At 39.9% G+C, this 60,948-nt stretch overlaps 7 protein-coding genes across 16 annotated transcripts in view; 6 read left to right on the top strand and 1 right to left on the bottom strand.

Annotated features, from left to right (window-relative positions):
• Positions 1-220: 220 nt before the first annotated feature.
• Positions 221-5,995, top strand: cnr2 (cannabinoid receptor 2). The gene is made up of 4 exons (XM_079691283.1): positions 221-291; positions 2,286-2,323; positions 2,773-2,829; positions 2,963-5,995. The coding sequence occupies exons 3-4, from the start codon at positions 2,799-2,801 to the stop codon at positions 4,033-4,035; spliced, it is 1,104 nt and encodes a 367-aa protein (XP_079547409.1). The 5' UTR covers positions 221-291; positions 2,286-2,323; positions 2,773-2,798; the 3' UTR covers positions 4,036-5,995.
• Positions 5,996-6,328: 333 nt separating this feature from the next.
• On the top strand, positions 6,329-19,507 carry akirin1 (akirin 1). The gene is made up of 5 exons (XM_079691292.1): positions 6,329-6,710; positions 13,560-13,706; positions 16,667-16,795; positions 18,819-18,890; positions 19,015-19,507. Exons 1-5 carry the CDS (start codon positions 6,506-6,508, stop codon positions 19,023-19,025), a joined length of 564 nt encoding a protein of 187 aa, XP_079547418.1. The 5' UTR covers positions 6,329-6,505; the 3' UTR covers positions 19,026-19,507.
• An 827-nt stretch (positions 19,508-20,334) lies between these two features.
• rhbdl2 (rhomboid, veinlet-like 2) lies at positions 20,335-29,304 on the top strand. Of its 3 annotated transcripts, none has more exons than XM_079691286.1 (8): positions 20,335-20,473; positions 22,122-22,367; positions 23,837-23,985; positions 25,031-25,143; positions 26,706-26,806; positions 27,352-27,412; positions 27,503-27,564; positions 28,047-29,304. In XM_079691286.1, the coding sequence occupies exons 2-8, from the start codon at positions 22,137-22,139 to the stop codon at positions 28,224-28,226; spliced, it is 897 nt and encodes a 298-aa protein (XP_079547412.1). In that variant the 5' UTR covers positions 20,335-20,473; positions 22,122-22,136; the 3' UTR covers positions 28,227-29,304. The 3 variants fall into 3 exon arrangements, with proteins under 3 accessions (XP_079547412.1, XP_079547411.1, XP_079547410.1); XM_079691285.1 differs by lacking the exon at positions 20,335-20,473 and adding an exon at positions 20,541-20,685; XM_079691284.1 differs by lacking the exon at positions 20,335-20,473 and adding an exon at positions 20,692-21,089.
• A 132-nt stretch (positions 29,305-29,436) lies between these two features.
• gja9a (gap junction protein alpha 9a) lies at positions 29,437-33,812 on the top strand. The gene is made up of 2 exons (XM_079691296.1): positions 29,437-31,502; positions 31,972-33,812. The coding sequence occupies exons 1-2, from the start codon at positions 31,450-31,452 to the stop codon at positions 33,452-33,454; spliced, it is 1,536 nt and encodes a 511-aa protein (XP_079547422.1). The 5' UTR covers positions 29,437-31,449; the 3' UTR covers positions 33,455-33,812.
• A 568-nt stretch (positions 33,813-34,380) lies between these two features.
• LOC307045561 (c-Myc-binding protein-like) lies at positions 34,381-36,479 on the bottom strand. Its single transcript, XM_079691295.1, has 5 exons — positions 36,325-36,479; positions 35,687-35,759; positions 35,231-35,279; positions 34,927-35,056; positions 34,381-34,840 (listed from the first exon to the last, which is right to left on the bottom strand). Exons 1-5 carry the CDS (start codon positions 36,337-36,339, stop codon positions 34,802-34,804), a joined length of 306 nt encoding a protein of 101 aa, XP_079547421.1. The 5' UTR covers positions 36,340-36,479; the 3' UTR covers positions 34,381-34,801.
• A 770-nt stretch (positions 36,480-37,249) lies between these two features.
• rragca (Ras-related GTP binding Ca) lies at positions 37,250-50,755 on the top strand. The gene is made up of 8 exons (XM_079691282.1): positions 37,250-37,643; positions 39,977-40,180; positions 42,430-42,629; positions 45,408-45,522; positions 46,888-47,030; positions 47,581-47,729; positions 48,749-49,696; positions 49,863-50,755. Exons 1-7 carry the CDS (start codon positions 37,458-37,460, stop codon positions 48,901-48,903), a joined length of 1,152 nt encoding a protein of 383 aa, XP_079547408.1. The 5' UTR covers positions 37,250-37,457; the 3' UTR covers positions 48,904-49,696; positions 49,863-50,755.
• A 9,574-nt stretch (positions 50,756-60,329) lies between these two features.
• Positions 60,330-60,948, top strand: part of LOC307045471 (uncharacterized protein) — a 201,430-nt gene continuing 200,811 nt past the window's right edge. For all 8 annotated transcript variants that reach the window (XR_013809929.1, XR_013809930.1, XR_013809931.1 and 5 more), the window contains exons 1-2: positions 60,330-60,483; positions 60,628-60,689. The gene's annotated coding sequence lies outside the window, so the exon portion shown is untranslated. The remainder of the gene's footprint in view (positions 60,484-60,627; positions 60,690-60,948) is intronic.

Raw genomic sequence — 60,948 nt, 5'->3', positions numbered from 1 at the left:
CTTTCACCTTTATTACATTTAATCAAACATGTGAAATTAAGGCTGGATGTTATCAGTTTCATCACAGACTCCAGCTAAACATCTAATTCATAATTTGGGCTCTTTCGTCTTTCTCCATCAGTTTCTCTCTCTGTGAGTCTCTCTCTTTCCCTCCCCCCCTCCCTCTTGCCCTCATGTCATCACATCCCCCTCACGCACTTAGCTGCAGTCAGGTCTGCATGTCTGTGGGGTGATGTTGTGATTCTTCTGCTGCTAGGAGGAAATAACATCAAACACAAGAGAAAGCTGAAGGTAAACTCTTAAAATTAACTTTCTTTCCAGTTAAGTGTGTAATGATGTTGTATTTACCCTGGCGTTGTGACCATATCTCTGTGAAATAATTCATTTTTTAGTCCTCATTTACTTACGGCCTTATACATAATATGTGTGTTTTTGCAGTACATGTGCTACTTTTGACCTATTGTCTGCTTGCACTACTATTTCAAGTAATAATATCTAACTTGTTCTACTCGTGCTAGAAGGGCTTGTGATATTTTGAAACAACGCGGCCGGTGAAACAATGACTCAAGGGGTTATTGCACAAATCATATTTCTGTCACTAACATGGATGCTTTTATATGCCTTTAGTTTCCTGTATATGGACTGCTGCTGCTTTCGTAGAGTTATTCATTTTTATACGAGTTAGAGACTCAAAACACACAAACTCTGTCACCTCAAGGGAGAAAAGAGCCCGAGGTGGTGTAATATCCACAAGTGCTTGCACATGGCCCACAGTTGAATTGTGAAATATTGTGCCTCAAGTCAATATGGCCTTTGTGAAAAGTAATTTTGTTATAGCACTTCTGCTCATATATATGTCCTATTCTTTCATAAGGCAATGACATATATCTGATGACAAATAATGGAAAATAGATGAAAACTAGCCTTTTGGCTCATTTGAGTACTTTATTACCTATGTTCTATTTTGAATTGAATTATATTGAATGACATGACATGACATGACATGTTTTTAATATGTTGATTAATGTACACTGTCCCTTTTTTTAAATAAATCAATTCAATTCAATTCAAAATAGAACATAGGTAATAAAGTGACCTGACTGTTTGAGTGATTTCCTTTAGTCAGTGGTACACCGCATCCTGTTAGCCTCCTTCTGTTCTTGATACATTTAAATGCTTCTTTTTATGTTATTATACTTAATGATTAATAGCTTTTTCTTCAAGAAGAGAGTGATTTACATTTATTCTACATGTTTAGGTCAAAAAATATACTCTGTTTAAGGCACTCTATGCAAGTAATTACAGGTGGCCCCTCTGTTTATCTCAGCATTAGTTACTTTAATCAAATCCACTCACATCAGCTTCCCACACTTCATTTCATCTATTGATTGCATACAGGTGGTGCACTACAGGAAATTGTTCATCTGTGGTGACCTTCACCCAACGAAGTACTGCTTAGTTACAATAAAATCCCCTCTATTTCCAAAAGGGGGCAGTCTTCATCCTGTCAAATGTGTTAAGAGGCCAAGAACATGCTGATACCTGAATATAACTGAGTTACAGTGATTGTTGAAATACTAATGACATTTGTGGTCTCTGAACAAGCTGCCGTTCATTAAACAAATAACTAAAATGACAGAAGATGTCTAGCAGACACTAATAATGCAAAGTTTAGCAATAAGACAGAGATACGAGTTGCAGGCTATCACCCTAAATGCTTCAACATACAGTAGATGAGAAATGTCTGTTTAAATAAAAAGCATTTTTGAGATGTTTTATTACAGCTAAATCTGCAGCTGCTGGTTTATGTGCAGCTAAAAGTGATATGATCATACCACACAATGATCACACTGGATGTATTCGATGTTTCCACGTAATAAGGCGATTCATCTTTTCCTGAATTGTTAATATAGATAGAATCGGAGGGATGAAACCCCTCTTTAATGGTCACACATGCAGAGCACACAGCACACACAGTGACATTTGGCCTCTGCATCTAACCCATCCTAGTACGGAGTCTGGTACTAGGAGCAGTAGGCAACAACATTAAGTCATTATTGCTTGAGTAAGAAGTGTTTAATGGCTTGCTTTATACACTGGCTCCTTGTGACTATCTCTTAAATATCGGCACCCTCAGATACTGTAATGATCATTGTCTGTTTGCCCTGAACTCTTAATGACTTTCTGTCTTGACTCACAAATGTTAATGTTACCTTTAAGTACTAAGTTCAATATTGACGAAGAGCAAAAGGCATCACATTTCCTACTTATCTGTTTCTCCACAGGAAGTGGCCAGTCTCATTCCCCTGATGTGAATAACAAGGTTTGTTATAAGATAATTATGTTATAAACATGTGGTTAAAATCAGGATATTACATATTTCAGGGTATTATTGTGGCTATTATGTCTCATGCAGTAACTTCTTTTATTTTAGTTAATTGATGGCCTTTTGTTGTTCGTTTTCTTTAAACATAGGTTTTATAATGAAAAACGTGTTTTATTTTGATATCCTTTTTAATTGTACATCATTGTTTGTTTTTAGAAACATCCCCACGTACTAACAGGTGCTGAAAGATTAAGATAATACTGGAAAAGTGAAATCACAGTTAATATCTTTACTTTTCAATTATTTTTCTGTATGTACTGTAAGAATTTGTAAAATCAAACCGTTTTTTGATACATTCTGTCAATTACAGTGTTGCTGTTCTTCTGCTTCAGGTGTTTTCCTTATTTGTAAAGTTTTTATTTTAAATAACACTTTTTTCAATCTAGCGCTGGCCCGTACAGTAACAGTTGAAATGGAGAGGGCAGTTCCTACATCGCCAACAGGTATGTAGCTTCAATAAACACATTTCCTTTCTTTAGAATCTGAAATGGTTCAATACAATGTGGGGTTTCAGCAAATGTAATACACATTTATAATAGAACATTTAGTTAAAAGTGTGTATCTATATTTTCCTAGCAGCCAACTGGTCCTGTGAGAATCTGAAGTGCTACATGGTCCTCATGCAGGCTGAGAAGAAAGCCATCGGCTCCATCTGTTTTCTGGCCGGTCCTTTCACACTGCTGGAAAATGCTCTAGTGCTGGGAGTGATCGCTGCCACCGCCACCCTGCGGCGGCGACCCACATATCTGTTCATTGCCAGCATTGCTTTGGCTGATGTCTTCGCCAGCTGCTTCTTTACCATCAGCTTCCTGGATTTTCACCTGTTTCAGCACAGTGACGGCCCCACCGCCTATCTCTTCAAGTTAGGTGGTGTCACCATGGCCTTCACCAGCTCAGTGGGGAGTTTACTGCTGACCGCTCTGGACCGATACCTCTGCATCCACCAGGCCTCCAGTTATAAGGTGCTGCTGACCCGCCGGAGAGCCTCGCTCTGCCTGCTGATCATGTGGAGCGCCACCATCTTCATCTCCTTCCTGCCTCTGATGGGCTGGAGGTGTCCCACGGGGCTTACTCCACCCTGCTCGCGCCTGTTTCCATACATCAACCACGGCTACCTGGCCTGCTGGACCAGCTTTACACTGGTGCTTCTGACCCTGATTTTGTGTGCATATGCTCTGGTCCTGTGGAAGGCCCACCGCCATGAGTCCTCCATGACCAGCCTCCAGGGAGCAGCAGGGACAGGCCACGCCCGCATGAGGATGGATATCAGGCTAGCTCGTACCTTTGGCCTGATCCTGCTCATATTAGTGGGCTGCTGGCTTCCTGCACTCTCCTTCATGTTGGCTGATGTCTCTGTGATTCTGACCCACACCCAACAGAGGGCCTTCGCCTTTTGCAGCACCCTCTGCCTGGTCAACTCCGCAGTCAACCCATTGCTGTATGCACTGCGCTGTCGAGAGCTGAGAGTTGCTCTGCTACAGTTGCTTCAAAGGCTGTGTGTGATTGGGAGGTGTAAAAAGACTACACAGGATTTACCCCCAGGAATACATTTCACAGAAGAAATCAGCTGTACTGCCATCACCGAGCATGAGATACCCGCAAACGGAACATTGCAACTTCACTCAGTCTCAGAAATGGTGAACAATTAGCCGGACAATATCAGAAAATCAGTTAAAATTAAGGAGTAATTTGCTTTTTTGAAGCGAGCTACGGTATTTCGAACAGACATTACAGAACATTTTACTGTACGTAAGATTAAAATATTCTGTAGATATGAGCAGGATTTACTCCGATCACTTATTAGTGCTGGCACATTTTTTTTACCAAGACTATTGTTGTAAAGCCTTTTGAACAAAAATCAGTATTTAAAACAGGCGATCCACAGTATCAGATTCAAAGAGTATAAAATGGGAAACATGACAATTATTGTGTTTAAAAATGGAGAAACCATGACCTCTGGAAATATTTTTGCAACCATTACACATACTTACATTTAAATAAAAGATGAAGATGTAGATTTTAAAATATTCTTAGAACAACGAACTAGAAACAGATTCCAATGGGAAAAAGCCATTCACCTCTAGGCATTGTTTCAGGAAGGACAAAGGGTTTAGGATTGTGATGATATCATGTAGCCATCTCACCTTTAACCTTTGACCTTTTCCACTGTGTCCTGTGAACTGAAGCGCTGACTTAACCTTTGTATGCACCACATGGTAGAAAAGTGGATTCATTGTACGCCTGGGCGATATGGTGACATTTAAAGGGTCACAACTATATGAAAATGTAGATAATATATATCTTTTTCAAGTTCTTAAAAAGAGAATATCCTACTGTAAATTTGTCAAGTATTTTATTCACATCAAATTATATAAATATAGGCGTTACCATGTGGTCATTTCAGATAGACCTTTTTTTTGCATTACGAGAAAACATGCTACGTCATTATGTATGGAGAAATAACCTATATTGTGATAGAAGATTTTGGCCATATCCATCAAGCCCAATTTGTTGTACACTCTTGTTAGACATTTTATTATATTTCTGTGTTATCTTTTGACAAAACAGTTGCCTACAAGTTACATAATATGACATATAACGTCTGCACTGTACCCATAGTGCTATGCATATCACAGTCACTCGCTGTAAATATGTTTTGTGGTATATTTATTGGCCGTTTTTTGGTATTTAACTGTAAAAATGACAGCCAAGGCTAACAGTGTTTGCTTGTTTATGTTTGAGTATTTTATCCTGGGCCTGCACGGACAGAGGACCCTGTGGGTTGCCTGTCCCATCTGCACATGAATGCCACGACTCCACAAAAGCCCCTTGCATAGGAGGGACTCCCACAATGTTCACCACATGAATCCAAGCAGTGTGTCGAGGTAAATGGAGCACATGCACACGAGCACAGACACTAGAACACTCTTTGCACTAGTGACAACTGGCAGCTGCAGGAAAGCACATATTTAACAGAGTACACTCAAACTCACAGGTGTACATACTACACAGAACATATTTCAACCAACATATAAAGTAATTAAAGATGACTTACCTTTATTTGACTCTTTACTTTGTACTGTTCTTTTTTTCCTGTTAATCAAATTAAATCGTACTCATCCTTCATCTTTAACCTTTGTCGAGTGCCAGAGAGTCAGCAGTCATGTTTTCAAGGGTTTGTAAGTGAATCGCTACAAAATAGTATAAATAAATAAATTTCTAGTGGAAGGACATAAAATGCAGCTTGTTTTTATACATATTGAATAAGGTCTTGTAATAAAAAAACGTGTATTATTGGATTTAATAGAACAGTGCATTACATTACTTTTTTAAAAAGTAATAATGTTGAGATTTTTGTTAAAACTGTTTTAGAGAGGTGTGATTAACTGTTATACTGTGTCATTTGTATTTTTTGTATAATCCCATTTATATGAACGACTCTGAATTTTTACAGTGGATCAAACTACATGCTCCAAAAGGCAATAGGTTGGCACCCTTTAATGAAAAATCGTTGTTTTAAATTTGCATGAATACAAAATGAAAGTCTGGTAGTTGTTGATAGACGGCAAATAAAATAAATAAATAAAATCTGCTTTCAGTTGAAGGAGATTAACATTACTTTGGAGTTCATTTGAAATCTACCTGATTTACCTGACCGCCACCGCCAGACGTCTCGTGAACCTTCAGTTTGAGTTCAACGGAAAGCAATTAACAACAACACAAGGGTTGGGCGTCAGGGATCGTAACATAAACAAGGAAAATAATGAAAATATAATCACAGTTAATTTCAATATTGTATTATATACAGCGTTAAGAAGTACGTTTGAATAAAAACTACAATTTAAACCAGTGAAATATTCAATATAATAATGTGTAAATACTTAAGAACTCCCCTCTTTCCACCAATGGTACGGTCTGCCATTGTGACGTTTTAAAATTTCAGTAGGCAGGCTCGGCAGTTAGCTTACTTCTTCTCAGAGAAGAAAATCCGTTGTTGTGGAGAGGAAGAAAGGCTCGAGAAATCCGAGCAACGTTTAACGTACTAACAACGACCGTTAAACCCCAGTTTTTGCGGGTTGTTTTTCCTCCAGCTTATATTTCCAGTTTACTTTAGCAAACATGGCTTGTGGAGCAACGTTAAAGAGGTCGATGGAGTTTGAGGCCCTCCTCAGTCCCCAGTCTCCCAAGCGGAGAAGGTGCAATCCACTACCGGGGACTGCTGGCACTCCGTCCCCGCAAAGATGCAACCTCCGTCCCCCAGTCGACAGCCCATCGCATTCGATGTCGCCTCCGACCATGGGAGGCGAACACAGGCTCACTCCAGGTAAACAATGAAACCTGATTTGACGTTTTTCCTGCTTTTCAGGGTGGGTGTCATGGGGGAGGGGGTTTGGGTGGAGTGGAATGGATAGCTAGCTAGTTGAGAGAATCAGAATGGGGGTTGGAGGCTAAAAGGTTAGCTTAGCTAAAGCTAACGCCAGGAAGGAGAACATCGTCGCTAAGTTACCGACACAGATCATTTTACAAATCATAATAAATCACTGGATGTACAAACGGAGAGTCAGCTCTATATAATTTCGCGGGCATCTCTTCATCTGATTATATTGTTGCATAGTTAACTGAATTAGCTTACATACGCTATATTGAGTAGCCCATTAACCTATTAGCTTCTAAGTTCTCTGCATAGCTAAATCAAATACTATTTCTAGCATAATGGGAAATAGGATACAGCTAAATAAAAGCCATGTTCAGCTCGCTCTGTACAATATGCATCTATTGTATGTTCTATTGTGGCTATTAACGTATTCAATTATGCAATTATTTGAAAACTGGTGGGCTTTAAACAAAAGATCATGCTTGTACTTAGCACATGGGTGAGAATCTAGTCTGCTGGCTCTCCTGAGAAGATAAATGGCATCACAGCAGCAGGCACATCATGGCAGGCTGCTAATTATAAGCTGCCTGGGTAATGTTTCTTAGCTTTAGTGCCACAATTGTCTTACATTGAAGTGGGGGTTTCCATTATGCACCAGAACCATGTCTGTCCCTCTCCAGGCCTGGAAGGCATTGTTCATTTCCTTTATGTCTGTCGTCTACTCTCCCTTTTGACTTGAAAAGCTCTGCTGTGAGCGTTGGACGGGTGTGGGGCACACAACTTAATTACGAGATGTGTCTACTGCGATCCAGGGAGGCTTATTGAATGTGCCAGTCACTCACATCGGGCAGTTTGATAGCAGTGAGGCCCAATCCTTATCCTCATTGCATTTTTTTCATAAACAATTGCTGGATGTCCTTGATTGTATTTGATCACTTCACTGCTGTTAAATGGGAAAGGACAAGATGGAGACGGTTTGCTAATTCATGCTGTTAACTCTTAGATTGTCATTATGTGCTTCAATTGATTACAAATTCCCAAGACAAAGACATAGGTTTCCATTCTTTATGTACAATGCAACTACAGAGGTGAATAACACGTTACCTGAAACACGACTGTGAAAAAAAAGATGATTTTAAAACAGTACATTAACGTGAGACTTCACCGCCCCAGTTGTGTGCCTGCTGCGTCATTTATCAAGACGTGGACCAAATCATGGTGTCTGTTACTGTTTTTGCACCATAAGAACAAATGTGCTTCATGGTGCACATCATTGCAAGATGACCCTCGAGATCGTTGCACACATCGCTCATAAAAAAAGCCAGGGAAGGTTTGCTGAGAGCATTAACACATGCACAGATGTAGGTGTTGATGGAGATAATTTCACAGCTGGCTTCCTATGCAATTCATTTATTTTAGCCTCTGGTGAGATGTGTGATTCTCATACTGGGTGGAACAATATTTATATTGATCATTTGAGAGCTGTTTATTTTCTGAGAAGGCAGATGCATGATTGTGAAGACACATTGTTCATGCCCCTGTTATTTGTGCTTCCCTTACAGCAGGGGTGTCAAACTCAAATACACAGTGGGCCAAATGGGGTACTAGTCGAGTGCCGGACTGGTTCAATGTTTATTGCAAAACTTATTGAAGTTAACTTATTTTTTATCTATCTGCAGCTTTTCCGGAGTCATTTCTTATGATTACATTTTTCCACAGGCCAACAACAGCTTCAAAAAAAAGATTTCCCTCAAAGAAAAACCAAACATGCCCTGTTGTCGCAATACAAAAAATGCAGAAGGAAACATCCATTGAAACTCAGTGTGCTGCTCTGATGCTAGTTTAAGCCAGATACTTGGCATCTCATCTTGGGTGCAAGTTCATCAATGTTTGGGGTCAGGCTCTGAGCTGAGGAAACCCTCAGGATTGAGTGAAGCTGTGCGTGCAATATACAGATGGGCCAGATCTAATAGTAATTAGAAATTATCCTGCGGGCTGAAATTAAATCCACCAAGGGCCTGATTTGGCCCCCGGGCCTTGAGTTTGACACATGTGCCTTACAGAGTGGTATTCCTAGTGGAGCCATGTTTATTATTATAAAATTAATCATAAGAATCATTATTTTCCAGGTTATCTGTTCTGTCGTTGCCAATTTGGCCTGCACTTTTACAATCCAACAAGCCTTTGGGAGTTTGTTTCAGAGTTTGTCTGCCTAACTGAAAACGGCACATCAGCTGCAAGGCTAAAGTAATGTAGATTTTTCTGCTGCAGACGTGAGGTCCAGATACCAAGTATCATACTCACCTTCACCCAGAAAGAGGCCCCTCGTGGGACTGGTGCCACCAGCCTGCCTTACTGCTGTGGTTTGCCAACTGAAAGCCGTTTTGTATTTAGCGAAAGGTCAGCTGTCATCCCTCCCACCCGCCTATACTCTCACATGCTTTCCGGCTAGTCAGGTTTGCCTGTGGTGAGAAATGCTGTGTGTAAGACGGGGATCTGACTGCCAAGGCATCTTCAGGTAATTATTACATAATGTAGATGGGATCATTCACTACATTCTCTACTGCCTCCTTCTTGGGTTGCTAGTCTGGGCTTGTGCTTTGGTAAAATTCCCCCCAGATGACAGATGGGGCTGGTGTGTTTATGGGAAAGGATGTTATCTAAAAAGCTGGACTGGTTGACTAGAAAAAAACGTGTAGGTCACAGTTCCATCTTGAAACCTTCAACCTGCAAGACTGGTCATGTATCCTGCACTCAACCTAAACATTTTGATAGTCTTTTGTTTGCGTCATTTCACACTCATACTGTTTGGAAACCGGGTCACTCTTCAATTCTTCCCAGCAGAAGGGCAACTTCAACTGACCCATAATACATCAAGTTACTTCCTGGCAGTTATTCGAAACCCACCTCCCCCCCCAATTCTTTAGCAGTGGAGGGTGAAATGAAATGAGTCAGCTTTGTTTTCTCTCTCCCACCGCTATGTCCATTCTATCTGGCCGATCTTCTGTCGTATTCACTGTTTGGACTGAGCCTAAGCCTTTTAGCCGAGGCTTTCTCCACTGTGTTCGCCTGGCTCCCGGAAGTCTCTGTGATTGATTGCTTTGCCTGGTTGTGGCAGGGGTCATTGTTGCCAAGCGACGCCCACAGTTGAGCTACTGGTAGTTGGCATAGCTGGAAGTGACATGCAGCAGGAAAGGGTTTCACTTGTCAGTCAGATGTAGCCAGGAGTAGTGATATCTAACTAGAACCATTCATGTCCTGCACAGGTTAATCCCTCATTGTTGACGTAGAGTAGCCCTTGTCTGTAGTTCCATACAAATACATACAACATGAGAAAATTATACGGAGGTATAGAACCAAATTTAGTTTGGGCTTTATTCATCTCCCGCTGCCCATACGGTCCTTGTTTAAACATGGGGTTTCCCACAGGACATTGGTAAGCGGAGTTAAACAGATGTGCAACCCTTCCAAAAATAAACAAGACAAACTGCCTGTGTTGTGTGCACGTACAAAATGTCCCTTAGTCTTCCAAATCTGTGTCATTGGGCTTAATCCATTTGGGGAAACTGACAACCTAAAGAACTATAGTATTTTGTGATGAAAAATACATTTATTTTATTAGCCAGGTACTCAATTCAATACAATTATTTGTAGAATACATTGTTATTAAAGTATCAATAGATGCAGCTACAGTGTCAACTAGGGCTGAACGATTAATCGATTTTAAATCGAAATCGCGATTTCAAATGATGCAATAATCAAATCGCAAAGCCTGCAATTTTTTTCTTCTTGTGTGTCAGTCACCTACACCAATCAGAAATGCTGTGCTCCACATGTACCAGTCAATGTTAACCAATCAGAAGTGGCCCATGATAGAAGGTGATAGACAGATTGATCCAATCACCTGCCAAGTATTTTTGAAATACTTTTCCAAATGGCTTCCAATGGAGCTTTCCTAGATGGTTTGGTAAAACAAACCATCTGAGTCAGGTTAGTAATGCTCCATCACATGTTTCTATTACAGGGTGAATCTTAAACTGAAGCTTGACTTTAAAGCAACCCAACGGAAGTTTCATGTAAGTTTAATTCTTTCACTTGTAGCTCGGGGGCTAGAGACGGGAGCACGTTGATACGACCTTCCTAGCCGGAGATATGGCCGCATTTTACAATAAACTTCCGTTGGGTCGCTTAAAAACAAATATCGCGAATCGCAATCGCAATATCTGTCAGAAAAATCGCAATTAGATTATTTCCCCAAATCGTGCAGCCCTAGCGTCAACATTTGTTTCTGTTGGTTACTTTTCAATTCATTGTTGAGTCTGTATATAGTCAGAAACACAATTTTCCTGAGTCTTGTTTTGCATTGGTTGCTTTGCCATAGTTGCATTCAATAACCCAAAGATAAAGAATAATGACAATTGGCTGTATTAATACTCAAAAAAAAAGTTGTTCAGTTTCCTGTCAATCTTTTTATTGTTTCAGTTCTTGTTACAGCTCCTTTGTGTTTTGGGAATAATGTTGTTCTCCCTGCAGTGACATGGCTTTATTACCACTGAAAAGCCCTATGGTAGCTAAACAAACAGCCTGTCAGATTAGGGTCCTTTATTGTTAATGGAAGGTTTCAGAGGCCACATACCGCGAGTGGGGGGGGGGGGGGGGGGTGGCTGCATCTCTGCCAAGGCAGCAGTTCAAAAGTGCACGGCCACATAACATGGCTTTCTTAAACTGGCCCTGTAGAAAAGATCCTGCTCTCTTCACCATCCAAACAAGCTAACTGATGAGCAGCCTGAAGCAGCAACATGGATTCCAGCCCACTCCCCACCCAAGATAAATGAGGCATGGTTCCCCAGATAGAGGCACAACACGTATGAAGACTTCCCCACTGTATAAACCCAATAAGATAAAGTTCCTCCTCTACATTTGGTTATCAGCTCTATTTGAGGCCGTGGTGTTTTTCTGTTTTGAACTTTAACCTTATAATTAGATCTGTGTGTGCTGGCTGTGACCCATGTTGAAGCTGTCGCAGCAGCTGCAGCATAAGCATCATTCTTAGGGATCCATATTTGAGACAATAAAGGACTTAAACAGGATTACTTATTATAATATTCTAAACGTCCACTCTATACCTGTTTTGTATTAAGTAGAAATCTAAATGACTAATTGCATTTACCTTACATGTTTTGTAATGCAAGAAACAACCACATTTCCATGCCAACTATACATGCTTAATGTTGGTACATTAACATAATATAAACTGTGAATGACAGCCACACATCTTGGATGTTGGAGCTTTCTTTGAAGCACCAGCAGGTTTTCAATTAAAACATGTGACGATAGCAGTTTGCAGCAACACACCTTTCAGAGGGCCTCTTTCACTGCCCACAGACTCATTCATTTGTGCTTTTACATTTGGGCTTACACTTCCAAGTCTCTGTCCCTATTTACAGCTTGCGTATATTAAATCATTACGACAGCAACACCCAGACAATGCAGGCAGCGGAAAGAACACCATCCTTAACTATGTCCCTTAATCACAACATTCTACCAAAAATATGTTCATTGAAGTTTCAGAAAGGATATAGCAAAGCATTATGTTATTTGACTTTTCTGTACTCCCTACATATATAACGGCAAATGGGCTTCTTAAGTACTTTATTTACAGGATAAAGGGAATTGGTCTATTTTATCACATGAACTTGCATGCTTTTTCAGGGCTGCACCTATTCAGTTGGCCTTCATAGCTGAACTTAACACCTTTCAGTTAGGCATGAAGCGCTGGTAATCAGGTTAGGCGTGTAGGGAGGCAAGTCATCTCCTATTTACCATAGCAGTCTTGTAACCCACAGATCTTTCCACACAAATCTGTTTATTTTGTATCCACCCAAACCTCAAGCATCTATTTAACCACTAAAGCGGGCCTCAGAAGAATGCAAGGCTTTTACTTTATTACAGCCTAGTAAAAACAGTGATTTATGTCGCAGCCTAACGTAAGTCTTTCTCACCCGCTGTAGCTTAACATGCTGCCAACAACATGAAACGGTTTTGGAAGAGAAGTGAAAGTGATAGTCACAGGATCAGGTGGTGTGTCTTTGCTCTGTTTTTTGTGTGTGTGTTTGCCACAGCTGTAGTGAAGTACGTATGTCATCAATGTCAGTCTGTCATGTCTCTACTTCCTGTTTTTTGGAACCCATGTTACGTTAGCGATTGTACAGACTTTGAGCAGAGCTTTAGTTCATCTTAAGAGAACTGTGATTTATTAAGCCTTCCCGCAATAGTCCTTATTAATGTTGCAATACATTCAACATTTTATGAATGTGGTAGGCGTAGTATTTAAATGCAACACATTAAAGACTAAACTAATGATTACAACAAAGATTGAACTAGTGTTGATTAGTTAGAAGGACACTTAAAGGAATAAGAACATTTATACTAGTTGGCATGCAAGTATAATGCTATATGAGACAAGATATGTTAGCAGCAGTTTAACTTGATCAAATTAACTCTTAAATCTTTTGTAATCATCACAAATACTGTTGGTGCTGTTTTTTGTGCTTTTAACTCACAAGCACTCTCATACATATAAACCCCCCCCCCTTTTTAAGAGTTTTTTTCAAAGGGACATTCAATGAAATCAAAGCAGCTAATTTAAGAAAGTTGTGACTGCGTTTGCCTTGGCAGCCGATTGGGAGCACTGCATTACTGCCACAGGGTTGATTTATGTGTGCCACCCCAATTTGTTGGGTGTCCTCTGTCCTAGTTTAAACAGTTTGTGTCCTTGTTTTTCTTTGCCCGCTACAGAGCAGATCTTCCAGAACCTCCGTCACGAGTACAGCCGGATCCAGAGGCGGCGGCAGCTGGAAGGGGCCTTCAACCAGACGGAGGCCTGCAGCTCCACTGATGCCCCCAGCCCCAGCTCCTCCCTCAACGCTCCCAGCTCCCCACCAGGTAGGACCGTTTACTGTTGGCCCGACACTAGGGGTGTAACGGTTCACAGAACTCACGGTTCGGTACGTACCTCGGTTTGGGGGTCACGGTTCGGTACAACAAGAAAAAGCAAAAAAAAATAATTCCAGGTTTGTTGTTATTTATTTTTGAACAGTAGTGCAAGTTTCAGTATAAAAATAAGGAACTCTAACATTTTGAATAATGAACTGTATTACACAGTTAAAAACAAACCACAAACAGTAGCACACACACTCAGATGGCCATATTATCTATAATGGCTGATGTCAAATAAAAAGGTTTAATCAAGCTGTAAAACTAAAAAGAATGTCTTGAAAATATTACAAAAGAAATACCGTAATTTTCGGACTATAAGGCGCACCTGAATATAAGCCGCAGCAGCTAATTTGAATGATGTGTACATATATAAGCCGCACTGGACTATAAGCCGCAGGTGTTTTAATGTTTCATTACCATATGTAAGGGTTCGTGCACAGAGGGGATTGTCGGGAAAGAGATGGCTGTTTGAGGAAGCTCCCATTTATTAACATTTCAACAAACAAGTTGGATATTTGCGTAACGTATTCAAGTGTTAGCATTTAGTGCAATAGTAGCTACAGAACATGTACTGTGCTGTGTAAACTGTACTGTATCACATAGCGTTTCAGACACACAAACTTTTCAACTTTCAAACTTAAACGGTGAGCTCCCAGCGCACGTTTAACACCTTTGCACAAACTGTCTCGCTCTCGTAATGTCTGTCTGTCTTGCTCTCGTTCTGTCTCTCGCACCACTCTTGGTTCCACTTTTACTTTTGCGCGCTACCTGTCTCACTTTTTTCCGGCCTCCAGCTTTTCCTGCTGGAGCCCGCCGCTTAAAGGTGGGGGGCGCGGACCGGCCATAGAGCCCATAGAGTTAAAGGTGGTGGACTATAACCTGTAAAATCCATAGATTTAGGAGGTCCCCTAGTGGCCGTTAGCTGTAAAAATCCATAGATTAGCCGCACCGTTATATAAGCCGCAGGGTCGAAAAAAGGCGCGGCTTATAGTCCGAAAATTACGGTAATAAGAAAGTGTTTCAAGGGCGCATAGCGCATTTGTTGTTTTTTGAAATGTGTGCGTTCTATCAGAGCGGCTGTTTATTTATCGTGGTCCAATTATAGAAAGTCCTCTCTTTTGCTACAGAGTGCCTAACATTTTAGTAGATGTGTAGACCAGTCCAGGTTTTTTGAGAGATGTGGAGGGATATTGTTCTTATGCAAGTAAGAACTTTTTGCCACTCGGGTGATTTAAATAACATGTTTGCTTTTTTTTGTTCTGGTTAGCACGAAGTATCAGCCAACTCAGACAACAACACCATCAAAAAAAGAGACAGGAAAAACAACCTTTATGAGCCTAATCTTTGTAACAGTTACGAATGATGAGGTCATTCATTCTGCAAGGCCTGCCAAAAGATCCTTGGCTGGACCTGCATGAACAACTCAAATCTCAAGAGGCAGGCTACTGCTGCTCATCAATACAAGCACAAGGGCAGAGGGATTGTGATTCCAGATGTGAGTTTGTGAAAGATTTATAGTTGTTTGTAGGGCTGCTCAATTAATCGCAATTACGATTTTGGCTTGCAACGATTATTAAAACAACATAATCGAAATAAAATGGTTTTCTTTTCTTTTTGTTTAGGTTTTTCAGTTGATTTATACTTAAAGTTCAGGGTAATCAACTGTTAAAAACATACTGTTCAAATTTTTTTTTCAATAAATGGATGTTTTCAAAGTAAATGGTAATCGTTTTTAATAATAGTGATATCAATTATTGACCCAAATAATCGAGATTATGATTTTTGCCATAATCGAGCAGCCCTAGTTGTTTGTGCTAAATCCAACCCACTCCTGGAATGGGGATGTCTCACTCATCTGAGTTTGTTCCTATCCTGTTGAAATTAATACTACATTCATGCTTTATCATATCTAAAAGGATAACAAATAAAAATGTTGGAAAGTTTAAAAAGTAATTGAATAACTTTACTATGTTATTTGAAGAGCAAAATAAAGAGATGCAACATTTTCCTTGGAAACCTGTTAAAAAAAACACAGATGTCATCAGGGTAAAACTCACTTAACAAAGATTGAACTGAGAAAGTTATTTTTAATTAAATGATTGGTGGTTGTAACAGATTTTTCAAAATGGCAGTTTCTGTAGGCATCACTTTATAGCTTCTTTTTTTTTTACAATCCATTTATTTACCAAAAACATGCATCAGTCAATAAATACATAAATGGCTACACTGTCTCCTGACATTTGTGTTTACTGTTACACATCAACTGTTTGTTCTTTAGTTGACATGTGCCCGTCATAAAGAAAAAAGCCACATATTGGATCCTTCACAATTATATCGATTTTTCCTTTTACTCCTCTGAAAACACATTTGTGCTGCAGCAGCAGTGGTGCCGATGTATGCCTTTAGCACACTTTGGCAGTTTGTGTTGCAAGATGTAATCTCAGCCTCAGGGCTTTGGGCTCTTGTGTTCTTCCCCCCCGCTCTGCAGAACGGTCTCATAGATCACACTGACTGCGCTGTTACTAACCCGGCCTCTTGCAGTCTCTGAGACGGCCATTAAACCTTCATCCTTGCTCTGCCATCCTCGTCTTTGATTTACAAACGGTTAAGTCTCTAAAAGGGCTCACAGCAGACCTCAAAGACCACTGGGTAAAGGATCACCTAGCTAAAGCTGGCTCCAGTTGCACTGTGACAGAGACTTTGGGGAGAGAAAGGGCACACATTAGTGCTGCATGACCCTGTCGACTGGCAGAGGTGAAGGATGACTGAAAGCGAAGCTCTAAATTTGCAGCTGGCCGAGCACCTATTTCTGGAGAGAGGACATTTCTGTCTCTGTGACTTATTGCCGCGCCGGAGATGTGAGTGATTCAGCCTTTTCTTAACCGATCTGATTCTGTGTTTCTCAGGTGCCTCAAGGAAGGACCAGCCCTCGTTTACGCTGAAGCAGGTGAGCTACCTGTGTGAGAGGCTGCTTAAAGACCACGAGGAGAAGATCCGGGAGGAGTACGAACAGATCCTTAACACAAAACTCGCAGGTAATGAACATTTAACTTTATAAAATAGGAAAGAAAAAACGACCTGAACTATAACACAATTACTTGTTACCCCAGTAATTTACACTGAGTGTCATTGTGTTTTGAGAAACATCCTGCCCTTCCAGTACGAGTATATTGTCATATCATATAACTGATAAGGTCTGCAGTGCTGGCATCAATGGTTCCATCAAAAATGCTAACGCACTTAGCACAGAACTCAAGGTAAAATTATTATTATTATTACTTATCGTAACTGCGCATATAAGATATCAGATTGAAGCTGGGATTCCACAGATTCTATAGGTATTGGTATCATCACTGAGCGATCAAAACTTGCGACAGGGGAAGCAAACGCAGACATCACAACACGTAGATTTACGGAGCATTCACGGGAGATTGTCTCACCTTAGCTGTTATTCTGATCAAAAGTCGTGCTCAATGGCATTAGAACGATAAAAACGCTGCTGAAGGTTAATCCATAGGTTAATCCATTGTGTCTGTCACTTTGAAATGATTACTGATAATCCATCATTCCATTTTTATGTCAAACACGGAGATTTAATATTAGCTGCTAATGGTAGCCACCAGAGTGTATCGCAGCTTCCGGTTCCGAGGCATTCTGGTTGCACGTCACTCATTCACCAATGGGTAATGTTTAGATGGATTTTAGGAACTTCTCCTCGATTCTATTGGCGCTAACGGTTAAGAGGTGACAATCATCAAAATCGACCGAGGGGGGCCAGAGATACGGAAAATCCACCCAGTAGTGTTTTTTTTTTTTTTTTTTTTTAAATCTCTCTAAAAAGGTCAAATGTAAATGGTTTTGCGTCAATCTTGATAAAGGGTGCCTATTATGTTATAGTTCCGATTCCTAAAGCTTTTAGTCTAACATCATTCAAGGGTGGTTTTCACTAAAAGTATTATTATTTTTTGGACGGACACTACAATTTACATTTTTTTTTTTTACTATGTTCAATCTGAATTTACTTAAATAAACAATCTATATTGATTCTGACTTTTCTACATCCAACTCACAGGTTTATCATTGCTTTGAGAAAAAAGATGATTAATTTACCCCTTTTTTAGAAGTGAAGTTATGGTCATTTGTTCTGGGAATGTCATTTTCGAGCCTGAGACCTGGAAAACAGGCTCAGGGCTTATCAGGTTAAGTCTATAAACTGCAACATGTCGGCTTGGCAGTTGGCTGAGGTTAAATGACCATCCTCTTGTTTCCTCTAACTTTTACTGTGACACATTTAAAGGTGGGTAATTCACTTCTGAAACCCTTTTTGTTATATTCCATGGAATGCTCTTAACACCTCGATAACAATGAATATATTAAATGCTTTGACAATAAATACATAAAAAAATGTCCTCTGTGGAAGCTGTGACGCTGTAAAAAGCACGACCAATCATCTGAGCCGGCCCGGCTAAAATAACTGGATGGCCTACCTGCCTGTCAGCATCTCGTGCACAAACTTATCTGGTGCCCTCATTGGTCATGTGCGCGTTTATGTGTGTTGGAGGAGGGGCTCTGTAAGGAAGTCTGAAGGAAGGGGCAGATATTTTTCGGTTGTGTACTTTCAAATTGTAGCGCACTCGAGCTGGTTTCTCCATTCTTACCTACCCTACCTTTTAAGGCATTCAAAATGTAGAGCTGTTGTTATTAAGCTTGCATTTATTTTTCATTCTGTCACGAGCTGCGAAATGGAAAACTTAGTCGAATAGAAATGACTATATTGTGAGTTTGGCTGTATTCATATAAATGCAGAATAGGATCTTTGCAAACAAGAGGAGAGTGAACAGACGTTTAAAAAGCTGAGACTCAAAAGCCTTACCAGATGTTAGATGTGATGCACAGTTTTGCTATTACCCACATCAAAAGCAAACAAAGAAGAGATTTGGCAATTTCCTGTTAGTGGTGATGCACTGCAGTGAAGCGGAAGATATTCAAAAAAAGACTTCAGGGCAAACTTTGAATCTACAGCACAAACCCTCACCTTTTATCTTCTTCTCTTTTCAGAACAATATGAATCTTTTGTGAAATTCACACAAGACCAGATCATGCGAAGATACGGAGCCCGGACTGCTAGTTGTGAGTATCTTAAAGATCTCTTTCCTTCTCCCTTAAAGAATACATTTCTTGTTGAGAGTAAAACGATTATAATCTGATTTGTATTGGGTCTGACTACAGCTTCAATCCATTTGATGTGTTTCAGATGTCTCCTGAATTCACCATGATGAGATCCCAGCTTCCTGTCACAAGATGGCTGCCCCCGTTCGACTTGATTTTCATTTTAATTACCTAAACACCGCCCCCCCCCCTCCCTCTCAACCTGTTCGGGTGCCATGGTCTATCTTTTTTTTAATCCAAATGTTGATTTCTTCTTCAAAACTATTGCTGCTGGCCAAAAGTAAAAATAATCTGAAAGAGAAACTATGTATGAAGCCCACCCTCTTTTTTGAACCTTTTTTCTTGTTCATATACTCTTTCCGGAAATCCTGACTAAAGCAGATCCGTGTCAAATCTCTTGCCGGTGCTGTAGAAAAAAGCGTAATGATCATTCTGTATAACCTCCAGCAGCTGTATTTAATGGCTCCTGCTTATCACATTGTCCCCCTTTTCTCCACCTCCCTCCCTTCTCACAACTCATCACCTGAGAATGTGGATTTTTCTCCCTTTTGAAAAAAATAAAAGTTATGTGATTAAAATCTGTCGTCTGCAATGTTTTCGAAAAGCAAGTATGTGTTTCAAGTAACATGGGTAGTTGACAAGCTGTTGAATACATTACACATCCTAATCAGAAGTTTGCCAAACTGGACTGTAAAAATTAAAATGTCCATTTCTCCCCGAGCAGGAGACTTCTCTGTTGGTCTACAAGTTGAACTCAATCCGGATGGTCTCGCCTAAAACCGTAGCAGGTGACAAAAGAGATTTTGATGATCTATACATTTTTACGGAAATTTTATAAGCCCGAAATTACAAACCTTGTTCCTCTTTTTTACTGTTTAACATTTTGTGAAATAAATATATTTGGGTTTGGATGACTACATTTTGCCTCTTAACACATTTCTGACATTAATTTATACACAAAATTATTCATTGACAATAATAGTTGTAGAGGGTATTCTCAAAACAAAATGTTTTTTTATTAAAGGGATTATGGCCATGGTTCCGTTTGTATATCTGCTCATGTACTAATGTATAATACATTTATTTTTATAAAAACATTTGCTATAGTTGTGGATCTTAGAAATACTCACATGATCCACTTATAGTCGTAGGTGTTTATGTTGCTGTTACTTCAACTGCTCATGATATCAGTGATGTATAACAATCTCCGAAGTACATTTTGTTATGAGTACCTCCGATGTAAAATCTAGGGCCTGTAATCACTTAATACACTGGGTTACATAATTCAATCATGGAACTACAGGTTGGGGGTATTTTTCCGCACGGACACTAATGCCTACTGTACCTCCGGGGTATATACTGTGTCCTCCTTCCTTTCTCTTTCTCTTCTCTTGTCGGGCTCCGACCCAACAATATTTTCTGCTGCTCAATGAAGCCAGCTTTGTACCTTCATTGCACCGCCTCCGACTCCCTTCTCTCGGCACTACAGGCCATTCCTTTGTTCCTAATCGTGGACTCTACTTCCACCTTGTGGTTTATTTGAGGTAATGCGAAATTCATATTCAAATTGGACTTTAACCTTCAATACACTTTACTAAATTACACGCTTTCCAGTCTACTGTACCACACAGCACCGTGAATAAAAAAAAATGGACGCTTATGGTGCCATTTTTCCCGGGCTGTGAATGTGAGGGAGGGATAATGTGGATAATGGGTCGGTGACGTCACTAATCCCAGGTGTGGCACGAGGAAACAGGTAGGTTGTTGTTGTCGTGCGCAGGTAGCAGACATCATTATTCGCTGTGCTTCTGTAAAACTGTCCAGTCGAGGAGTGGAAGAGGTGGCTTGTTTAGGTTGAGGAAGGAAGCTTCTTGCAGGAAGAAGCAAGGAGAGGACCTATAATTATCTCCAAGGGCTCTTCCCTTTTTGTGTGCCTCGGAACCCACATTGACGGTCGGTTTTGGGAAAGGATTCCGCGTGTTTTACTGAAAACATGGAGGACTTTTGTTGAAAACGTAACTATTTCGAATTCTGGTAGAGTATATGAACTCATGCACTCTTGAGTCTCACCTATTGAGCTGTTTGAATTAGTTTAGCTGGATCAATATTTATGCGTTTGGGACCGCCTGGAGCCCTGCAGTCTTCCTGTTGAAGGTTTAGGTGAGTAAAGACCACAGTAATGTCGAAGTCATTAAAAAAAAACGTTGGAAAATGTCCTAATGGCTAGGAGCCTTCACTATGTTTTTAACGTTGTCAGTATTGGTTTACTGAGTATTCTCAGAAACGCCCAGTAAACAGGAAATGCTAATTAACATGCTGTGGTTACTTACTGTAACTGTGTTCTCTATCAGCTTCTTTTCAGTCAGGAACATATACAGTTTCATGTTCAGTGTTGTTTGGTGTAAAACTTCTGCTTTTTCACATGTTATTAACTGTCTGATGTCGCCTACGTCACCAATACATTTTTATAAGTATGCATTTAATTACACCTAAATACATATTGAAACACCATTACATATATCTATCTCACTATGTCATTCTGGATATTTAAATGTAATTTCAGGCGAGCCTTCAGTAAGAGTTATCATACAAACCTGTGTACATAATATATCTGACTTTATCACCTCGCTAGATCACACCCTTTCCACTTAAAACACAGCATTGTAGTACAGGACTCTGGGGTTTGACAATTGTACACAATCATGCACACTTTGACAGATACAGGTGTTCAAATGTATCAGATACTATTATCCTTATAAAATAAAACTGGTAAATTGTCCGATTTTCCAGCACCTCAAAGTGTGTGAAAGTGATGTTTTTCATTTTCTCGTATAATAGTAAACTGAATATCTTAGGGTTTTGCATGAAATAGGACATCTGAGGTTTAAATCGGCATTTCCACAATATGTACACACATTTTATGGACATCTATTAATCCATACTTGAAATAATAGTAATTGGAAGTCATCAGTTCTGTCTATTTGTAAGACAAGTCCTGGCTTCCACAGTATAAGTACATTTCTGTCTCAATATGTGCCATTTTATTAGGTGCCCCTTACTAATGCAGTGTAACTCAGAAGGCTTTGCAATGAACTGAGTTTTTGTTAAAGCTGTTTCAGAGAGGTGATAATGATTTATGGTTTACTTAGTGGCCCATCCCTGACTCAGAGTGTTAACCCTGCTGTGCTGCAGGTTTGGAGGACAGTGATGGAGGACAATGACATCGAGCAGCAGGAGCCGTTGCCTGTGGACCGAGACGGGCGGCGGCTCCGGTTCACAGAGGACCAGCCCGACGGCAAAAGAAAGATCGGATGTTGTGAGAAGTTCCAGCTGTCTGTCTCCAAATGGATGCTTCCAGAAGACTCCCGCAGCAAATACCTAGAACGAGCCAACTGCTGCCCTCCCCCCATCTTCATCATCCTCATCAGTATTGCAGAGGTAGCTCATGTCCTGTGTTTGAGTGCTAGGACCATCAGTATGGATTCTGTTATCTAATTATACATGCCGCCTACATATGCTGTCTGGGTTTTAATTACTGTATAGATTTACTGTGATGGTGTTTAGTAGACCAGTTAGAGGTGAAGTTATACAAGGGATATTTTTAAGTCCTGACACTTATGGAAACAGTTTTCTTATTTTTTTTATGGAAAAGTGTGGATTTTACTCTGACTAAGTGCTCTAAACTAAGAGGCTTTTGTACAGCAATGAGTTCATTTCTTTTTTCCTGTCTATTTTGGCATCGCCATCCCCGCCTCTGAATATCCTGATTCATAAAGTGCAGTCCTCACCAGCGGGCAGTAGGCATGGTGTCAATGAAAACATTATTTTTCAGAATTTGTATCTACAGGTTAGGTTTGGTGGGACTCTGAAATCTTTCTTTTTTTCCTGAAAGTGTTAAAAAAAAAAACACTCTCTTTTGGACTTATGGATTCAGGTTAATAAATAGTGGAATGTGGAGGATCAGTGGTTGAGGAAGGATGCTGTAGCCTCCCAAAACTATGGATTTAAAGCAAGGTATACTGTTTTCATTACAACGTAGGTAGAGCCACTACGAATGCTTTTAAAGTAAGATTGTATTAATGTGAAGGAGAATTACTTAGAAGGTCGTTTCTCCAGAGTCCAAAAAATGTAAGACTTGTGACTAGCAGGAGATGTTTACTTAACTTTCTGTTGGATTTAACAAATGTAATTCTTTACATCATTTGACTTATTTGTGTCTGAAATGGCTGGCCTGCTGCACTTTTGAGTACCTATGTTTAGAAGGAAAAAATGGTGTCTATTAATGTTTAAGTCAGCAAGAAATACATTGTAAACAAAAGATTCAAGGCTTTATTGTCATGTGTACAGTAGCTACAGTGTAGATATGGCAATGAACAACTTAAGTCTCTTAAGATATTAAATGACATATAATAAAACACAATTGTAATGATATCAAATATTGTTGACACATATAATATACACCGGTCCTTGTTTCTACATTATACTGTGGTATAAAGCCGTAAATAAAGGTTTATATACTGTATGGTAAGAGCTGACACCAAACCCTCTTTCTTATCACTGAGAGTTTTGCATACTTGGGATGAACAGCTCACTCGTTGTCGCTCGCAGATGTCCACTGTCACTGCATTTGAATGTCTGTGAATACTCATTTATTTGGGAAAGGATGCACTTTATTTATCCAGACAAGATCGACTGAGCTGCAGTGTTGTCTCTCAGCATGCCATCGCTGTATATTCCCACAGAATTAGCAGGCATTAAGACGTATGAGCTCTTAATGCCTGCTATTTCTGATTCATCATTCCCATCTTTATTTTCTCAGCTGTTTAGCTTCTACCCCCACACTTGCTGCTCCAAACAGTTTGTATTCTCTGAAGACTGACTTGTGTATATTTTCTGTTCTTCATCAGCTGGCAGTGTTTATCTACTACGCTGTGTGGAAGCCTCAGAAGCAGTGGGTGACCCTGGATCAAGGCATCTGGAATAGCCCCCTAACGTACAAGCCTGAGCTCAGGCAGGAAGCATGGCGCTTTATCTCCTACATGTTTGTCCACGCTGGGTAAGCATGGGCAGTCCTTTTTTAGAAACCCTAATTACAGGAGTCACTGTGGGGAGTGGAAACATACCCACACACTCTTTACAGTACAGTGTCTTGCAGTATAGTCCATCATCTTTGTGGGGTTTATTTGAGTCAATCAGAGCTTATGATTCAGCTCTTCTGTCATTTTTGAGACCGTAGTTTGTAACCACTGCAACTCTGCTTTTTACAGTGTTCCTAAGTTTGGTATATGTCGTCATGATTTGGACACTTCCCCCTTATTGCTGCGTTGCTTCAGCATGTTGTTATTAGCTTGGTATAGGTGGGTACGTGGTTAGACATCTGTCAACACATGGTTAAGTCATTGGATGTGGCAAGCAAACAGTCTAAAAATCATGGTTATATAACCCAAAGGGGAACAAGAAACCATGACTACACAGAAGCACATAGAAAGAGGAACATTCACACGCAAACTGACTGATAGACACCCTGCAGGATATTTGCTTAAAGGATAACAAATGATATGTGTTTCCCAACAAATCCCATGAAAAGACCATGTAGCCAGAAGTATGTTATTCCTCTTTGCTGTGGACCCCTGTTGTTATCCAAAAACTATTAAAACAACATGTTCCTTTTATTAAAATGAACCCAGGCTCTGTAACTTATATTGAGTCAACCCCACATACAACATCCTGCTAACAAATACTCACTAGTGCACCTAATGTAGTCGGGCAAAAGCACTCTTTACTTCTGTTTTATTTACATTTGTATAAACCTAAAGTGCAGCTGTTTCACACAAATCACTGAGCTGTTTTTTTAATAATACTATTATACATTTCTGACCAGTTTAAAAAAAATCTTCAATTGGAAAAGTGCCAAAGACAAGGTAGTGTTCTTCATATTGGAAGGCACCGGACTTTCCTTTTAATACCCCTACATTGTTTTAAAAATAACCATCAACACCTAGTATGTACTGCAGGGCTGTGTATGTTTATAACATACTGTCTGCCCCTTGACATTTCATCTGGGGAAGTATATGTTGCTTATTGTCCACCTCTGGCTTTAGGGTGGAGCACATCGTGGGGAACCTGGTGATGCAGCTGCTGCTGGGCATCCCGCTGGAGCTGGTGCACAAAGGGTTTGAAGTGGGGATGATTTACATGGCGGGAGTCTTAGCAGGTGAGTTTGAGGGAAAGAGGAATTTTCTTTTTTTAAAGTTAATTATTTGTCTTTTTTTTAGATGTTATTAATAACTCTATATATATCAATCTATGTGCCTTTGATGCCAATATTTTTAATATTTTATTTTTATTAATATATATATATTTTTTAAATCACACGACCGCCCTTCAAGCCAATCAGAATCGAGCTGCCGCTACTGAGAGTGAAACTGAGGCCGTTTCTCAATCGCAAGGATACTGGCTTGGTAGTCGCATACTTCCAAGTCACTTCCTTCAGAAACGAAGCAAGTATACTTCCAAGCCACGGCTTCGGAAAACAAAGAATAATGGAACAGGCTAACAAGTGTGCCACTCTCTCTAACGGTTTCAACATAAACTGTACCGAAAATAAATACCTCACGATGTCTATCTAATTATGAACTTGCTTTACTTTTACGGAAAACATTTTTGGTGATAACAAATGCAACAAAGTAACATATTTACCAACACATGTTCTACGCCACTACATACTTACATTTAAATGTGTGCTGCGCCGGTTCAGCCATTCTCCGCAAGGTTTTTTGAAATTGGTCCGTGCGCAAAGCATTGTGGGGATTTGAAGGACGTGAAGTCTACCCATGTGCGGCCTCCAAATTTCCCCCAAACTAAAGACGCGGCCTCGGTGGAATTCCAAGTATGCTGGAGATTGGAACAGTCCTTCGGCGGCACTCAATGACGTAGTATCCTTGAAATATTGGCTTGGAAGCCAGTTTCCTCGAGATTGAGAAACGGCCAGTGTATCTGCTCAGCCTTTGGAGCAAGTGAGAGCTAGTGAATATTTCGCTCTGCATCTAGATGAGAGCACGGATGTAGCAAATATTGACGTTTATATATATATGAATATCAATATGTTTATTGTTAATATTACTGTTGAATATTATATATAATACTATTAAGGCATAAGTAGCTCTCAAAAATGCAAAAAATATATGTTAATTGTTCATATTACTGTTCAAAATTATATAATATTATAAAGACAGAAATCACTTTAAAAATGCTTTAAAAATATGTTTACTGTTTAATATTGTGTTAAGAATGTTTATAACAGAACACACAATGAATTTAATGAATGAAAAACAAAAGATAAATACAAAAAATGTTTAGAAGAATAACTGATTATTAATTATTAATACAAATATATATTAAGAAAATCTATTAAGCTGTATAGTCATATTTTCCATCAGAATGTACTTATCATTTAAAAAGAAAATTGCAACAGGAGGGTCCCCCGCCAGACTATAATGCTATATGGGGGTCCTTGGCATGGCAAAGTTTGGGAGCCTCTGGCATAAAGGACTAAGCTAGCACTACATTACGTTGTTCAACCCTGTTTTGTAGACTGCCAATAAATGAGCCTTGAATCTGTGCTTGACTTCACGCGACTTGTTCAGGGTCTGTGAACGCACCCAGAGATCAAACACCATCTTGAAGTTGTTTTTTCCTGTTGGAGTTGGATCGAGTCCCAGCCGTCAGAAATGCCACAGATTTTGAAAACTGATCCCTTTCTCTGTTTCCCCTCAGGCTCTTTGGCCAGCTCCATCTTTGATCCCCTCAGCGCTCTGGTGGGAGCTTCTGGGGGCGTCTACGCTCTGATAGGAGGATACTTTATGAACGCAGTGGTGGTGAGTTTACATAAAGCTCAAAGTTGGTATGAAGTGTTTACTTTGCCTTCCACACTTAGATTTTCCACTGCTCAATGTTTGAGATAGTATGTAAAACATACTGAGAGCATTTGATGTTTTAAATGTATATGTTATCCCTAATGTTTACAACGAGAGGACAACACTTTTGATTTTGTCCAATTAATGTACATAACATTTACTTTTAACAACACGTTTCCTGTAGTGGTCTAATAAATGGTCAAAATATAGCAGATATCAACATGTGCGTACACTACCTGCTCGCTCAAATGTTTAAAGTAAATGTCATATTGATGGTCTCTGAACGTCTTTTAAGGGATCCTTTGTATGTGTCCAAAGTACTGAGCACACATCCAATACCATGTACCTTCATATTATTGTTTTGAAGCATATTGTTCTGAAATTACTTTTGCATTTCTCTCTTTGTGATTCCTTCACTTTATTTCCAGGACTATATTAATTCCATGCACTTTGTAAGCTAAAATGTATATAAATATGGTGACTGGTCATTTGATTTCATTTCCCAGAATTTCCGAGAGATGATTCCTCTCCTTGGAATATTCCGAATCGTGGCCATTGTGATATTTGGTACGTCCATGTATTTTTAACTATTTTGTATTTATTTTATACCTGCTGCGATCATACTTCAAAATAACATTTATACTTTATTTTCCCCAGTTGGAACAGATTTTGGATTTGCCTTCTACAGAAGATTTGTCACCCACGAGGATGGTTTGAATGTAAGCTGTTCCTTCCTCTGTACAGTAGAGGCTATCAGCAGAAACTAAACCCTTCCTAATAACAAAATAGCCTCAAGAGAAACCCAGTTGATCCCGCTAACCTCCCCCAAGCTGACGGTGTGTGATGATGGGTTTGATTTGCTTGTGGCTACAGGCAGTATCAGTAGCTCTTGCTGGGACTTGATTATTCTTCCAGATGAATACCTGTAAAAGGCCACAGACTAAAACAAACAAAAGAGTTTTGTTATTATGTTGACAAATTCAACTGAAGTATTTTCTTTCTGTTTGATAAAGCTTGCTTATCTTACCTACTGATGGCCAGGCTACAGACCAAACACATCCCCCCCCACCCGACTCTTTGCTTTGGCTGTTAAACTGGTCCTGCAGGTTTTTGGGCATGACAGTGCTTGAGGGTAAATGTACCATTTAAATTGGGTAATTAGGCCTACAGGTTAACTGACTCTTACCCTCTCTCCGCCCAGGTGTCCTTTGTGGCTCATTTTGGAGGAATTGCGGCCGGGATGACCATCGGCTACGTCTTCTTCAGTGCTTACAACAAGAAGCTCCTCAAAGACCCTCGTTTCTGGCTGTGTATAGTGGGTTACGTCATCTTTGTGGTCTTTGCTGTGCTTTTTAATATTTTCCTGAGCCCAGCACCATAGGACAAAAAAAAATAACCCACCAATATTTTCTTTTAAAATGACCACTATCTGCAGGAATCTGATGAACTGATGTTTTTCAGAGAAAAAGTAGCTTTTCAGGGAATTGGTAAATGTAGTGCACAGGGTATTTGTTGTTGTTTAAATCCGATCCTGTTGAAGGGGAATGAGGCCTCCTGCTGTTTATCAGTAGCATTGCAGCTTTTACATGTTATACTGATGGGCAAAACGTGCCTTTTAAAAAGTGATTAATTTAAAACTTAATTAAATATGTTTACCTTTTTTAATATTTTGTTATTATGAATGATCGTTTTTACATCTCTTTGCAATTTCTAATCAGGGAATTAGTGAACACACTGGTAATATAAAATGTAATTCTTCCTGTTCTACTGTTTAAACTCTTAATGTTATGCTACCGTTTTATCACTCTCTGATGAATTATCAGGGACTCATATAGACTTTTAGTATTCATCCAATGTGCCTTAAACATGCTGAAATCCTCCACCACATTTAACATCAAATGAAGGCTTTGATGTGCGAGTGCCCTGAACTAGAACAAAGAGTTTATAAAGAAGTCTCAAAATGATGCATTTCCGAAAACACAGCGTGACGGCTCTTTCCTTCTGAAGCAATAGAGCAGTTTACCATCAGGCCATGGCTTAATGCCCTGCTATTGTTTCAGACACTTCCTGTTGACAGGACACGGCTGATTACATGTTGAGTTTTTTTTACTTGATTTACTGGTCTTATCCTTCTGTCATATTTTTTGTAATTTTTTACCTTGGAAAGACAAAAATGTGGCTTTAAACATGCAGTTGTTATCTTAATACAGTAGGTGTAGCTAGAATTTAACTGATTGATATCATAAAAAACGTTTCAATAGTCTTTAAAAGTCATATTTAATATTACTGGTTTATGTCTGGTATGACAAGGGGATTGGATATTTTAAAAAGGAAAAAAATGTACTTAATTTATCTAAATTCAAAGGTAATCTATGACCAAAGAACCAACCAAAACCTCCTAGACTCCATTTCAAGAGCTAAGTGTTTATGCATTTTGAATAAAGTGATGTTTTTTTTAAGGATTGTTTTGTCAAATTGCATCTGAACCTATGCATGAATAAGACATGAGTCATGATTTTGTCTGATAAATAGTCCTCAGATTCATTTGTTAGCAGATAACACATTGCGTGTACAGCGGTTTGTTTGATTGTTTATATATCAGATTCAACCTATATAGCAGCATCTGCTTTTACAGTATGTGGAAAGTTCTATAGTTTCCAAACATAGCGCATCAATAAGACTTACATATCAATACTCAATTACCATGAGCATGTTTGCCTTGACCCTGAAACACTGTGAAAAGGTATGTTGGTATGTTGTCCAGCAAACATCGCTCTGTTGTCACAGCACTGCTAAAACCTTGCAATGTGCAGTTTTTCAACTTTTCCATCTTATTTTAAATAATATGTTTGACTGCGTAATGAACATACTGTATGTCCTTTCATAATAACTCATGATTATCTTGCTTTAAAGTACAATGCTGTAGGTTTCATAATTTGGTCTGATTATGCCCATAGACAGCAGATACAGTAGCATCAGCTGACATCTTGCACTTCATAAAAAGTAAGGTTTAAATCTAATTTATGACCTTGTAACATGGTATTTCTTTTAGACCTTAAATGCTGGACTTGTGCAATTGGGAAAGTCAGAAATGAAGCTAGTTATAGCTTTCTCACGGCTATACAGGACATCTCTCAGCATGAATGCCTGCGGAAGGGAATTATTTATTTCCTAGGATGGCAAAGTCATGACCGGCCCTACCCCACCTCTGATTGGCTGAGGTCAGGCTACATTCATTTGGTCAATAAAAACAGATGATATAGAATCTCCCTTCTTACATCAAACATATGTCTCAGATGTTGGATTTGAGACTTCTAATAAGTAAATTAAAAGTGGAAGTGTACTAGACAATTAAGTCTACACAGAACACTTCACTAACCTTCATATTGTGGTCAATTCTAGTATCAAACTTAACATCTGTAACTTTATGCACAGTGAAGGTCAAACATCTGAGTGAAGTAACAATCTAAAGATCCATAATGCTTTATAACCACCTGAAATAGTAGGCATATTTACCTATACTGTTTAATTGATATACTGTGTTAGTATTGTAGATAAAACGTGTATACATTTTGTCAAAGAAACTTTTTTAATTTGGAATCAATGAACTGTGTTTTTCGCCAGTAAGCCAGGGAATGTCCCGGGGACGATGTCGAGGCTGAAATTGATTTCTCTGATTGAAGAGGGGAAATAACACTGGGATTTTCCCAATATGTTACCCCAGTGTGACCCTCTGCACCCCTAATGTGTCGGTATGAGACTGGTGAAATCAATCCAAGTTTTAGGTCAGAAGGGAAAAGTTCAGCATCAAATTAGAAAAAACAATCAGAGCTGGGCTGGTGGGTTGAATCTTGTTAAGACAAATTAAGCCAGATCCTCCCACTTTTTATAAATAGTTTGTGTTAACAAGCATGTTCATCACACAGGGGCATTTAAAGGTATTTAGACTTGGACGCTGAGTGAAAAAGCCATCCAGCAGTTGGCAAGCACACTAATCCATTGGATAGATTAAAACATATAGATAGATAAATGGGATAAAATAAAGTGCATGAGAACTTAATTACACCCAGATAGGAGCAGAAGGGACATGATGACCCATTGATGACTTCGCTACAGAAGAACACTATTGATCGTTCGAGCCCTGAGAGAACAACATGGACTACTGTTTTCTCTTTGTTTCTACATAGGAAGCAAATACACTGAATGGTCTTAGTCTGGAACATAGTCTTGGTATTTCCCCCCACACCTGCTACACCCAAATGAGCCTTAAAACGTATGTATCATTTCTGCTGATTACGGCATGCACTGTTTCTGTTTGCAAAAAGAACATGTAAAAAAAAGCGAGGTCAACATCTCTGTTACAAATGCTACCAGCCCCATCACTGTGAGGCCATGATCTAAATGCCTCAGTGAAGCTGTGTGTATTGATCAGCTCGTGTCAGAATGATGTTGGCAACCTTCCCTCAACAACTGGGTTGCTCCCACTTTGTTTCTGGCAACACAGAGGCAGAAGCGGGTCACCGAGGTTTGGGCTATGAACAGGGACTCATTTGGAGGGTGCTAACGATTAAAAAAAAACGTTTGGGTGACCGTGTTAGGGCTGTATGACCCGAGGATATTTAAGTCACCACCGGCAGTCTGTCCACGCCGCTGCAAGGTAAATTGGGACACCAAACGATCAGATGTTGCCGTTGGGTTATATAACGACACAGCTGAGGGGAATGGTTTTATCATGACAAAACTGGGAAGCTGACCAGCCGACGGGACATGTCGCTGGATGTACCAGCTTTCTCCTTCTGCTCTATCTTTTTGTGCAAATATGTAGCATTAACGTTTTTTTTACAATCTAATGTTTCATTTTTCAAATTGAGAGGTATTGTACTTTATTGATAACTCCATTGTTTCTGCAAAATCTAAAGGACTATTTTTACAATTTGTTCAGTTTTTTGTGATTTATCAAAAAACATTCTAATCTAAAAAGGCTGCTTGGATTGTCAACATGCATTTGCTGTCTGTCTTAAAATTCAACTTATGTCCTTAAAGTTGCACTGGACGCTCACATATTTATAAACACATTTTAAACTGTTTTTCTAATTGTGTCATCCCTCTCCGTCACTTTCAACCAGTCAAAATGGCAGAGTGAAGATGGGGGACTGGAACTTCCTCGGGGGGATTTTGGAGGAGGTGCATATCCATTCCACTATGGTGGGCAAGATCTGGCTCACCATCCTGTTCATCTTCCGCATGCTGGTCCTCGGCGTGGCAGCTGAGGACGTGTGGAACGACGAGCAGGCGGACTTCATATGCAACACTGAGCAGCCGGGGTGCAGGAACGTGTGCTATGACCACGCTTTCCCAATATCCCTCATCCGCTACTGGGTGCTGCAGGTCATTTTTGTGTCTTCTCCCTCGCTGGTTTACATGGGCCACGCTCTCTACAGGCTGCGGGCGCTGGAGAAGGCCCGGCAGAAGAAGAAGGCTCTGCTGAGGAAGGAGCTGGAGTGGGTGGATGTGGAGTTGCCAGAAGCCAGGAAGAGGATTGAGCGGGAAATGAAGCAGCTTGATCAGGGGAAGCTGAACAAAGCTCCACTGAGAGGCTCTCTGCTGCGCACCTACGTGGCTCACGTTGTCACCCGCTCTGTGGTCGAGGTGGCCTTCATGACCGGACAGTACCTCCTCTATGGCTTCCACCTCTACCCGCTCTTCAAGTGTGAGCAGGATCCGTGTCCCAACGCTGTGGACTGCTATGTTTCCAGACCCACAGAGAAGACCGTCTTCATGGTGTTCATGCAATGCATCGCTGCCATCTCCCTCTTCCTTAACATCCTGGAGATCACGTATCTGGGTTACAAGAAGTTAAAAAAGGGCATCTTGGACTTCTACCCTCACTTTACAGACGAGAAGTTTGAACTTGATGACTTCTACGCCAACAGGTGTAAAAAAGAATCTGTTTTGCAGATGTGCAGCAGTGCTCCACGGAGAGCAACCGTTGCCTCTGCACCCTGTGACTACAACCTCCTGATGGAGAGGATGCAGGGCACTACTTTGTACCCAAACCTTACCAAACCTTTGACTTTTCTACCTCCTCAGGGTGAGCAGAAGGATTTGGGTGAGTCCAGATGTTTAGCTCATAGCATCCCACATAGTAACGGCACTAAAGACCCTTGCTCTCTTGCCTGCGACCCCCTCATTAATCCAAAGCAGGAGGCTGAGGACTTGTTGCATCTTCAGAGTAAAGAGGATGGGGGCAGCGAAAGAGGCAGCCTGGACTCTCCAAAGAGCCCCAAGAGGGAAGCAGACCCTTCCTCCTTCCCCACGCTGCCAGTGAGTGCAGCGAGGAGGCCGTGGAGGGGTCAAGGGTCCTTGAAATGCTCCACAGTGTTGGAGGGTAGAAGCTCTGACTCTGATTCATATGGGGGGGAAAGAGCCAGCAAAGGACCTCCCTCCACTCAGCAATCAGACGGCAAACATCAGAGCCGGCCCTCCAGCCCCGAGTCTCTGTATGACTCCAGCTCGGGTTCCAGGCACAACCCCAGACCCCTGTCCTCCAACTGCAAAACATCCGTGGCAAGCAATGCAAGCAGCAGACGGGCAGATCTGCAGATCTAAACTCCAAATGTTACAGGTGTATAGATGCCACCGTCATATCTACATTAACAGCACTCTAAGCTGCCTCATAATTGGTGAGCGTTTGCTGATATTTGGTTTTTTGTTCTTAATATTAAGTATAATATTGTGGCATGCTTTAAACCCCACTGCGATTTAGCTAAAGGACATGACATGTAAACTGGCTTTTGTTGACATATTACAATAGAGGACTCTGTAAAGTATGTTTTATGTACTCTTTCAACTGTTTTGGAATAAACTATTTTCTATTGTGACAAACTGCTGGTAAAAGCACATTTGGTTCAAGCATAAATCTTATTTGTTCAACACAAGAATAGAAAGGCCTGCGATTGGACACAAATAGCTGAAGAGAAATGCCAGTATATCTGGCAACATAACTTTCCATTTGGGCTGGGATCTATTTTCTCATTTCATTTTTATTTCTGAAAATAGTAGCACTTTGACAAGTCACTTTTTAAAATGTACAGTAGCATGGTATGGTAGACTTATGGCGCAAATGTGTACATTTGTAGAAACTTTATTTCTGGGTTGTTAGGGCATTAGTCGGGGGGGGGGGGGGGTGAGTAAACATTCATCAGTTTGCTGAGCATATCAACACTGTTGGATTACTCTCTGGCTTGATGGTTTTGAATCTAAATGTATTTATATTAAACCTGGTAAAAACAACATGACCTTTTTTCTGTTCCACAAAGTCTTCATGTTATTATTAATATATTTATTAAAGGTTCATGAGAAGATCTTTTCTTCATTTGCATTGGTATAAAATGTAAAGGAATGACTGTTATACAATATTGACATACAGCTGTATCTGTATCTGACAGCAGCATCAGATCCTCTGCTTTTCAAAATGAAAGTCCTGACTGATACTTCGCTCTTTGGAATCGAGTTCAATCAGTGATACGACAATGTTTGGAAGAATGTGCTTTATTTAACAATTGTTTAGTTACAGCAGATCTTTGGAAATAAAGTGTCTTTGTCCCACATTGCCATGACATCAGGCATGCGTGTTTATAACTAAGGCAGAAAATAAAATTAACAGCATATCTGTTTTTTTCTTTTACACACTCCAAAATAACTAGATGTCCTATGTTTTAAGAACTGACTTATTCAGTCGTATAGAAGTGAGTTTTCTTAGTTAAGACAAAGACGTAACAAACAAGTAACAAACTTATATACATACATGTACAGAATAAGTTAAATTCTAAGAAACATATTAGAAAATAAGATTTACAGAACCAGGTACCTACAAATCATTGGCCTTTACGTTCAAGTGAACAAAATAAACAAATACCACATTCTTTAGGCCAAAACGCTGCTGTGACCTCGGCGTCAGTTTTCAGTTGAAGCTCCATCTTCAGGTTCATTGAGCTGCAGGAGGAGAGAGGCCATCTTTGTTACAATACATGATGTTAACACGCACATAAGTTATACCATAGCAACCAGCAGAAGCTTACCTTTGATTTAAGCTCTTTGTTTTCCTCTACCAGACGAGCACACCTCTGCCTTAAGTCAATCACTTCCTGCTGCAGAGCCTCAGAGTCAGCTGTCGACTGACCCGCAGAATTGAGATGCTGCTTCACAAATCTGAGAAGGAGTTGGTTAAGGGCTCTTAAGCGAGCAGTGGCCTCCATTAATAACATCTGCACTTTACTCTTTACCATGGTTGTTGATGGAGGGTTGTTGGTGGACTTGAACTTCAGTCAGAACTAACTTAACAAAGAGACCATTTCTGCAAACAATCAATGAATAGAAGGATACTCCAGGGCATTGTTGGGCTTTTCAGGTTGTTCATACAAAGCCACTAAAACTGGAAAAAAATAGATGAATAAATGCATACAGGAATTATGAACAATGCTGATATGGGCTTAATATAATTGCCTGTTGACCAAATCTAATAAAGAAAAATGAAATAAGTTGAATACTTGGTCTTTCTTACTTGGGTTCTTTGCCTAGTTATTTCCAAAATAAATAATAATCTAGACTTTCTTTTTTCTTCTATACTATATTTATGTTCCCGACATTTGCATTACTTTGCTTGTATTTGTATTTCCTCATTAAATGTTTGTTGTAGTCACCTAACACTAAGGCAAATTACTTAGTAAATAAAGTTGGCAATCAAACTTACTATAAAAAGTCTGCCATTAGATGATGAAATGTTTGTATTGAAAGTTGTACATATTACCCAAGTCCAAAGGTAGAAAAAAGGTGGCCTACCACTGGTAAGACTGTCAACAACACCGGTTTTCTCCAAGTATCTCCGGAACTGTTCCCTTTTGGAGTCAGGAGCCTGTAGGAGAAACATCATGGCATTGCATTACTAACACAGGTACAGGTACTGTCGGGTACAGTTAACTAAAAACCCCCATAGAAAATAGGTGCAAAAAAGCATTGATAATGTTTTAATAAAAAAAGAACAATAAGAAATACAAGATAAATATATATATATTTAATTTGAAATGTTTGTATTTAACTTTTATTTTATAATTAAGACATTTTGTAACTATTGTATATTGACTGTCAAAATGCTGCTGCGTACTATTTAAATGACTAAAACACTCTATTGGTAATTTACATGATGCAAATGTCCTGCTTAATATTACTTCAAATGTAACTAAACAACTAACAACACATACAAGGCAGCAGTACATTTGGTATATTGACATTATCTTTCATACGTTTATCCACAAACATTTACAAACCATATAATGAGCTGTCACAGGTGTTCAGGCGACTCACTGATTGACACCATGTAACTGCCCAGGTAGCTAATGTTAGCTCAGATAGCTTGCATTAAACTTTAGTAGACGAGTTTCTTCAAATAATTAATAAAACGCGACAGTAAACAAACTTACTCTGTAATGTGCCATGGTGATCAAGGGCTATAAAGTTGACTCTCTTCTTACAAATGGTATGTTTTTGTATCACGCTCGATAGCGCAAAAACAAAACGTTGGGACGCAGGTAAAGCACCAGAAAAGTTCAGTTTCGTTTATCGCCTTCTTTTAAGGAGCAACGGGTCTGGTGGGAAGGGTGATGCCTTCGGGTGTTCCTCGGAAAAACAATAACATGTATCGCACGTAAATTAGAGCTACAGTCATCACTTTACTTGAGTATATCCGTGTTATGCTACTACATTTAAAAGGGAAACAGGGTAATTTTACTCAAAATCTTTGTTTGCCTATAACAGTAAAATGCTACTTTATTCAACAATATGATATATACTATGTCACATATATAAATATAATTATACTCACACATAATGGCCATTACTTTTACTTTGTATACCTTAAATACGTTTGGCTGGTAATATTTTGAATGCAGGACTTTTACTTGTAATTGAGTATTTTGAAAATAATGTATTGGTACTTTTAATCAAGTAAAGCATCCTAATACTTCTTCCACCACTCTGCAAATCTACCTGCATAAAAAACACACACGAGGGAGCCAAGTAAATTCCGACATTTTACAGAGACCTTGAAAGTCGCTACTTCACTGAAGTGGTTACTGCCGCTATCTGCTGGTGATATTGCAGAACACTAGTACAACCCACTTTCTGTTTAATGCATTTTTACGGCAAATGTGATGCAGCAATTATGAGTTTTTGCTACGAACTCAAACAGATTCAAACGATTGTGTCAAAAGTGTGTATCTGCTTCTTATTCGGGTGATAGGTCACAAAACAGGTCTGAGGACTAGTCAGGTGACAGCGAAAAACCTCAGTAGAGTGATAGGTTGCTTAAACCAATCACAGCTCGTCTTTGAATTCAGTCAGCCAATCAGACCCAAGAGGTGGGAACAAAGGGCGAGAGGAAATCCTAAGGAAATGTGTGGGATCACGCTCGGTGTTTCCAAGTAGCTTGAGCGTTATTGACAAACTGTTTTCATTGTGTAACGGTAGCTTGTGGTGCACACCGTTCCTCCGACACAATAACGGGTGTAGTTACCGACAAGTAAGAGGGGGGGAAGAGGCGAACTGATAGGTCACAATGTCGATTCAGTACGAGGTGGAACAGCTGGCTGACAGCTACGGGGTTGCGGACTCGTTCCCCAAAGATTTCGGTTATGGTGAAGAAGAGGAGGCCGACATCGAGGACAGCCCGTCGCCGTCCGACAGCAAGCCGAGGATCCTGCTCATGGGTCTAAGAAGAAGTGGAAAATCATCCATACAGAAGGTAAACAGAGAGTTAAACTAGTAGCCTTTTGAGGCGAGCTTCCCTTCAGCCTTACACAAGTAAATGGGACGTTAGCCAGGATAGCTAGTTTAGCATGTCGTAGGTGATGTTAGCTATGAACCTGCAGATAGCTAGCCACATGAGTGGAATAACTGCAATTAAACTCCCTCCTGCAGCTAATGCCTAGCTAGCCTTCATTGTTAGCTAACATTTGTGCAGCTGTAGTGGTGAATTATTAACCAGGTGGACAAGAGCTCGCTGGGTGCATCCTTACTGATACATGGACATAAAAGCATGTGACTGTTTGGTTAACAACTTATCCAACATGCCAAATATATCTTAGTCCCACCCTCGCAGCTGTGAGGCAGGTCTGATGTGTAGCTCTCACATGACCCGACCACACCTTCCTTTCTGCAAGTCATAACACTTTGCTTTAAATCAGTGCACCTGCAGTGTGGCCGACATGCTCTCTAAAACATGGCTGGATAAAGGAGTTAGGGGGCCTCGACTGACCCTCCTCCTACCATCTCATGTGTAGCATGATCCCATTCAAGTCCAGAGCACCAGCCCTCCCAGGGTTTCCCCTAGCATATGTTATAGATAGAAGATGTGCTACAACAGCAGATCCTGAAGCAGTTTGTCTTGTGATCAATTTACTTGATAGATGAAGACTTAAACAATAATCACACTTAATACATATATAGCTTGCGCTGTGGTGAATAGAACCTGTATTCTCTCCCCTTCAGCTTGTATTGGTAGTTTCTTAAAGGTTTAATAATGCTTTTCAAAGCTGCGATGGTCCACCTTTTGATACAAAAGAAATGCAGGAAAATCATTATTTTAAAATAAGATTTTGACACAGGTTCCCTCTTCAAGACATGCGCACAAAATAAGCCTTGTAAACATCATACATTAGTGATATCAATTCAGACAGATTTGGGCTTAATTAAACCAAGTGACATGAAATGTACCTGGGGCTTTTGGGGCCCCTACTTCCCCTGTTAGTACTGCCTTTTATTTTTCGTGATCCATCTAACTCCCGACTGCAAGGTTAGCTGTTTCACTTAAATTCGTCAAGTCTACCTCTTTCTGACGGGCCCTGAGGTTGAATAATAGATGAGTAGCAGTGGTGCCGTCTTTGATATTTTATTATTTATGTTCAAAATGAAAAGGGGAAGTAGAATCAGACTGCATGTAGCGTGACTCGCCAAACCTCCTAACATTGCCTGAAGAAACAAGAGCAGAGAAGTTTTCTGTACTGAAGCGCACACTTGTACTGTTTGTGCTATAATCCACACCCGTCAGGTCTCAGATTAATGTCCCCCTGTAAGCCCCCGGTACCGGCTGGAAAGCATGTGATTTGGCTTTTTGCTGGTTCATTGACCTGTGACCTCAGTGGCCCACACACTGACTCCAAATTGAAGTAGAAAATAAACAGTCCAATGTCTTTCACCATCCGCCACGGCAGCTGGGTTTCTACCTGTAACTGTATTCAGTTCAAGCTTTAACCGCACTTCACTTCATAAAGCTGCAGTCTTACTCTCTGCTGTTTGAGCATGCCGCTGACACAGCAGAGGGATTTGTGGCGTTAAGATGAGTCTGCAATATTTCTCTCTCAGCGAGCGTGTGACGTCCTAATGATGCTTTTGAGATAGGATGACAAATAATTCTGGAATAACCTCTCCACTGAGAAAAAAAATTATTTTGATACAGGCAATTTTGCAAAATACAACATGGTCACATTTTAAGAAGACAAACACTGCAATATTAGAAGCCAATCATACTGTATGATGGTGAATCTATATACTGTATGCCCAACATGCATCATCATTTTATAACAAATGAGATGGAAGAATGTGAAACAAATGATTACTATATCCTCACAGACAATAAAACTAAGCAAAAGACAAAAGCTGACACGGGGCTGTACGCCCGATATGTTTGAAAATTACACAATATTTTCTATCCTCAAAACCCATAAGGGCATCCACCTTTCAAAAATAAAAGTAGCAAGGAGGATTTTTTTCTTCAGATAACTCAACTTATTAACTTGAACACCAGAGATTGGTTTTTGGCTCTAATATTATTAAAGTGAAGTACTGTAATCGTTGTATTATTTTCAAGCTCTACCAGGGCCAAGTGTTGTTGAATTCTGATGAGATTCCACCGTCACAAGCTGTATCTCTTTGTCTGAAAGTAGCTCTGTGGTTTTCTCATAACCTGCTCGTCCGCTTTTGGCATGTCAACTTGGCCATCGCTCTGTCTGGGACTTATATTTGGTACTTTTGAGCATCAAAGCATTTCTTTTACTCAAAACACTTTTTGGATTTCAGGTGGTGTTCCACAAAATGTCTCCCAATGAGACCTTGTTCCTGGAGAGCACCAACAAAATCTACAAGGACGACATCTCCAGCAGCTCCTTCGTCAACTTCCAGATTTGGGACTTCCCGGGTCAGGTGGACTTCCTCGACCCCACCTTCGACTACGAGATGATCTTCAGAGGAACGGGGGCTTTGATATTTGTCATCGATGCTCAGGTGAAAAACAGAAACAAAGCATTAATGGTCATAAACCTGAGGAACGGAAATGTGGTTTCACAGCAACACTTTTGGGGGGGTTTATACTGGTTTTAGATTCTCTGACTTGTGTTACCAGCTGGCTCTGCTTGTAACACAAGGACAAGTTGCTCAAAAAGTCAAAACAAATAATCTACAGTCTTCTCCTCGAATTTCGGTAACAACCTCAAGTTATAAGCTACATCAAAAGTTGCTGGGGACACCCCAGAAGAAAGCTTACCCTCTTGGATGAGGTCCAACTTGTAACGCTCTTGTTGCAATTCAGCTTCCCGCACCACTGTGGTTAACCTTAAACGCTCCATCTCAGTTTCCTGTTCACGAGCTCTAGCCCGGTCCTCAAGAGTACTTGCTCGTTCCTCACGTTCACTGTCTTGTTGGTACTGCGAGCAGCATTATTTCCTTTCTCTGTTCAAATGTCATTTCACCAAAGTCAAACAAAGAAAAACCTGCACTTCTCTGCCGCTCTGGATTTATAGCTGCCTTCTCAGCCAACTCCTCCTCGGAACCATCATCGACAGCCACTGCTGGCAGAACTTCTTGCAGTACCAACTGGGTCTGTAACGTAGTCACTATGGTGTCTTTACGACCCTGCTTTGGAACGTCTACCTCAAAATGCTCTGCAATTTTTAACAGTTGGTCTTTAGTACATTTTTCCAGCAGTTCCACACTGGGACACTTAACAAAATCTGTCAATGTAGCCATGATTATGCGAACTCCCTTGAACCTGGTGCATATCAAAAGATATATATTTTTTATAACTCTGGAATACCTCTCCCCTAGCTAACTGCCTACCCAATACTAACTATCTTGTCTCACCCTAGTCTTCATGCATGCCACAACAGGTGTTTTAAACACTTACTCAATGACCCGGTAAAGCCCCAGCGAAGCTGTTACTCACCAAGACAGCCACGGACGTGTACCCATGACAAAAATGTTGAATCATGTGTATGCACAACAATAACAAACCAACAAGCTCCCCTAAAGGAGATGTTGCTTATGCCTATCAGGAAAGGTAATTCCAAAGCTACTCCTTAATGCCCTACACCAGGAACAAACTGTCTACACAATCAAGTAAACAACTATCCCCTGGTTCTTGGATCCCGGACGAGACCCCATATGTTACAAGCTGGCTCTGCTTGTAACAAAAGGACAACAGTTCCACACAGGAGTTGCCCAAAACAATCATTTATTTATCCCAACGGAGTGGTTACAACCAACAATAAAACAGACACGGGAGCGGTGTCCTGGTGCACCGAGCAGGGCAGCTGAGCAAGAGCCTGTTCTGCAGAACAGGTGGGTCTCATCACTGCTGATTAGAAGGAAACCCCAGGTTACCACATGGACAACCACAGGGCTGTCACACTTGCTTGAACCCATATTTCCATTTCTTCGAGGTGAAAGTGCACACATAAAGAGAACAAGCTTGTATTTTTAGTTCACACTGTTCATGTAAGCCCCTTGAAAAGCCCCTGATAATAAACTGATGGACAGCGAGAGTAGCCATGGTAAAAACAATGACATGCTCTGGCTTTTATGTCAGTGCTCTAAGTGCTTTCAAGAAGTAATCTCAGCGATGACACAGCAGATGTGATTGCAGGGTTTATTTGTACACAACAAGGTGCATCAGATTGGATTAGTTTCAGCACTCTGTCACACGCTGATATCTGAGGAGACGTGTGCTGGTGTTGCTGTTTCGCTAGACGATGTAGCATTACATTTCCTCATTCCTGCTTTAAAGAACATTATGTCCGCAAGCAACAGATGATTTTTAGCATGTTGTCACTCTAACATTTTCAAAAGATGGGTGTGTTGATTTCTACTGTCAGGAATTCACTGTGACCTTATTGTCTATGGCTCAAATCCCAGTTTACCTCTAAATTATAATCTTTTGGTTTAACTAAAATACTGCTTACAATGTTAATCAAAGCAGAAGATCGATTAGAAGAGGGAGATTTCATTTTGAGGCATTAAAATATATACACAATCCTAATTATTTGTGTCTTGACTGCTGACGGTATAGAAGAAATAAAGGTGATTCATGATATGGACATTGATTCAATTTAAGAAGATAATTGTGATCTAAAATGGATTAAAAGGTACTTGTAGATTTGTTTTTCGTAATGCATTTTCTGTCTTTTTATGATTTCACTTCCTGATAATATGTCCATATTAAATGGGTGTATTAAGATATGACCTTTTCCTCCTCTTAGGACGACTACGTGGAGGCCCTGAGCAGGCTCCACCTCACAGTGTCCCGCGCCTACAGAGTCAATCCAGAGATCAACTTCGAGGTGTTCATCCATAAAGTGGACGGCCTCTCAGACGATCACAAGATCGAGACGCAGAGAGACATCCATCAGAGAGCCAACGACGACCTGGCCGACGCTAGTTTAGAGAAGCTGCATCTCAGGTAACCTTCATCGAACATGTCTTTATCATTTAAGAAGACATATTATATCCTGGCTTTCCACACAGTCACATGTTGGTATAGAAAGTATTTCTGATTCAGAGTTGCACACGCACACGCACACGCACACGCACACGCACACACACTCTCACACACACACACACACACACACACACACACACGTTATCTGCACATATTGCATCATAGTTTCCTTATCACTCCTCCATCACTGTAAGGGCTTGCAAATAGGCTCTTCTACTTTGCCTACTAACACCAGACCAATAAATATAAAACTAAGATAACATTTCATAACACCTATATTAAATGGAGCTTTATTCCGATTTGAAGTAACACCAAATGTATTGTTTTTACATCAGGGTGTGCTGCCTTTTCAAAAAACATGGATGCCCCATAGTGGTAGATCTTTTAAAGACACTGGGTCAGACTTAAAGGGTTACTATACGATAAAACATTTCCATGAGCACGTTTGCGACTTTTGTTATATTAGTCTATTTTCCCGATAATTAAGTCTGGTTTTAAGAAATGGACACTTTTTCAAATGTATAAAGAAACCTTCATACTTCAGTTCATCTTACGATATGAACAATTGAAGTTGGTTAGTTTGGGCTGCAGCGCCTAACGGTCACTGTTAAAGCCACGGCCTACCTTACCTACCTGAGGCTTGATCACACTTATGTACATATTGTTTAACCACAGCAGCACACAACATGCTTACAGTAAGACTGTGGGTCAGATTTACCCACATTCAATAAAACACATTGTTATAGCATTGAAAATAACTCTTAACAGTTTGGTACAGAAACTAATCTGAAAGCAATTCCCTTTAGAGAAACACCTTTACTTAACTTCACACTGAAGCTGGCCTAGAGTCAGCTCATCAGAAACATTGGTTCAAAGGACCTTCATTCTTACAGATTTCTCTCATGTGTTGTCTGCTTTCTTACCTTCATGTTAAACAGTCATTCATAATCTTGTTTCTTGCATGTTCCCAATAAAAGACAAGTTAATCCTCTAATGTAGCCCCTCTTGTGATGTCTCATGGTGTTTGGTGAGTTGTAACTGTGGTTGCTAAGTCAAACATATTAATTCAGTATTTCTCTAAAGACATCGGTGTTAAAACAACCAAACGCATGTAGGTGCTAATATTCAGCCAGTCACACCCTCACACCCTCACTGCATCACATATGTGTTCATTTAGTCAATAAGGCTGCATTCACAAACACTTTAAGGTGTCCCAACTTTCTCTGCACATGTCGTACAACATCATTATCACCCCACGCGTTTGACTTAATGAAATGTAGTCCTAGAGACGGTTCTATGGTAAACCCAGTGGTTCAGAGGAGGAGCTTAATGGTGGCTTGGTTCTGTGATGTCAGCCATGTTGGTGTCCTGCATTCTCTGTGTTACTGTGAGATTCCTCTTTGTGCTCCTAATGAACAAACATTGACCCGTGCTTCAGATACCAGAGAGGTTGTTATTCAACCGAGGTCTGACATGTTTAAGACTTGGAAAGAAGGCTAAAGTTCACATGTAGCGTTTGCTATTTTGAAATTGATCGAATTTCTGTCTGAGCAAAACGTTTTGTAACTTGAAGAAACAGCCCTGAGTAGAGCTCAACATGATTAATGGTGTAGGAACACAATGTAATTCATGAAAGTATTATCAATTGATGCAAGACACGGTGACATTTGTTTCTAATAAATCAATATATTTTGTATTATTTCCGTGTTCGATGTGAGGTTGGCTTTTTGCCCTTTTGGTCTGTAAATGAAATACCTCTGACATGTTTTGGATTACTGTTCACTTCTGATGACCGTGGTTATGCAATGACTTATCATGTCATCAATACATCATTCTAGATTAACAACTATAAGGGAGAATAAGCGATTGGTTGAAGGAAAGATAATGTGTTGGTTACCATTTTGATAATTGATGCAATCAGGGCTTTTGATTAAGTTAAAATGGCAGAAATCCCCTCAGGTTCCAGCCTGTCAAATATAAGAATGACTTTATTTTCTGTCCTTATTGTAAATAGAATATTCTGTGCTTTTGAATTGTTACAGAGACAAAACCAACAAGACACCAAGGGGATGTCATTCTGGGCTTTGGATAATAATAGTTTTTAGCATATCTTATAAAAACTAAATCAACTGTTTACTTTGTAACGCAAACAATTGTTTGTTAGAGCCCTAATCAAAAATAAACAAATCAATATTTGCAGCCTTTGTCCTGACACACTGTAGGAGCTTGTTGTCTGTCTGTCTGTCTGTCTGTCTGTCTGTCTGTCTGTCTGTCTGCTGCAGCTTCTCTGGATGTTTGTTGGCACACACTGCTCTGTGTTTTATGTCGGGTCAGATTGTTGTTTATTCCGGTTAGACAGCAGGAGCACTCCCAGATATATTGCAGAGCTTGTTCTGCACCGTGGTTCTCCGGCGCTTCCTTCACTGTAATGCATTGAAAGGTTGAGCTACCACAGAACATTCTATTGGCTTCCTCGTGATCTTTTTTATTTGCACATGTGGGTATAAAGTCTTAATCATGTGTCCAGTTTCATCATAGGAAGTCTCCTGCCAACCTTGTATTTGTATTCCTGTGAATCGACTTCAACACTGCAGTTAACAGCTCTTTTCTTCCATGTCATGTGACCTCGTGACTATCTGTACTTTGACTTGCTTTCATGTGTGTTTTGAGGAAGTAAGAAGTGTTTCCTACGAGTATCTGCTAATTCACTTCCTTGTTTGTGTTTTTTTTCTCATTCAGCTTTTACTTGACGAGTATTTACGACCACTCCATCTTTGAGGCCTTCAGCAAAGTGGTGCAGAAGCTCATCCCTCAGCTCCCCACTCTGGAGAACCTGCTCAACATCTTCATTTCTGTAAGTAGAGAACAGATATGGATAATGGTATTTAAACAGCTTATCTTGTTTTTAAGAAAAGGATCAATTCGTCAGGCAAAAAGCCTTTCGAAAAGTTAAAGAGTCTAAAGGTCCAGCTCTGTTTTGAGACCTCTGATGTCATGATTAAGCACTGAAAACACTTCAAAGAGCATTACATTAAACTCTGTGTCTCTGCCTTTAACATGACTTGAAAGATTCTGATTCATGGCTATGTATATCTTTCTCTGTTGGCCCATTTCCTTAACTGGATGATTAAAGAGGCGTTTAAATATTAAGTGAACACTTTATTTTGAAGCTGTGTGGAGTGAACTAAACCAAAGTGAAGCCCAGGGTAACTCTACTTATCCTAAAGAAGAAGTGGGGAATACGGAGAGAATCCTCTAACCTATATTTACATTTCAATATTTGTATTTATAGTTTTAAAAAATAATCGTTTGAGACATTTTGTTAGTGGATAGAATATGCAGACGGGTCAGTTTTTATCTGATCGATCAAATTTAAAAGCTAGCCCAATGAAGGTGCTTTATCACATTGATACAAATCTAAACCATAATAAAGTACACCCATTAAAGGTGGGGTTCACTTCAGAAACACTTTTTGTTATATTCCATGGAATGCTCTTAACATCCTGATAGCAATGAATATATTAAAGGCTTTGATAAAAAAATCCATTAAAAAAATGTCATCTGTGGAAGCCGTGGCGCTGTAAAAAGCACGACCAATCATCTGAGCCGGCCCGGCTTAAATAACTGGATGGCCTACCTGCCTGTCAGCCTTCCATCTGTGCACAAACTTATCTCGTACCCTCATTGGTCATGTGTGCGTTTGTGTGTGTTGGAGGAGGGGCTCTGTAAGGAAGTCTGAAGGAAGGGGCAGATTTTTTTCCGGCTGCGAACTTTCAAATTCTAGCGCACTCGAGCTGGTTTCTCCATTCTTACCTACCCCACCTTTAACATAACAGGAGTGACTACCACAGTTTAGCAGCATCACTCCATCTAGGGCTGTAAAAATAATCAATGTGGCATTTTTCAGAAGTGAAAATATTTTCTAAAAAGTGGTTTTCTAGAAACACAAAAAAAACTTGCCACATAAAAGTTGTAAACATTTAGATATTTAATGGTTGATTCATTCATTACAATTGAACATAGTCACTTCATTGATGGAATGGTTATTAAAGAAATTGCCCCACTCTCACTGTTGCCAAATTAGTATTACCTAGCAGCATTTGTCTTCACATCGCCCAACCCTATTGTCTTAATATCAATGTCTCTACCGTATAAAACATGTATTTATGTCCCTCCTCTCTTCCTCCTCCTCTCTGTCCTCCTTGTGTGCCCCTGACAGAACTCAGGGATAGAGAAGGCCTTCCTGTTCGATGTGGTCAGTAAGATCTACATCGCCACAGACAGCTCTCCGGTGGACATGCAGTCCTACGAGCTGTGCTGCGACATGATCGACGTGGTCATCGACGTCTCCTGCATCTACGGGTGAGAGTGTGATCCGTTCATCATTAGTAATGGAGGTCAGAGTTGTTAACGGGTCTATCTGTCGTTCAGATGCAGATTTTTTTTTCCTTTTTTTACAGGCTCAATGTTTATTAAAGTGTTCATGCTTTTAAGAGCCGACTTGCAGTACCTTTTTTTAATTTGGTTTTAAATACAATTGTACTTATTCTTGTTTTTCTGTCCTGTGTTTATTGAGTTTTGGAGGTGTTGGGTTTTCTTTAATCACAGAATAATGTGTTGCTCTGTCTTTGACCATGAGGGTTAGATATGTTTTTTATTTTTGTTTGGGGAAACATTTTTATTTTAAATGATTAACGACCTACGGAACAGTTTCTCTAAAGTAGATAAACATTTTAAATAAAGAATAAAGAACTTACATTTTTAATGATTTTGAAGTTATCAAATAAGAAGCTTTCATTGAAGCAAAACTCAATTCATGCATCGCTTGTCTTCATTCATCCACATGCACGAGCTGTAATTAAACCCACATTTCCCCTGCCCATCACGGTGTTCTTGTGCTTCATCTGGACAGTCTGAAGGAGGACGGCAGCGGCAGCGCCTACGACAAAGAGTCCATGGCCATCATCAAGCTGAACAACACCACGGTGCTCTACCTGAAGGAGGTCACCAAGTTCCTGGCCCTGGTGTGCATCCTGCGGGAGGAGAGCTTCGAGCGCAAAGGTAAACAGTCTGGAGCGAGGTGGACTTCATTAGGCTGATGGTGATGTGGCTCTGATACTTCCCTCTGGATTATTCTAGCATTACAGAAAGTGTTTATTTACTTTTAGTGTATGAAGTCAGAGGAAAGATATAGAAAATGTGTTTTAATTAAGTGTATGAAAGGGGGAAATGTAGTATTGCACTTATGGACGATAACGAACAAGACAGTTTTGGGAATTAATATTAATTATACATATATTACAATTAATAGTAAACGCCACATATTTTATTTTGATGCAAGGCTAACATAACCTTCAATGTAATGGTTATTTTGTTATTGTTACAAGTATAACTGGTGATGAGTCAACTGCATCGGTGCCTCTTTAACTAGTTTGTGTCTGACTTTGCCTGGGGGACGCCATTTTTAGTTTGGTGGGTTCTTATAAATTACATTATAAAATAATTTGCATAAATTAAGTGACTATATTATAAGGCGTTACAATGCAATACAAGACCAGTCCATAAACTTCAGCCCAACTTCTCAAAGGGGACCAGTCGGATCTTTATTTTATGTTTCTTTCTTCTATTTCACGTGGATGTTGCTCTCTTTAATTGTTTATTTTTTAAATGTAACAAAATAACTTGTTTAGGTGGAAGAACACTTTAATATGGGGATGTTGGAGGCATGGAAATCATTACAAAACGTTTCCTTTAATATACTACCTTTCCTCACACTAGTGTTGGTTTGCAATGCATCGCAAATGACATGTAGGAGCCTAACATGACCAAGCACATGACGCTATGAACATATCAAATATATTTAATGAGGGCTCCTTTTTTGTTTTTAACAAATATTATGTTTTCTTTGATATTCAGGACCTAATGTTCCTGTAATTCAGACTCACAAAAGAAAGCAAAAAAACACAAAATGTCCCCCACCACAGCCTGTTTGGTGGTCATGTCTGTCCCATGTTTTTGAAACCTTATTTGTCAAAATGTCATCATGCGTTTACTTAATTTTCTTTTCTCACCCCTTTTAGGATTAATAGACTACAACTTCCACTGTTTCCGGAAGGCCATCCACGAAGTGTTTGAGGTGGGGGTGACCACGCAGCGCGCGACAGGCTCCCAGGCGGCGGGCTCGCCCTGCAGCAAGGCCGTCGCTCTGAACGGGACGCCGCGCAACACTGTCTAGACACTGATCTCAAGAAAAAAAACAAAAAGATGCAAAAAAAGAGGACAGAAAAGGAAACAAGCAGAGAGTACTGAACTGGGGCTCACAGGCCACCAACCACAACCCCTTGCTCCTCCCAGCACCCAACGTACTGTGAGACAGCCAAGAGTGTGTCAGACAGCTCCAGCCAAGAGTGTGTGTGTGTGTGTGTGTGTGAGAGACAGCACAGCGACCTGTCAAGCTGGAAGGGAAATGCACGCACTTGTTTCTGGGGAATTAGAGGCACTGTTAGGAAGTGAAAGAGAGAAAAACTGGACAGGGAAAAAAGTCCAGGACCTTTCTTTGGATTTCACGGTCAAAGGCTGTGATAATTAGCTGCTTTGTCCCTCTCCACGGACAATGTGAGGAGGGAAAACAAACCCTTGTTGTGACCTCTTGCTTATGGACAAAGCTTTGATGTCAGTTTGTAGGAATCTGTGTGGAGATGACCCCACCCCAGCCACTTCTGTGCTGATAGGAAAAAAAGGTGGTGGATGTGAACTGCTGGTCCTAACACTCGTACATGTTCAGAGATGGCCTTATGGAGATGAAGCTTGTCTGCAGTGCAAGCTTTCTCAAACCACCACTCACCTCACCCTACCTGAATGCTGCCCGAAACTCGCTTTTTGGTTTCAATTGTGAAGGGAAAACAAGGTTTTTTGAGCAGACTGAAAAGGGATTGCGTTGTCCATATAACTGGGTCTCGTGTGTGTGTGTATGTATGTATGTGTGTATGCAGGTAAATATGGAAGTATGTTTGTGTGTGTGTATGCAGGTAAATATGGAAGTATGTGTGTGTATGCAGGTAAATATGGAAGTATGTTTGTGTGTGTGTATGCAGGTAAATATGGAAGTATGTTTTTGTGTGTGTGTGTGCGGGTGTGTATGCAGGTAAATATGGAAGTATGTTTTTGTGTGTGTGTGTGCGGGTGTGTATGCAGGTAAATATGGAAGTATGTTTTTGTGTGTGTGTGTGCGGGTGTCAATGAAAGGTTTTGATTGGGACCTTTTTACAGAAAGAGTTGATGACCTTCTCATAACAGCTGCTTAGCATATTAAACTCTTCATCCGTGAAAGTAACTTTTCTGTGCGCTCCTCTGAAAAAAATTGACTTTATGATAGATTGTAGAAAATATTTTGGTTGGAAATTTGAAAATATTCCGAAAAAGCACTGCCAAAATATTGAAATGACTTGGTTTTAACTTTGTTGCCATTTATTTAGAAAAATTATTTGTTCTAAATACGGTAAGAAATGTTCGGAGGATAATATGAACTGGTTGAAACTTGCATGTTTTTCCTCCTACAGTTTCAGTCTTGCCCAAAATGATTAATTCTGTTTTTGTATTTAGTTTGGCTCTGTTCAGCAGGATTCACAAAAACAAAATGTACCCATTCCAAGCATGCATACATCGGTGTCGGCTTGCTCTCAACCGTCACAGAAAGAAAACCATGTGAGAAAGACGAGTAAACAGATAAACAAGAGAAAGACCAGATGTCATTACTATTGCCACAACGTTAAGATGCCTGTTTGTTTATATCGGGACTGATGTATGGAAACCCTGGCTGCATATAAAGACCTGAATGTCATGTTATCTTGATATATTTGCGCAGTAAAACATGTGCAAAAATATTCATGTTGCAGATTTAACTCGGCAGACATTATTCCGGTAACTCTGTGAAACTGCTTCTTGAAACAGACCCTGAGACCCTCTTAATCTAGTCATTATTAGTCACCTGAAATTAACACTTGCACATCAGAACTGTGATGGATGATTGATTTTATGTATTGTGATGATGATATACTATGTGAAATAAATGAACATTTTAATTTTCAGTTTTTGTTCGTCACTGAAAAAGTGGGATATTGGGACTTGTTGCTAGGAGATAACTTAGAGGAGATTTAATTAAGTGCTCTTTAAATGGTCACACTACAGGCACAATGTTTTTTTTAATTCACTGGTCAATATTGAGAATTTGGGCTGTTTCGCTTCCTAAACATGTCTTATTTCAGACAGTTTAAAAAAAATAATCCAAAATACTACTCTTTACATTATTCATAAATTCTCCAAGTTGGCCTCAGTTGCATAGTTCAACACTCTGAGACAACTTGTAATTCATATAAAACACGTGTCTTGTTGTAAATACTCAACTGTGAAAGGTGAATAGTTAAAATCTTTTACCCTATTCACCTGGATTATCCCCCTAACATATAATCTAAAAGCAAACACAAGATGGCGCTGTAGGACTATTCCAGCGTTCCCACGGTGAATCATTATTCATCTTTCCCCATTCACCAAGTACAATAACTGTTCTCATACTTGTTAAATTGACAGTTAGCTGTTTTTAAACCTGTATTCTGAATTTTACAGCCTGTTAAAGTACGACTATAAACGACAGCAGCTTCTATAACCGCAGTGAGCGGGAGAGAGACCCCATTTCATTTATTGGCCCTGCAGTATGACTATAACAATAGAGCAAATTGGATTATTCAGTATTGATGTAACATGAGCTTCGGCTGGCATAGGATTAGTAACAAAGTGACGTTTATATTTCCTGGATATCATTATGTTAACAGTCGAAATGTGCCTTTTAACCTTTGCATAAATGCTCCAAATGGTATTCGCAGAGTCTATAACCTATCACAATCACATCTGATTGAAAACTACAGTAATGGGAATAAATCACAACAATGATATACTTTAATAATAATACAATTAATAATGAGAGAAAACAGTAATGCTGTCAATTAAATGCAAGGTGCTCTCTTATTAATACATTTGGTGAAAATAGACCTATAGTATATTTCCAACTATATCAACTGATTGATTGACAACGACATCAAGGTGTTCACACCACACTACGACCACACGAGGGAGCCAATATCCTCATTGGCATTCTGTCAATATGTAAAAAGTGTCTCAAAGTGTCCCGTCCAATCAAATTTCATTTTTCTTTTCCTAAATATTCGGTCCAATGGCGTCCCTCGCAATTGCACTCCGGTAAGGCCGATCGCCATTCGCAGTGCTTCTCTGATGTGAAGTGCAATGTTTATAGTCAGTTTAGTTGTGTTTGCTGTTGTCTTTATGGCATTATGAGTGAGAAGAGGAAGGGAGAAAAGAAACCCCCTCACTGGTTTATAAAAACAACTCTGAATAGCTTCGCCATGCAAGTTATTCACCAGTTAAGTTAAATAAGCCTCAAAGCTACTGTCACGACCCATTATGTCGGGAGTAGGCGAGACAGCTAAACACCACTTCCACACAATTTAGATGCAATAAAACACTGACAGCTTTTTTATCCACTTCATTAAGCCAGTAATTTCTTATAAAAATCTCCCGCATTAATCCTGGCCATGGTTTCCCTGCGGTTCCTTAAGCTCTCCTCCAACCTTAGCCGCCTTGCTTTGATGCTTACTCAAATAGGCGCTAATTTGAGATAAATTATGCATCCTCATGTAGACTACCCATGCCAAGGAATATAAAGTGTGACACTCTGAAAGATGGTGAATTAAAGCAAAGTGTGATATCTCCACGGCCTAATGGCAGATAGGTTAGACCTGTCAGACTGATGCTTTGTTGATCTGCCAGTCACTTTCTGTTGGGAGAGGTCATGTTTGTGATGTTTTGAAGGTCATTAAGGATCAGCGCACTGGGCTTTTGAGGAAGTTACTCCAGAACTATTCAACTTGTATCTTGGGATAAAATGTATGTTTTTGTTTCCACTTAATAGAATAGAAAAAATAGACACAAATAAATGAATAAATAATCGTGGTAAAGGCAGAGGTTGTAGTGATGACAGTGCAACGAGATACAATTCAATATCGATGTGCATATTTACACGTAGAGTCTAAAAACGTTAAATGAAAAAATAAAGGAATTCAAGTGTTACAACAGCAGAAGTAAAAGAACAGATGCATAAATTAGTATATTTTTGACATATAAATACATCTACAACATACAAGTGAAGGGGTACAAAGAGGTATCAAATATATTTAAAAAAAATAAACTCTACATTTGCAAAAAAAGATCAAAAATAACACTTGAAGCAGTGACATTTAGTGTTTAATAGTCTTTAGATATAAGTGCAACCAGCTTAAAAACAAAAACATCTTCAAAGTTTGAGTTTATACGGCAAAATGGTTGCTAAAGCTAATACAGATGGCAATATGTAATCCAATGCCAGTTTAAATATACAATTTCAACATTATCTTGAACATCTTTTAGCATTGTCCCCTGTTCATTCATAATCTAAGCGTTTATTTAATGGCTTTAATACAATAGCACCGGCAGGCAAGGCTGAATTTAAAGAGATTTATAAAACAGACAATGAGACAGAATGTCCATCACACTTAAGTCCAGTTTCTAATCAAGAAATTGTTAAAAAAAAAAAACATAACTCAACATGTATATGGACTTTAGGAGCACTCGCATTATTTATTAACTACTCAGTGACTTCTTGCAATCTCTAGATGGGGCTGTTGTCTGCGGTTTCAGCGTTTGTCCCTCACTCCTCTGGCAGGGTTTCTGCTCCACAGTGCAGGCAAAATGAAGATCAACATCACACACAGATTTAGAGCTAGAGGAAGAGGAAGACTGAGGAGAAGTTGAGGAACCAGTAGAGAGAGAGCTGCATGATGTACAACTGTAATTTGGCAGCGTAGCAGCTGGTGAAATTGCCTTGCTTTATCAAAGGCAACCCTGCTTCGCCCCCTGTCCCCTAATAAGGAAGCTTAACCAATAATGAAATAAATCCAGCATAACATACTTTTGCCAGTGTGTGACGCTCACTTCCAGTCCACCCTTCATCTTAGATGTCTTAGTATAATTACAACAATGATATTGCCATTACATTCTTAATAAAACTCGGTGCATTATCTCCCATCTTTACATTTTATTAGGCATGCTTCTGAGAGACGAGGGGAAAAATGATGAGAGTAAGTGAGACGTCTAAGATAGGTGACGGATGTAATACAGGCTTCATTTGTTATACTGTAAGGCAATGCAGCCTCCGAGTGTAATTATGCAGCAGGGACAGGGAGAGGTGGTGCTGAGATGGACAGTTTAGAGAGCTCTCAACAGCAGTTTTCTGACAAGTTAATGTCATCTCTTTCATTCTTTACTGCTGGAAAAAAGGGAAACATTATACAGTGTCTAGTTCAAATGAAAGGGACATAGTGCAGTGATGACATACTTTGATTTCAAATCTGTTTCTGTGATATTTTCAATGTAACTTGTGATTTTTTTAGTCCCAAACCACCCAGTAATATCCCCATGGGTAAAGATATGAGTTGTTCCACTTAGATATTAGTGAACGTTACAGTGGCAGCCAGAGATTCAGATTCAGCTGCTGAATTTGGAAGGATTTGGATATTCTTGAAAGCAGAAACACAAATAATGAGATACTGTGGGCCAAACATACTTGTGTCATTTTGATGTTCTTCTACTTCCATCTGTAGAAGAGGAATTTCTCTGACATATTTCTTTCACTACAGTTCTTCGGTTAATAATGTTTTTTTTTAAAATAGGTTTTTATTCTAGATTAATTGAAATCTGTAAGAGCTAATGGGATAAGTTTATAGACAGAAGAGTAAGCATCAACTATCAATAATCCATTAACTATAAATACCAATGTTTCCCTTGTTCAGGCCAAAGTATTAATAGGGAAATTAATTTTCAGGATCATCTATAATGAAAATGACTATGAAGTCTATGTGGTTGATTCATTTATGAAAAACGTTTGAATAACTTTGTCAGAAAACATCATTGATTACAAGTAGTACACTTCAAGTCATATTGAGGTATCAGAAACAAATATATTGAGCCTGCAACACCCAATTTCTCAAAGAACCTTTTTAAATGTTCCCATTTAGCCTTTACCCTCACGGAAACCCCAGAGTGAGACTGTTGTAATTGAGCTGCAACCAAAACACACCTGCCTTTAACTCTTCTCCCTTTTAACTTCACACCTTTCGAGCTCTACCAAAACTCCTCTCCTACCCTAAATCCGCATCAGAGGGAGGAGCTGGATACCGACAGGAGACGGGAAAGGATAACCAAAGTGGGAGTTAGAGGAAGGGACTGGCGTCTCCTGTATTTTCTCGCTCAGGCAGCAGAGCGTGGAGCGGAGAGGCCAGTGGGCCAGCAGCCAGCTAATGGGGACCAGCAGTGAGCAGGGGCCGGGGACATGGCTGACAAAAAGGAGCAGCGACAGATGCCATTATCTCAGCCTCATGCAGATACAATGGAGCTGGACGACACAGGGCCTGACACTGACAGACGTGCAGGAGTGTGTGTGTGTGTGTGTGTGTGTGTGTGTGTGTGTGTGTGTGTGTGTGTGTGTGTGTGTGTGTGTGTGTGTGTGTGTGTGTGTGTGTGTGTGTGTTTGTGTGGAGGGCCTAAGAGAGGGAACAAGTATGTACACTGTGAGGTTAATGGAACACGATAGAGGAGAAGTGGATTATAGTGGAGACTCACATTTTTTGGTAACACTTGTCTGAGCTTTTCTGCACCCTATGCAAGCATGCATGCAAGCGTGTATATGCAATTGGAGTGTGTGTTGAGTACAGCCTACATGACCCTGTCTTGTTACAGAGAGACAGCCAGATCAGTCACCCGTCACTTGCTTAAAATTCAGGGGCGTAGTGAAACACACATCCCATTTGGTTCCAAATTTCTCTGGGTGCTACTCTTGACCTTAAGATATGCAGCAGCGTTCACTTTCCCCCAAAGGATGTTCTGGTCATTTGGAGAACCAAAAAACGTGTCAGGGTGGGGTTTCAGAGGGGGGGGGAATAAGGGGAATTTGGCGATGCGCTTAGCAGGATTGGCAAAAGCGGAGAAGGGCTGTTAAGCAGCAGTTTTTTGGAGGGATAAGAAATGTGAGCTTTAGCCAGTGTAGTGCGGTGACATGGGACAGTGTTATTGACTGTGGCGGCGCATGCTGACAGTGGATTGTCAGCCCCTGCAGTCATTTGCCAGACTGAGCGAATGCAGGGATCAGAGTTTTTGGAGCTTAGAGAACGAGAGAGAATAGATGAAGAAAGTGAGAAAGAGAGGAATGGCAAGAGGGGAAAAAAAGGCGAGAACAAATACTGGCAGACATACAAATGCTTCAGTATACATATAACACACACACAGACACACACACCGAGCTGTGGACGCCCTGCTGAGTGTCTGACACTGATGCTGCCAGACTAATCAGGGTTCTCTCTCTCTCTCACTTGCTCATTAGTGTTAGAGAATAAACCAGACAGTTGTGATGTCATTGTGACGTTGTGTCTTGCTGTTGTGCCCGTGTTCGGTGGGAGAGTTTGGAGTGTTAATGCCTAGTTTTTATGGTGCTCGAAACAGGTCAATGTCCTACTTCTGATGGCTCCCCACATGAACATATTGTAACTTTTTTCTTAGTAGTGGTTTACTACTTTCTGCTTGCTTTCCTAGATCGAAACTAATGAGCCAAATTAAGACACACACATAACTTAGCTTGCTTTTAGAAGCTTCAATATGGATTTCAAAGATTGACAAAAAAGTATGAGAATAAAAGCATTCAATGACCTAAAACCAACTCTAATCAAGTTTAGATGAAGGCCTTTAGTTTACTGTCAACGCGACCTAAAAGATTGCAGCGACTGAGCTTCAAGGGAACAAGAACGTGAATTTAAGAAAGAATAATGGGGCATCTTTCAACAACACACCTTTTGAACAGATCACATGATCGCATAAATATCTGACGCTCGCCAGTGACCATTTGACAAATCTTAACAAGTAAACTACACAAACTTTGCATTGGATACAAGGATACAGAGAGGACTAGGTGAGTTTAAAATAGAGGTCTATCAAAACAGCAGAGCAAATCTTGATTTCATTGATTGGCAAAGTCTCTGAAACTCTGATGGAGAATAGCCCACCCTTTTTCTGAAAGATATTTCCTGTGTGAAATTTGTATTTGCATGTGTTGTTTCTCTTTTAATTGCTCACACGTGAACTGTACTGTATGTCCCTGTCAGACTGAAATCTTTAGTTGTACAATTGTATTCAAATAAAATTATAAATATTTGTATTCCATGAGTAGTCGACAAGACTGAAAAGGAGACAGAAAAAAACCCTCTCTTAACCAGTTCATGATATTTCAGCAATACGTTTTTCAACACACTGTCGGATAAACAGCCTTTAATAGCCTTTCCATTTATGTTTGGCTTTTTTATTTCTTCTCTTTACATTCCAGTCATGTCCTTTAGCCATCTGAGTTTTATTTTCCTTGATTTATTATTCCTAAAGGGAGCAAAAAGAGCACAAAGAATACTGAAGTAGCTGCTATTAAAACAATAAACAGGCTCCTTGGTGTTGAACGGCGCCAGGCAGTAGGATTGTGTTGTAATAGCTGTCAAAAAGGCCTCTGAGAATTTTTTTGCACAAGTGGACTTACAGTAAAGATGATGGAGTGGACTTGTGCATAGAGACTGAGGGGGGGTGTAATGCTACAGAACATTAGAGACAATGATCCTCAGGTCATGTACAATCCCCAGGTCCCTTGCCCATAAAAATAGAGGTTTGTGTTTTAAAAGCACTTCGAACTATAAAACTGATACACTGTGGGAGTCTGCAGGTCATTTAAGTTATATTACAAGTGTCAAAAAAGTATTAATTATTCTGAAAAATGCCCCATCTGTGACTGATATGTAATATATTTGAGATTTATTAATAAATAGGTTGCATTTGATTGTTTTATATATTTTGTTAATGTTTAATAATTGGGTCAAGTGGTTTCCAAACAAGGGGTCAGGTCTCGATAAAGGGTCACAAGATATACCTGAGGGGTCTTCAAGATGATTAATGTGGTAGAAAAGAAGAAGAAAGTTCTGCAACACAAAAGTGAATCAATTAAAAAATGTAATCTTTTTTGAATTGATCTGGGGAATATAGTATTAATTAGTTAAAGTTATTATTAAGAACATTATTGGCTAATTTTACCTCATGTTTGGTATCTTTCTCTAAAGTAATGGGCCGTAGTTACATTAGTACAAAAATAGGTTAATGTCGAATATGGGTTGGAATTGAAAAATGTAGCTCATGAGTATAAGTAAAGTACCAGATTCAAGTTTCATCTTTCAACCACTCCTGGACAGAAAAGTACATTAAAGTGAACATTTTACATTGATACAAATTAGAGAATCAGTGGACCTTGGTGGTGTCAGATGATGAAGGTAGGGAGATGTTTTGGTCTCAAGGGTGAGTCTGAGGAAAAGCAGTTGTGCTCAAAATGTCACATAGGTGAATGAGCATTGGAGATACAGCTGTGTGCTATTTATTCTTTTTTCATATTCAGATTGTAAGGGGGCCAATCATCAAGTGGCTGAGCAAGGAAGGGAAAAGTCGGGGATCATGATTGTCATTGGATGATAATTATGTGCACCCTTAAACCTGGATGCTAACTTGTTCCCTAAAAAACATTTGGAAAATTGGGTGTGATTTCATTCTCTTACTCCTTCCTTCTTTCCATCCTTCCTTCCTCCCTCTTTGCCTCTCAGTCTGGCAGCCATGCTAATGACCTATACTGTCTGACCCGGCAGTTTCTCAAAACAAAACTTATCAGCACCGAACAGGAGTATGGGCACACAGACACACACACATACATACACACACTTGCATACACTCTGTTACTATTCAGTGTAGACTTGCTGGGAACCTGTGCTGAGGTCCAGATTGAAAATGTGCTAATGCATTCAGAACACAGGTGAGGCCAGTCCTCTCCTTTTCTGTAAGCCACCAGTTGGAACACCAGCCCCTATACGGTAAGCTAGAAAAAGGCAGGGCACATTTCATTTGCTGAGTAATGAGAACCATGGAGCTCCAAGTCATTCCCACACACACATGCTCGCACACAGGCCGGTCTGTGGGAGTGTGTGAAGCAGCGTAAGTGTCCAGCAGAGTACTACCAACACTGCGCTCTCCTGATGGTGATGCTGTGTGAAGTGCAGAGCTGTTCGACACAGCTGCAGCTGCCCTGTATTCAAATGGCTCCACAAGACTCCAGCACGCCGTCTCTTGGTTCTTATTAGACTCAGCCTCTCACTCTTTTTGTCTCTGTCTTATTTCCCCCAAAAGTATCTCACAACTCCCTACACTCGCGGCATCCCACTTATACATTGCCTCCCTCCGCTCTTTACTTCTCGACTCTACATGTCTTGTGTGCTGTGCTCTTGTGACTGTTAGGCATCAATTTGTGGCACAGCACAAGGGGAATAAAAGAAGATGTGGAGAAAAAGTTTTGAGGTATTCTTCATTTATTTACTGACAGCCTTCAAAGAGACACGTGAGAATTTGTAGTCCTTTATCTAGTATCTTTTATTTCACACTGACTTATGCTTGAAAACATCTAAATGGGATCAGTGTGCGGATTCTTATAAATGCACAATATTATACGGTAGCATGTGTACTTTAGTGTGTGTAATGCCAGTGAATAGGTGTCCTGTGACAGCTACCATTTCTGAAAGTGTAAGAAGAAATTCACTATATCCTGTAGCTGTATATCTGAATAAGTGTGTGTGTCTGGGGGGATGTGTACTTCTACAAGTGTAAAATGGAAGGAAGAAGATGCCAAGTGGTTGTAAAGATGCAACATGTAAGGCTGATGACTGCCAGAGTATGTTATATTTTAGGATATGCTTTACATTAAATACAGGATGCACTGGCACATCATAGACAGACTTTTGAAGCAAATAAGTAACTCTAGCATCTACCCATTGTATCAGATGCATCTTCCTCCCTGTGCAAAAACAAATTACAAACACAGCTATGAAAGGATGATGAATGAGGTACAGTTGCTGTTCATCTAATCTAAAGATTCTAAAGGTCAGAAAGAACAAGGTTAATAATTTAGATTTTATGTTAACGCAATGGTAAGGTATTTTGTATGTCATTGGTCACACACATTTAGTAAAAAAAAAGGACAGTGGTGTGCAGTTTGTCATAGGTGCTGCTGGATGCATCCTGGGAAAATAAATCACATTATACACTGCAGTTTTTGTTTTCTAAAATAATGTCTTTTCTAACAGAGACCGAAACAGTATCTCAAATAAAAAAGGTTTTATTTTTACTTTCTTAAATAGTTCTGCTTGCAAGAAAAAGGTAAGGTAAGAATGCAGTTGTATTCATTAGTGCCAGGTTTTGTTGCCTTGTTGAATATATGAGGTGACTTAGATATATTGTTTTTAAAACATATTCAAAGTGTTTATGTAGGCATTAGTGTTATTATTCATTTTGTTGACTTTGTTCAAACATGTAGGCCACAGTGGTACCTACCTATGATACCTATTGGAATATAGTCAAAGAATCACCTGAAGGATAGTGTAAAACCGTTTCAGAAGAGCAGAGGAAGGAATATGAAAAAGTCCAACTTCAGCACAAGCAAAGACACCACATCTGCGCCATCTTGGACACAGGTTGCTGTTACCTTCACTTTCTTTAGTTTACCGGACGTCACCAGCTCGCCACAGAAGTTTCTACTTTTACTCACGGCGGAAATTGACGTTAAAACCTTTGCTTGGAAACACATTACCAACGAGTGAGTTTGAACTTTGCAACTTTATTAAACGTTTGTTTTTGTCAGTTAGCTAACAGAGACCACAGTGCAGAACCTGAGCTAGCTTATACAAGAACAACAAGTTACATCAGTGGTTTACTAATTTCCTTATTTTCTATGAGCCAGGTCCACAACACCACAGTGACTGGCCGAATTCATCTTTTAAAAGGCGACATGATGCAGCTTTAGTAAGTATCCTTAACTGGCTTTACACTTGTTTATTAAAGGCCTATGTCCTTTTTGTTAATGGGTTATCAGTCAGTTCCAACGCAAATCACGGTGCAGTCTGCTTACTGCCGTACTGAGAGCTCTCTGACGTCCCCTATTGTTTTGACATGTCAGTACAATTTGATGTGTTTAGTTTATATAGTAGTAGTTCTGTTCGTACTGGCTCACTGTCATGGCTTACTGCTAGGCCACACCTGAATACAATGAAGCCACTTATGT

Source organism: Notothenia rossii, assembly GCF_949606895.1.
Source record: "Notothenia rossii genome assembly, chromosome: 7".
Lineage (NCBI taxonomy): Eukaryota > Metazoa > Chordata > Actinopteri > Perciformes > Nototheniidae > Notothenia > Notothenia rossii.
The sequence above is the reverse complement of the archived record's forward strand: the minus strand, read 5'-3'. Positions and strand labels throughout refer to the sequence as shown.

Coding starts and splice junctions, on each gene's coding strand:
- cnr2 (XM_079691283.1), top strand. CDS start 2,799: ATGGAGAGGGCAGTTCCTACATCGCCAACAG. Junction 2,830..2,962: donor AGTTCCTACATCGCCAACAG/GTATGTAGCTTC, acceptor ATATTTTCCTAG/CAGCCAACTGGTCCTGTGAG.
- akirin1 (XM_079691292.1), top strand. CDS start 6,506: ATGGCTTGTGGAGCAACGTTAAAGAGGTCGATGGAGTTTGAGGCCCTC. Junction 6,711..13,559: donor CGAACACAGGCTCACTCCAG/GTAAACAATGAA, acceptor TGCCCGCTACAG/AGCAGATCTTCCAGAACCTC. Junction 16,796..18,818: donor CCTTAACACAAAACTCGCAG/GTAATGAACATT, acceptor TTCTCTTTTCAG/AACAATATGAATCTTTTGTG.
- rhbdl2 (XM_079691286.1), top strand. CDS start 22,137: ATGGAGGACAATGACATCGAGCAGCAGGAGCCGTTGCCTGTGGACCGA. Junction 25,144..26,705: donor CATGGCGGGAGTCTTAGCAG/GTGAGTTTGAGG, acceptor GTTTCCCCTCAG/GCTCTTTGGCCAGCTCCATC. Junction 27,565..28,046: donor CCCACGAGGATGGTTTGAAT/GTAAGCTGTTCC, acceptor CTCTCCGCCCAG/GTGTCCTTTGTGGCTCATTT.
- gja9a (XM_079691296.1), top strand. CDS start 31,450: ATGACCCGAGGATATTTAAGTCACCACCGGCAGTCTGTCCACGCCGCT. Junction 31,503..31,971: donor TCTGTCCACGCCGCTGCAAG/GTAAATTGGGAC, acceptor ACTTTCAACCAG/TCAAAATGGCAGAGTGAAGA.
- LOC307045561 (XM_079691295.1), bottom strand. Junction 35,280..35,686: donor TGTTGACAGTCTTACCAGTG/GTAGGCCACCTT, acceptor ATTTTTTTCCAG/TTTTAGTGGCTTTGTATGAA. Junction 35,057..35,230: donor AAGCCCAACAATGCCCTGGA/GTATCCTTCTAT, acceptor ACTCCTTCTCAG/ATTTGTGAAGCAGCATCTCA.
- rragca (XM_079691282.1), top strand. CDS start 37,458: ATGTCGATTCAGTACGAGGTGGAACAGCTGGCTGACAGCTACGGGGTT. Junction 40,181..42,429: donor TATTTGTCATCGATGCTCAG/GTGAAAAACAGA, acceptor TCCTCCTCTTAG/GACGACTACGTGGAGGCCCT. Junction 42,630..45,407: donor TTAGAGAAGCTGCATCTCAG/GTAACCTTCATC, acceptor TTTCTCATTCAG/CTTTTACTTGACGAGTATTT.